We start from the raw sequence: 60,948 nt of genomic DNA on the forward strand, positions 1-60,948 counted from the left end.
TTAAAAATGTCACTCTGAGTTTATTGCTTACATAGCATCCAAATAATCAATGGAATTTTTTCCCCTTGTGGTTCCAGCTCAGCTTTCCCCAACCCATTGCCCTTCAGAAGTGTGGTACTACAACTCTCATCATCCCCAGACAGTATGGCTATTTGGCTATGTTTGCGAGGGGAGCATGGGAATTGAATCCAACATATCTGGGGGCGCCAGGTTGGGGAAGGCTGATTAAGCTCATCCTAAACGGCAACAGACTTCTCAACAGCTCTAAGTGCAGCGGTTTTCTTTCCTGTCAAGCTGGCAGGATTGCAAAAAGGCCGCTGTCTGTCGTGTTCCGCTTACACCCATCCTCCATTCAATGTGTTATGACGGGCGAAAATATTTCAGTCCTGCGATGCTCATTTGGAAGCTGAGTGGTGAAATTTGTAACTATCTCAGATGTGAAAAGGACAGGCGTGTAACCATTTATTTTCTGCGCACATTTTCCTGCAGATATGGAAAACCATGGATGGGGACGTCAGTTAGGTGTGCGTTTTAAGCGTGAAGTCGACGCACGTGCACTTTATGTATCACAGTAAGAGTACTGTCATTTAAATTCATTTTATTCCTTTATTTATTTTTAGGGGGTTTATGCCCTGTCTTTCAATTTAACTAATTAACAGGGGAGGGGGGTTTACAAAATGATAAATGGGAAGGCGTTTCGGAGTGACAGAATAGATCCTTAAATTAATACGGTACGTCTTGGCTAATGAGTCAAAAGCATATTACATGTCAGACATTTTCAGACGAAGCATAGGAAGAGGGTCTTGAGGGTATGTGATATTATTGCACTGGGTCATGGGGAAAAAAGTTTGAAGAACACTGGTATGGGACCATGTATGGCGGGTTAGTGTGTAAGCTATCATAATATAATTAAAGTGTAATATTTTTGCTGAGTACTTGTTATTTTAATAAGTGGCTTTAAATACTCTAGGATCCGTTGTTGATGAAGGATGGTTTCCAGAAATAGAAATATATACATAAATGTAAACAAATAAACCCACCCCGTTTTCCAAGTTTAGCCCCATGCCACCCACCCCCCAAACTGAGTAGTCTACGCCCCTGAAGTATCTGTCCACTGTATGAACAGAATGCTGGACTTGATGGACCCTTCGTCTGATCCAGCAGAGCTATTTCTTACGCTCTTAAGAGATTTAGAAGAAAAACGGGTAAAAAAATAATATTCCCACCCCCTGCAAATTAGTAAGATACAGGTAAGCATTGATTTCTGTTTTCAGCCATGTTCCTCTTCCCCTTCGATTCCTGCCCCCGGTGACACTCACAGTAGCCAGTCCACGGCAATGAGGAGACTGACGTCTTGGGTGGGGAGTCCTACAGCCGTCAGGATTAGAAGCATGGTGACTAAACCCGCACTGGGTATACTGGCTGCTCCTACGCTAGCCAATGTGGCAGTCAGGCTGCAGGAAGAGGTAGAAAGAGAGAGAAATGTGATACTCATTCATTTATGCTTGCATTTGTATGAACAGGCTGTTTTTCCACCCCATAGGCCGGAGGTGTCCAAACTCTTGCAGCCTGAGGGCTGAATTCCGTTACAGAGAAGCTGTCAGGGCCACCTTCTAGTGGTGGGCGGAGCTGACGGCAAAAGGGGCGGAACCAAATGATCAAGGTTCTAGAACAAGTGGCCTACCAGGAAGTGCCAGATCTCACCTGACCGTTGCGATCTGTCCCCCGTCCAGATTTATGCTGTTCATCTGTGCAATGAAGATGGCCGCCACAGCCTCATAGAGGGCGGTGCCATCCATGTTGATGGTGGCGCCAATGGGTAGTACGAAGCGCGTCACCCGTTTGTCGATTTTAAGGTTCTCTTCAAGGCAGCGGAAAGTGACCGGCAGTGTCCCGGCACTGATGTGAGGGGGAAGCAAGAGGAAGAGATGAAAAAGCTATACATAATTTCTCCAAATGTCCAAGGAACATTCTCCCTCTCCTTCATGCGCTCATACCTGGACGCAACGTGGAATCGCATCATTTGTACATCTTTGAACTGAGCGGTCTAAAAGCCCAGGTCACACTTAACTTGAAGAATAGGATGGGCTGCCCAGTCAGGTTGCTCCCAAGTCCCTTTGGTTCATGTGTAATGTCTGCCTATGGCCCTTCCATAAAGTCTGTCTTTTTCTCCATTCTCCCTCCACTGAGAATTGAGTTAAAAAGGGTCAAAGCGGGAGCTGCAGGGTTGGAGGTCGGTTTAAAAAGACCTTGAAGTGTGACATACTTTATGGGCAGCTCCCTATACGGAGCGTCCATGTTTTGTTTTGTTTTAAACATTGTTAGGGTGACCCTATGGAAAGGAGGACAGGGCTCCTGTATCTTTTCACAGTAGCATAGAGAAGGGCATTTCAGCAGGTGTCATTTGTATGCATGCAGCACCTGGTGAAATGCTCTCTTCATCGCAACAGTTCAAGCTGCAGGAGCCCAGCCCTCTTTTGTATCTGGTCAAGAGGGCAAGGCTCCTGCAGCTTGAACTGTTGTGATGAAGAGGGCATTTCAGGAGGTTCTGCTGAAATTCCCTTTTCTATGCAACTGTTAAAGATACAGGAGCCCTGTCCTCCTTTTCATATGGCCACCCTACATTGCTGGAATAGAACACGAAATCAACCACAATGCTCAGAAAACATTTAAGTTGGGCTTAACATGACAGCTGTCAAAGGGGCAAACTAGATGATATCTTAAATGCATTCCTAGGTTATTGTTGTTCATCAAAATTGGGACTGTGATGTGTGGCAACGGGAAAGTTAATTCATCCCCTGTCACGGTCCTGTCAAAAAAAGAAACTCCCCAAAGCTGTTATTCTGTGGAGGAGGGAAACGGCATTGGTGGCAACAGCAGTCAATAGTTTCAGGGGGTTGAGTGTTGTTGGGATCATGGGGGGTGGGGAGGGTTAAACCCCTTTCCTGCACCCCATTGCTGTTCCTGATCGCTCCCCTCCATGGTTGATATTTAAAAGAAAAAAATAGACATGTTAAATGCAACCTCACTATTAATGCTTTGTCTACTTTATACTTTCACAACAGACTAAGGATGCAATCTAGTATGCATGTACCTAGGAGTAAGCTAAATCAGGCTTGCTTCTGAGTAGACACAGATAGGATTGGACTATAGTCTAGGGTGATCATATGGAAAGGAGGACAAAGCTCCTGTATCTCTTAACAGTTGTATAGAAAAGGGAATTCCAGCAGGTGTCATTTGTACGCATGCAGCACCTGGTGAAATTCCCTCTTCATCACAACAGTTAAAGCTGCAGGAGCCCTGCTCTCTTGTCCAGATACAAAAGAGGACAGGGCTCCTGCAGCTTTAACTGTTGTGATGAAGAGAGAAATTCCCCAGGTGCTGCATGCATACAAATGACACCTGCTGGAATTCCCTTTTCCCTGTCCTCCTTTTTATATGGTCACCCCACTATAGTCTGGATTAATCATCATTCTATCTTTCCTGGACTTTCTGGGAGGTGGATTGGGATCTCTCTCTCTCTCTCTCTCTCTCTCTCTCTCACACACACACACACACACACACACACACACACACACCCCTCACAAAACCATAATTCCCAAAATTCTTTAGTTGGGGAAAACCATGGCAGTTCCCCAATTCCAAAAAAGACACATGTTTGTGGTATAATATAGGGGTGGGCCAAAGACAGATCTCCAGTCTTTGGGACTTCAGCTCTCAGAAATCCCTGCCAGCACGCTGGTCAAGGGTCAGGAATGTTGGGAGCTGAAGTCCAAAACACCAACCCTAGTGCCAGAGGCTGGCTGTAAATCTGCTCCAGGTTTCACTCATAACTCTGAAAGAGTTATCCAAGGTGTGGAGCACCTTGGATAGCTCCTTTAGAATTCTGACTGGTTCGGACTGAAACCTGGAGCAAATGCACAGCCCCATGGACGTCGGTGCCACCAGCCTCCATGGCCTAGTGTAGTAGACGTAACTCCCACCCCCTCCATCATACTGATTCACATCTACATAAAATGTGCTGATAGTTCTCTCAAGAGAACAGGGGCACTTCAGTGTTCTACATGGGAGGTTTGATAGCCCTTCTCTGCTTCCATGCATAATAAACAGGAAAAAGTTGCCTGCACCTGGAGGCAGTGCCAAGCGCAGTAATCCAGGCCTGGAATATGCCGGCATAGAAGATGAAGGGGTTCTGGCGGGTGATGACGAAGAAGATAAGAGGCAGAATCATAGCACCGTGGATGACCAAGCCCACAATGACCGTCACCATGTACATGCCCAGCTGCCGGGCCACCACCTCCAGGTCTTTGATATCCGCAATCTTGCCACAAATGAGGGAAGCAATGCCGAAAGGCGAGTACCTACAGAAAGGAAGGCACAGTGAAGAGACGGCATGCTGTAGCTGTCACGAGAGGAGATGACCTTCCTTTCCCCTAGTCTGTTGCACAGTTAACAGCTAAAGAAATATGTGCCTTTAATGGGCACAGAGAATAGCTGGAAGATGCTTGCTCGATGGCTTTTGATGGCTGGTGGCTACTATGTGTGGAAGGAGAGAAAGGAAAGCTAGAATGTAACCCGGGAAGGAGACAGAAGTCTGAGAGATGGCTGAAACAAGCAGACTATTTGGGAGTGGGTGGAGATCACGTGCTCAAGTACCCAGTTTGCTTCAAGGGGAATTTGCGCTGCTGAGTCATTGACTGGGAGCCAGTGAAGATTATTACTCCCTCTCTGCCCAAGGTAGGGTGGGGGAGGTACACCGTATTCTAAAGCACCTGGGACCTACTCCTAGGAACCATAGGATTATAGATTCATCACCATCTTCATCATGGTCAGTAGACCAGAATTAAGTGGACAAAATTACAGGCAAAGAGAATTTGTCTTCCTGAAAACTAAAAAACTAAGGAAGAAGAAAAAGCTATCCGAAACTTTCTTCATTTTAGCAGTATAATGTAGTGGCAGGGAGCGAGGAAGTAATTTGGTTGCTGTTATTGTTAAACAATGGGCAGTTAAAAACCCCTTGCTGATCTACTGCAAATCGCCCAGAGATCTACAAGATGCCGCGATGGCCACCAATTTGGATGGCTTTAAATGAGGTTGGATAAATTCCTGAAGGAGAAGGCTATCAATGGCTACTAGCCCTGATGGCTATGTGCTACCTTCAGTATCCAAGGCAGTAAGCCTATATACACTAGTTGCTGGGAACATGGGTGGGAGGGTGCTCTTGAACCCGTGTCTTGCTCTGGGTTCCTGGGTTCCTGGTCGATAGCTGGCTGGCCACTGTGTAAGGCCCCTCCTTATTGTTTTACCATGATTTAATTAGAATGTAAGCCTATGCGGCAGGGTCTTGCTATTTACTGTTTTACTCTGTACAGCACCATGTACATTGATGGTGCTATATAAATAAATAATAATAATAACAGAGTGTGCTGGACTAGATGGTCTGATCCAGAATGGCTCTTCTTATATACTTATGCTAGATCCAGATTGACCTTCTGCCTATCCCTGCTCTAGTCCTCTCTGCTAAAACCTAGCAACTGCCAAATTTATTTATTTTATTTATTACATTTTCATACTGCCCAAGAGTCTAGGCTTTCTGGGCAGTTTCCAATTAAAACTGCTGAAGAAGCTTCTGAGTTATTATCTCTAAGTAGCTATTTTGCATACAAATTCCCTGGTCTACTGGGGAATTCCAGAAACGAATCTCTAGGTTGCATATCTGCGTCCTTCTCACCACATGATCATAGAGACGAGCTTCATGATGATCTCGTTGAGGATGTTGAAGAAATCGGCCATGGGCTTGGCCTGGTCCCCCATCTTTCCCATGGCAATGCCGAAGGCAATGAAGAACCCGATCAAACCTGTTGGGGGTGAGGCAGGAACGGGGGTTCAGAGACAGAAGGGCGCCTCCAGCCCCGCAAAATCCCCTGGAGCACGGCCCACCATGTTAGAGGATGGCAAACATGGACAAGAATCCCCTCAAACGTCTCCTCTTACCCTGCCCACCAGAGAAGGGAGGAGAACAGATGAAATGAATTTTTGTACAACGTGCAAATTCTGTGCACTTTTTTTCAGATGTCAGATTGGTAATAATAATAATAATAATAATAATAATAATAATAATAATAATATGCCGCTCGATTATCTAACACAGATTCCAGAAATAATGATGAGGAATACCTTTTGGAAACACACACAATTGAAGCTTTCTAATTAATTTTAAGTTGAACAACCTCAGCAACTGCTGGATGTATGCAATTTAGTAATGTATGTATGTGTTCAGGACTGTCTGTTTGTTATTAATGTTTTTTCATTGGTTCTGGTCAATGACCGTAATAAATTCATTCATTCATACAAGTTGAACAACGTATTCCCCGTTTTATTGTATTATTAGTGGACAGACCTGGTTTCGCACGAGTTTCAGTCGCCCTTAAGTTTGATGCTGCGAAGCCTTCAAGCAAACGTACACAACTTACAAGCTGGACCCATTGTGTGCACCCTGTCCGAGTGAAGCCAGGCCCACTGGCTCCCCTAGGCAGGGCCCCTGCGATCGTGCACCCCGTAGCTCCCTGAGGAGGGGTCTATAGGCTCCATTGCCCTAGGGGGGTCTATTCCACAGCAGTGGGGCAGGGGACGGCCATACAACTCTGTTCCTCAACTTAATAATTTCTCCTGGCTTCGAAGTTGTGTGCTGATCAGAGACGTCTGCCCGTAGTGGCTGAAGATGTGATTACAAGTTTCAACCACAAGGATACATTTAGATTAAATAAAATCAGGGTGAATAAAAATCAATGCTTTTTTTTTTAAAAAAAAATCAGATTTTTTAAAATTTAAATTGGATTTTTTTAAATAAAATGCTTTTTGAGGAAAAATCTATCTAAAGATAGTTTTCTATTTAAGATACCTTATAGTCCAAAGGTTACTCATCATGAAATAAGGATTAGTTTTTAATTATGTAGCATGAGGCTGTATATTCATGCAATATTTAATATTTTTTTTGGTAAATGAACTCCATTAATCCATTCACAATGTCATGCTCTTCCAGAGGTTTCTGTAAGATTATTGGGCAATTTTTCCATCTAGAAGATATTATCACAGATGCTTGGTGTTACGGTTGTCAAAACTGAATTTGTGTCTGCAGAGATCACAATCCCATTGTACCTTTGCTAGTCTATGTACACAGAATCAACCCCTTACCTCTTAAGGGCTAAGTTTCAAAAAATTCAATGAATAGAGTGCACTTTTTGGTGGCGGGGGAGTTACATGATTAAATCAAGTCTTCCTGAGTAGTGATTTAGATCATGATTTAAATCAAATTGATTTAAATCAAATCCACCCTGATTAAAATTAATTAATGATTTAAATAACAGCAAAAGAATGCTAACTTGCAGACCCCTAGAGTCCCCGTAGGATTCATGCCAGTTTCAGGTGTCTTGGTTTTATGGTCTTGGCGCCATGGTGCAGACGGACAGATGGACAGACAGACACTCATCCTCTTATGTTATTAGGAGACTGATAACTGCTTTGGCTAAGCAATAAAGGTGCAATTTCTGATTTAATCAATTTTAAGGCAAAACTGTTTAATATGAATACCCCAAACTCAACGTTTTACGCTGTGTTTGCCTACTGCTCCCCTCCCCGTATCACAGGCCTGGTCTGGTCATGCAGCAGAATGAGGGATGTGAATGAGGTGGTGGCAGAGTCCCGAGGTGGTAGAGTAGACGGTACCATTTCACGCTGCAGAAGGAAGAGCACTGTTCGGAATGCTCCCCCATGATTGATTGATTTGAAGTATATTTATGCCGCTCCTCAGCCAAAAAGCCTCCCAGAGAGGCTTACATATACTGTAATCCATTAAACGAGACAGTCCCTGTCCGCAGACTTACAGTCTGAAAAAGACACGACACCAAAGGAAAAAGGCCTGGGGAGGGAAGAAGGAGGAAAAAGTAATTCTTTCAGCAGGGCTGGTGGAATGGCCCTGCTCTCTCTCTCTTTCATCAGCCCCTATATAAAGAAATAACCTGGAAGTAGAAAGCAAGCACTGCAGGAAGAGGGCTGAGATAGAACCTTTACTCTTGCTGTGCTAGCTTTTTTCTTTCTTTTTTTTTGCAGGGAGTTCTTGCATGAGAGAACATTAAAAATATACATTCTCTACCTGCAGCCGGAAGTGGTACAGCCCACTTGACCACCTCCGGATTCTGCCACTATGTTCTGTTGCATGACTCGACCAAGCCTAATGGCATTCATAGTATTTATTACATTTATATCCCACCTTTTTCCTCTTTAACAAACCCAAGGTGGCATACATAATTCTTCTCCTCTCCATTTTATCCTCACAGCAACAACCACCCTGTGAGGTAGGTTAGGCTGTGAGTCTGAGACTGGCCCAAAGTCACCCAGTGAGTTTCTATGGCTGAGTGGGGACTAGAACCCAGATCTCCCGACTCCCAGTCCGACACTCTAGCCACTACACCAAAGTGACAATGTTGTGTGTGTGCTTTAAAGTGTGTTCGTCCGTGCAGGCCGAGGATTTCCTCATTGTCACTGCTAAACCCTTTGTTTGCTTTTTGTTCAATGTGCAATGTGAGTTCTCACCCAAAACGTTCATTCCGGCCTTGAACTCCAGCTGTTTCTGGGTCACGGTGCTGGGGCCCACATTGACCTCCGTGATGGTCGCGTTGAGCACTGACCCATTGGTGTGAACTAGCTGACTGATGTTTTCCTTACGGACCACCACCGGCGGTACAGGCACCTTCGTCGAGACGGTTTGGATCTGCGTGCGAAAGAGGCAGGAGGGCGGGTGGAGAGGGTGGTTTAGAAGAAAGCACCCGTAGCAAAGCCCTCTCCAGCCTTCTCCCTGGTGCATCTGTGACTATCTGCTCATTGCATTACCTGCTGGAAACAGGCCTGCACCAGGTTCTCAGGGAACAGGTTCCTGACCAAGTCCAGAAAAGCATCCAGGCTGGAGACATCCTCGTTTGGGGTCATTTCCACGGGCATCTTCTTGAGTTTTGGGTTGCCAGGGTGGATGGACAGGACCAGAATGACGCCCAATATGGCCGCCACCACTGTGGTCGACATATAATAGACCATGGCACGAGTGCCCATGCGCCCACTGGATTTGGCATCCAGACCAGCCAGACCTGCCCACAAAACACATCACAGAAGTTACAGGAGCATAGAGTTGAAAGGAACAGAGAGGCCACATTGTCCAAACCAGTCCTCTCTATTCTTCATAACCAATTGGCTGACTTTTATTTTTTTTAACCCTAATCCTGAAGTCCACCAACTGGACTCATGCACAAAATACTAACTGCGGAGGGTGGAAGCAGATGCAAAATGGTGGATTTAACAAAGGGGCTGGCAACTTGGGAGGTCTGGGGGCAGATATCAGATATTTGCATATTTAGGTTGGACCCAGATTCCAGGGCACTCGTGGATTTTCGTGGGTCCTTTTCACGACGCGGCCTGCGTCCCGTGCACCTCCCACCCCTCCTAGCCTCCTTCATGTAGCCTCATGCTACATAATTTTCTGTTTTCCAACAGAAAAACACCCCAGTAAGTCCAACTTATTTTTAAAGTTGGAAGTTGCCGCTATCTCCCGCTGTGTGCAGGGGAAGAAGCGGCATCACAACAGCCCACTGAATGGGCCATGTGCACGTTGTTTACTTCCTCTTTCCCTTCCCTTGAGAATGAGGAAGTAATGAGGGACAAATGCACTGGCAGAGAGGCGGCGGGAAGGAAACGCGATTTACCCCTGTGAGATGATGCTCTTAGTCATACTTATGAGTAGACCCATTGAAATTAATGGGATTTAATTTAGTCATGACTACTTTGTTCAATTGATTTCAATGAGTCTAAGTATGACTAAATATAATAAGAATATCAACTAACCTTCCAACCTGCATTACTTGGATAATATGCACCACACAAGCACTGCAGAAAAGGTTCCTGAGGGAACTCTCCAGCCAGCCTGAGGTGGCTACAAGCTACCTATCTAGGAACAGAGACCTCTCTCCCATAATCCCAGAACTCCACAGGCTCCATTCCCTACTGCTAGGCTTGTCACTAAAATGGTTCTTTATTTAGTATTTAAAAAGTTTTGTCTCTCTTCAAGTTTATAAGGACTGGAGAAGATTCCCCCCCCCCTTTTTTGGTATTGTCTACTGATCACAGCATACAGCGGGCAGACCACAATGGGCCTGCTCAGACAACTCACTAAGGGTTAGAGGATAGGCCTCTAACCCTTTTTCAGCAAATGATTACTGAGCATGTTTAAACTGTGGTTATGTAGGCACCATAGTTAGGAATGGTTTACACATCATGCTAAGTCATGGTTCATACAACAACATGGTACGCCATAATGTTTATCTCAAAATGCCTAACCATCATGGCTTAGCATGTTGTCTGAACAGGGTCAATGTGAACAAGCTGTGTGCTTGTGCATGCAGGCCATTTGCTCCTACTTTGCTGGGTAAACTACCTGGGATGGGTACAGCTTCTTCTGATATCTAAAACCGATATTATGGTTAAGTGAACTCTAAACAAACCAGACTTTGTAAGCCAACAACAAATCCCAGTCTAAAGCTGGCTTGTGATCCTGGCTTGTTTGGGTGTTCTTAACCATAATCCTAGATTTCGATGTCACAAGAAGCGACACATTTCCAGGATAATTTACCCACTCCTGAGAAGGGAGAAGGGAAGCAGGAGCAAATACAACTGCACACTGCTTGTTCACACCCTGCTTTATTATGCCATAGATTTGGGATTAAAGTGAAGCATGAACGTGGCCAGTGGCTTCTAATACACATAATATATAATTTTCTTATGATCTCACAATGTCTTCCTTATTTTGGAGCTCTTCAGGTGGCCACCTTATCTACTCTAATTAAGCAATGTTAGGACATGGGATGTGGAGAAAGTTCTCTGCCAACAGTGTGGCCCTCTTACCTGAAATAAGACTGGATATCACAAGAGGCAAGATCAACATTTTTAACATGCGCATAAGGATGTCCCCAGGAAAAGAAATCAGCATGACCAGGTCGCTGTCAAGTGGTGGGAGCAACCTCAACAGACTCCCAAGCAGAGATCCCAAAATCACCCCTGAAATGAAGAAGAAAAATACAAGGTCTTCAGTTATTTCAGAAGAAGTCTCCTTCAGCAAGGCCGGCCCGACTGTTAGGCAGAGTGAGGTGGGCACCTCAATCAGCAGATGCTGGGAAATCAGGGATTGGATTGCTGGTGTGGAATTGGAGAACAGAGCTGTGTGTGCCAGGTGGCCTGCCTGCCCTGCCCCCCTAAGTTCATCCATTGCCCACTGGTTTGGTGAAGGAAACCGGGGCTGGCCCTACCATTAGGCAGAGTGTGGAAGCCACCATTCATTCTGCCCTAGGCCCCCTATAAGCTACAGTCAGTAAGTAAGATTCAATTGCCAGTTTGGCAGGTTTTCATATATGGAATGGGAAAGAGGGCGCCATCTTGCCCATTGCCTAAGGCTGCAAAATGTCTTAGGTCCACCCTGGTGAACAGTCTTGTCACCACTAGTGTTGAAATAAAATTCATCAGCGAATCTGGACAGTTTCTGGAGTGGGAGAGGGCACCACCATCTTGTCCTTCACCTCAGGGTGCAAAATGTTTTGGGCTGGGCCTGGTCTCTGGGGTAAGGCATGGAAAAGACTCCATTCTTCCTCTCCCAGCCTGCTCAGTTTCCATGCTAGATGCAGTGGAAGGAAAGTCTCTTCCTCCACAACCAGTATGGAAATGCAACCATCTGCTGGATGGAGGACGGATCATCCCATCCTTCTTCAATAGTCTGGTTTGTATTTATTTATTTATTTATTACATTTATATACCTCCCTATAGCCAAAGCTCCCTGGGCGGTTTACAAAGATTAAAAACAGTGAATGTTAAAAACAAATATAAAAAAATAAAACATCAAAAGCAAAAAAACAACAATATCCATTTAAAACAACTAGTAGAAGGAAATTCTTTTTACTAACCTGCTAAGGGGCTAGTAGGCTGCATTTCCATGCTGTTCACAGAGGAAGGTAGCTTCTTCTTCCTCATGGCTACCATGGAAATACAGGCTACTACTCTTACTGGCCTAGTTTAAAAAATGCCTTCTATCAAGGAGGAAACAGAGCAATATGTTACTTCTCTGCAGTGTTTACTAGCTTCTTAGTAGGCTGTGTTTTTAAGAAGTTTTTTCTCTCATATTTTTAGTCCTTCTGATGCCTGTTTTAACCTCTTCTCCTGCTTTTAATTAATTGTTTTATTATGTTGGTTTTGTTTATATGTGGCTAGTAACTTTTGTGGGCCAATTTACAGGGTTGACATAGATTTAATAGTGAAATGCTAGGTGGTAGAATGCATTGCATCACCCCAAACCGCTGCTTGGGGGAGAGTGATGTTCAGCTGCCTTATGTGTTCTAAGTGTAAATATATATATACAAAGTTATTGTTTATATTATGTATATGGTTCAGGAAATAAGTAGGTCTCAAGGTACTTACAATTAGTAGAGTGGGGTTGAATGATTGGATGGTGAAGGGGGAATGCTTTGATTGGCTGTGAAAGAGTGGGAGGAGCTGGAGAAATGTATCTATATATAGTTGAGTGAGTGAGAGGGAGGGGTATGAATGAATGAATATATTTTATTACGGTCATTGACCAATACCAACAGTACATTTAACAAACGCTCTATACAAAATATGTTAACACATTAAAACTACCAAGATCTAGAGAGTCAGAGTTCAAAACAATTATATCAACAAATCCATCTAAAATCACAGAGTACACTCAGGGGCTAAAAAGGTACGGCATGTTATTGCAATTGCACAAAATTTAGCTACTTTATTGGTAATATAGGGAATCTTATCAGAGAGTAATAAGGAAATATAAAATTTTGCAGTTCTACCCGGGTATTTATATAAAATAGGTAGAATAAGATCATTCCTAAGATCCCGATAAAAAGAACAGTATAAAAGTACATGCCTCGCCATTTCAACATCCCCGTTAGGGAGGGGTATGAGATGGTATGAGAGGAGTCTGTAGAAGTATCAGTGTGAGCTGAGTTTGAGATGAGTCTGTAGAAGTGTCAATGTGAGGAGATTTTAAAACTATGTAGTGGAACCTTGTACTAAAGAAGTGACTGAAACCAATACGCTTTGAACCGTGTAACCATATGCATTTGAACTGAGGAAACCATTAAGCTTGAACACGCATTTACTTGAGTTAATAAATTCCAATTATATTTACAAACAACTGGTGTGGTCCGTGGAGGAGTGTGAGGAGAAAACAACAAATGGTGGCAGAGGAATGGGAAACTGAGGGCTAGGTTGTGGGGCCTGAAAAAGAGGCGAGACAGGAGCAGCAGCAGCAGACTTAAACCCCCAAACACGTCATTAGCACGGGGGGGGGGGAGGGGGGATTGAAGTGGTCCCGGGTGCTAGTGTTGTGGACAGTCCTGTCAGGTGCTTGTGGGTGTCTCAGGTGAAGTTGGGACGACATGAGGAGGCAGGGCATCACAGGGAGCCATAGTTCTGAATATTTGGCTGTGTTAAAAAGAAAAGGAAAAAGGAAACTCCTCTCAGTTTGTTTATTTAAACATTTGTTTCCCACCCTATATCACTAGGATCTCAGGGTGGCATACCGGTATAGAATACCAGTATAGCTGGTTAGAGTGCTGCACTAGACCCTTTTACTCCTGATGTGCTACTTTTCTATTTGCAGAGATATTTTAAAAAAGAAAGAAATTAACATGGGGTGGGATATCTCTCACTTACAGTCTATGGTGTAACTGCCCATTCAGCCATTCATTCTGCTTCATGTCTAGACCAGGCCCGAATAACAACTGCCATGCTATGTGAAATCACAAGGATCCACCTGTTCTACTATTTGCATATGCTCCAGGGATGATTCCTAAATCAAGTATAAAGCTGAGCAACCCTAACCACTGCACAGCCTGGCCTGTCATTATGAGCTTCTTCACATGAGAGAATCATTACACACTCATGATTGGCCACTCATGGAAGTTTACGAATCCTTTACATGACGTCGTCAACCTCCAGGATGTCTCCCGCACCTTCCCCCGGCAATCTCGCTTTAAAAAAGAGATAATGCACTATTTAAAACTATCACGGGATATTGCAGACCACTAGATGGTGTTGTTTCATTTAACTTCATGGAGCTTTGCCAAGAGGTGAAGTTTTCAGTTACAAATCACATGGTCACTGTTGGTTGCCGTCTAAAGGAGCTGTAGTCTAAAGAACCCCAGAGGAAGAAAAATGGAAAGGGTGCAGGTTTTTTCCTTAATGTAGAGTTGTTCTTTGTGGCATAGGAGTGAACAAGTGCGACCTGCAAGAAATTGTTGCTGTGTGGAGTGCTTCTGTTTAGGGTTCTAGCTTAGGGTGACCATATTTGGGAAACCAAAAAAGAGGACACCTAGTGTGTGTGTGGGGAAGCAGCTTTCTGAGTCCTGCAAAAAGTACGTTATTCCCCCGCCACCTTAAAGAACCCGATTGGAGTGGAGGAGGGGAAAGGATTTCATTCTGCACCACCACCATCCACTCCAATTGGGGCCTTTTCTATAATGTCCACGAATGACCCACTTTCCCCTTTAAGACCTCAATTGGAGCTCGGGGTGGGGGAATGATGTGCCTCAAGAAAGCATGTCACTCCCTCCTGCCATGCTAATGGCAGCCTTAAAGAGGAAGGTGTGTCATTCCAGGACATTATTGAAAATTATAGAAAATCCCCCTGACACTATGGAAAGAACAAAAACCAGGACAAATCCGGGGAAATCCTGACAGTTGGTCACCCTATTCTAGCTGGCCGGCCAGCCACTCTCTCTTACAGAATACTCCATTTCATTCGCCCTCCTAATTGTTTTTTATTCCAAGGCAACTGAACATATTCATTCTTCACTGGCCTGTTTGGGGGTTTCTCCCTCCTTAGGTGTGTGTGTGTGTGTGTGTGTGTGTGTGTGTGTGTGTGTGTATCAATGTCACATACAGTACACAAAAATTATTATTAATAACACATCCTAATATTATAAGAAGATAAACCAGTAATCTGTATCCTAAGAATATAAAATTTAGCCTTCAGTGGCAAATTCAGTGACATAAACTATTTTTCCATATATTTCCTTATTCTGTTTAGAATCTTAAAATGAAGGCATTGTTGCTCTACATACTATTTCTTACAGAGCACTGTTGTTATTTGCCATACCATAAAAGTTGGATAGCTGGGCTGCATATATTAACAATTATACAAGCAGCAACTGGATCTAATCTAGTGAGATAGAATTTTTATGTACTAGTTAGTATTATAATTTTATATATTTGTAATAATGTACATTATTTTTAAAATAATTAATCTTTGTTTTGTTTTAAGCCACAGAGGAAGGCCATACAGGCTGAAATTATTTTGCTTCTTTCCTCTCTTATTTCCATGAGTGATTTGAACCACTATTCCATCATTTTCATCTTATGGACTATATAGTGACTTTTTTCATTCCCACATAGTCAGTGCTGGGCTCTGAGAATTTGCCATACATTATTTTGTACTTAACATAATTGTGCTGCTATTATTATTATTATTATTATTATTATTATTATTATTATTATTATTATTAAATTTGTGCTCTATATTTATAGTTTATTGTATTAGTGATTTTTAAATTGTAGTAATATTGTTATACCTGTGACTTTTTCTGTTGCTGTACATTGTGTGTCAAGGAATGTTTCCCTTTCTTGGTCCGTTCTGTTATTTGGGCTCCTCTGGGCCGCGGGGCCCTGCACTGTGGCTCCTAGCCGCATCGCTGCCCTCTTGTATGTGGCTAGTATCATTTCAGCCACATAAGCAACTTGAGCCCTTTGTAAGCTGTAGGGACTTACAACTTGAACACTGGGAATGCTGTGCCCTGTGCAAAACCAATCTGCTGCTTTAGACGCTGGCTGTGTGGGAGTGCTGCGTTCAACCTTCGGGACAGGATCATGATATTACTGATTTCTAAACCGTTTTGTGGAAACAGGATCTTTTCATGGGATCGGTTCAGAGAGGCAGTGTCCTACTTGGAGTAAAGCCAGGCTACAGGGGTTCACGCCCCCGAATCCTCACTGGGAAAAGATCCAGGATAAAAATGGCTGGATGCAGCCAGAGCAAATACCATCAGCAGAAGGGAGGGGTCAGGAAAAAACGAAAAGCAACCCTCTCGTGAGCTGACTTACTTTCTGTGCCATACAGACCCCCATATTGAACTTATGGAAGGTCTGTTCTCACCCATCATCACCCCCTGTTCTTTCTTTGCACTGAAACACCTGGATTCTCTGCCAAGGAAATTCAAGTTCTGCATTCAAAATGCTCCGTACAAATCAAGGACATTTGTTGGTTTTAATTCTGAATGTCAGATGAACGGTTCGAAGGGCTCTGTGCATCAGTTGGGCAATTTTGGCCACAGTTTGTGCAAGGGTTAGGAAAGATGAGGGGCCACAATCATTACCGTCATTTCCCCAAAAAACTATACCCAACATCACTCAGAGCTAGAAACTTGTTTACGAATGGAGAAGGAAGCTAAGAATAAAGACATAGACACCACAACTAGAAACTTTTTAAAATTAAGACTACAGTGATGACGGAAACTGTGATTTCTAAGGGTCTGGATTTGGAGCAAAATATCAGGCACGATATGGAGTGTTAATATTCTGCCAGGCTTCCTGACAAACTATTAAGAAAGGCAAGTATATAATTGGAGGAATCAGAGGGCAAAGTTTTTCCCCCCAGGGATGTATCACTTTGGAGTGCAAGTGCATGTTTAAGTCCCCCCATCCCACCCTCCGCAAATAAACTTGCAAAAATGGACAAAAAAAGGTCCAAAAAATGGACCTTTCTTGGAGAAAGGTATTGACCAATGACCATTTTTGCAAGGCATAAGGGTGTGGTTGTTACCAGGACTGCAGCATGCAAGAAGGGCAAGTTTATCCAGTCCATCCCCTCTCCAGCTGTAATACACCCACACCCACCACACCCACACCCACACACCCACCCACACCCACACACACACCCCTTGCAGCTACAAGGTTTAGAAAATAGGTTCCAACTGACGTCAATGGGAAAAAGTTTCCGTTAGATTCCTTGATATTAGAGCTGTTTTTTATAAGACCTACCCAGATCAGGATGTTCTTTCCCCACTCTTCTTGACAGGCCTTATTCCGATACAAATAATTTGATAAGGCAAGTCTTATAAAACTACGAAGCAAAACTGGAGGGTCATGACATTGGGCTTTTCCACATGAGACATTTATCATTAGCTTGTTATTCCCTTCTCACAATTGTTTACGGGTTCTTTAGATGGTGATGCGCCATCTAAAGTTCACAATTTTTGTGAACCGTCCAGAAATTTTTGTGAACTGCCCAGAGAGCTCCGGCTACTGGGCGGTATAGAAATGTAATAAATAAATAAATAAATAAATAAATAAATAAATAAATAAATGCGACCCTCCAGCTTCTGTGTCTAACCAGCACTTTCAGTGACATTTTTTTAGAGCAGGGGAAATGCGGCATTTCATTGTGAAAATGAAAGAAAGTGCGATTTGCTCTTGTGTATTTGAACTTTTTCGCTATATACCACGGGGCCACCTAGAGGTTATGCAGCAGAAAGGCAGAAAAGGAAACACTCATTGTGTAGCTTTGGATCTCAATTCTGCAATGAAACCGAAAGTAGATGCAGCGGTTTAACAGCCTTGTGTAATAAAAGCTCATTGTTTAAAGCACCCGTAAACAACTGTGAAAAGGGAATGACAAGCGCATTATCAATGCCTCGCGTAGAAAACCCCGAATGTCCCTCTGTACAACCACTCCTGGAATACTTTGGGTCACTAGCATGATAATAACTCAAGATGAGATCCGTGCCCACCCCACCCCGCAACCACACACACTGCAAACCCAGCTCATATTTTCCCTGGCACAAAATTCTCTGCTCCTTTCAACACATGAAATACTGGTGTCCTCTAGACCCTTTGGTCTTCTGGTTCAAGCTGATTAGGAGCTGGCAAGCGGGCGCAGGGACGGGTGGGGGAGGGGGTGCTGGGGAAGCTACAGGGATTAGACCATGTTTAATTTTCTTTCTCCTGGGCAATGACGTAAGAGAAACAATGAGAGACTAATGAAATCCTAGCCCTTTACCCTATCAGTCTGCGGTCCTGCCAGTTCCTGTGAGACTGGATGGTGTGTGTGTGTGTGTGTGTGTCTAGGAGTAGGCATATTTGAATCTGCATAACTCATTAAGTGAATGTTAAGACTGAAATATGATGCGTGATTTATTTATCAAGGGAGGAAAAGGCTGGCAGGCAGGAAGTAAATGAGGAAGGTAATTGTATTTTTTTTTTTAAAAAAAACATCAGTTAAAACTAGGCAAGCTTTGCATGTTATACAGCGAATGCAAGATGAAGAGATCTGTGGGTGCTTGCATGCTGCTACCCCCAAAAGAAGTTGATTCAATACCACCTTAGCTGTATTTTAAAAGTATGTAAGTGGCGATAGGGGATATGGTGCAGGCTTCCAAAACTTCTTTTTCTGCAATACTGGTTTTGCTTCCCAATCCCAGTCTCTCCCTCTTCCACGAAAACAATGCTCCTTCTTTAACTACTCTGCCGTCAGCCTCTTCCCAAAGGGGTCACAGGAGGCTAAGAACCCAGCCGTGTTTGCAGGGCAGTGGAAGTGTGTGTGTGTGTGTACAGCTGCAAGATATGGCTGCTTGCCCAAAGATGGGAGATTAGATGAGGGGCTGTAGAAGGTTACTGCCTAGCCTAGTCTTTTTTCTTTTAAAAATGTAGTCTCATTGATAGAAAATGTAACATATAATTGCTTTCTCTTCCGGGACATGACAGTCTCAGAAATTGATGTGTCGAGAGGTATCAGGTTTTGGATTCATCTTTAACTCAATCTGAAACTATGGGACTCAGATTTTTTTAAATGCACATGTCTGTCTTTCTCCTGTCTCTTGACTTTCAATATGTGCTCAAAGCCCTGTGGTGGCTGCAAATCTGCGCTGTGTCAGTGATATGACGCAGCTGCAGATTAGCAGCCGCCCCAGAGCTTTTCCACGAAGCTGCGTGGTTAAAATGTTGAGGACTTACCTCTACTTTTTCGGTGGGAGCGAGGTCATTTGTAGGCATGCAGCACCTGGTGAAATTCCCTCTTCATCATAACAGTTAAAGCTGAAGGAGGCCCACCTTCTTTTGTATCTGGTCACTCTAATATAGTTCCTCCAGCTTGAATTGTTGTGATGAAGAGGGAATTTCACCAGATGGTGTATGCATAACAATGGCACCTGCTGAAATTCCCTTTTCTAAGCAACTGTTAAAGATACAGGCGCCCTGTCCGCCTTTTCGTATGGTCACCCTAAATCCAGCACATCTATAGAGCATCAGGTTGTAGAAGGCTGCTCTAATTGCTACATCAGCCTTGAACCTCAAGCTAAAATAGGCTGGTATTTTTGGCTGTGCCCTTTTGCTTTCAGGCCTGCCCATTGCTAGAATGTGGCCGGCCTCCAAGAGCTAGAATTTGGCCCTCAGACTGAAAGAGGTTCTACACCCCTTGGGACAGCAGAGAGACAAAAGAGGGCAAACAAGGAGACCAAGGGGGTGGCTTTCCACACTCCCGCATGCCCCACTCCGCCTTACCAAATATGGTGAGAGTGAGCAACAGGTTTCGCACGAGCCAGCCACAGTGCTTGTCTTGGCAAGGTTTCGGCAAATCTTCCAGGCTGATGTGGGGGCCATCCGCCATGGGTACCTCCACATGGTTAGTCATTTCTGGGGCCACTCCGAAAAGGCCCTGTGTTTTTTTTGTCTCGAGGAGAGAGCGGAAGGGGCAGGAAGAGGGAAAGAAAAAGAAAAACATTAATTTGGATGGAAACTAAACCCAGTTCTTCATATCAATAAGAAGAACAAAAGCATTTCATAGATTAATTAGTTAGATGAATCAACTAAGGTTCCAATCCTATGCATGTTTAGACAGAAACAAGTTCTACAGCCTGGGGCATGCTGGGAGTTGTAGGTGTTGTTTCTATCTAAACATGCATAGGATTGCGTCCTAACACACTTTTAATCAACATTATTTTTAAAATGTATTTTTTAAAAATAATTTTAGTGTTTGTACAAAATGTAGATTCTCCCTTTTTATCACTTAGATGCAAATGCTTTTTCTAAGATGTATAAAATACAAAGATAGATGCGTTGACCCATGGGGGGGGGGAAGCAACAACCACCTCCTCAGCTGGGCAATACTTTCCTTAGGATCAGCCAAAATGCCACAAAAGAGTTCTTCCCCATCCTCTGCCTCTTATGCCACCTAGCCCGATGAAGAGTTCTGGAGAACACGGAAGCTTGCGCAATCGTTTGCGGCATTTTGTCGGTCCAAATACAGGCATTGCCTAACTGTGTATTTTGGTTGCCTCCTCCCACTGCTTCTAGATTTTTAACAAAAATTGTGCACGGTTTTGGGTGCTTCGGAATTGTTAATCAGGCGAGGTGGTCCAAAAAAACAGGGACTCCTGCTACGATACACATGTGTTTCACTCAGAAATACTGTTTTTTTACCCAGATGCAAATGCCTGTGATGTGGACAGGCAAATCAGTTAATCAACTACTATTGTTAACTGACTGATATTTCTTTACGTGGGTAATAATAATCAGACTGGCTAGGATAATGGGAGTTGTAGTCCAGCACGTCTGGAGGGTATGCAGTGGGGAAAGGATAACAAGAGCAATAATAATAGTGAGCTTTTACATCGGGCATTTCAAAACTTCAGAACACGTCACAGACGACGACTCAGACAATGAATGGGGGTCAGCTGCTGGCAGCCACCAAACCAAATCTGGCCTCCTGTCTGTTCCACTTCTGTTCATCCACCCCTTGCCAGAAAGAGACATTCAGTCACCAGGGAAGAAAGGGTTTTAGGGTAATGAGTGTCTTAGGAATAGGGCCTGTTCAGACAACACGCTAAGCCATGGCTAGCCTGCTAACCCTTTTGCAGCAAGTGAGCCTGTTTAAACCGTGGTTATGTAGCCACCACGGTTAGGAATGGTTCACATGACATGCTAAGCCATATTATTTAACTCAAAATATTTAACCACCGTGGCTTAGCGTGTCGTCTGAACAGGCTCACAGTGAATTAACGGTGCGCTGTCCCCTTCAAATGTCCAGATACCCCTCCTCACTTCCCTGGAAACAAACCCTGCTTCAGGCCTGTGTGAATAGCCCTTCCAGTCAGCATTACCTGTGTGGACTCAGTAGCCAACGTCTGAGTACCACTACCAGCCTTCCCCAACCTAGCATCTTCCAGATGTATTAGACTACAATTCTCATCGTTTCTCTGTCGTGCTGGCTAGAGATGATGGGGTGTGTAGTCCCCACCCATCTTGCGGGGGTGGCATTAGGTCAGGGAAGGCTGTACTACACAATAGGGAGGAGTCTCTTGTGGTCCCTGCGGGCAGGCCCTTGTGAGACGACCGGAGAGATTTGGTCCATCCACCCACCCATTGGGAAGGGGTCCGCCCATTGGGAAGGGACCTCGCTGAGCATCCTAACTTTGATAGTAGGACTTTTTGGTACCGGCTGGCCGGGTACTGGAGCAAAGAACCACCAGGGAAAGGGATACGTAGGTCACCCTTCCCAATCTAGGTTCTGGCTGATGAGCCTTCCTGAGGAACAAGTTAATCAGCTAAAGGATAATCAAATGAATGTATTGGATTTGGGTAACGCTACATCTGACCAGCTCACAAAACCTCGTTCTATTAAGCTAGTGGGCGTTATCTGCCCTACTGCAGATTTAAACTGATTTAGTTGTTTTATTGGTGGTGTAGTTACTGATACATACACACACATGAGTCATTCCCTCTTCCCAGGCAGTGTCTATAATCCCACGCCCCCGTCAAATGTCCCGCTACGCACACAAGAATTTCTAGAGCGAAATCTCCTTCCAGACTTAACAATGAAGTTATCCGGACAGGTTGCCATGTGCTAAACCTGGAACTTAAGGTGGTCAGTTCCAGGAGTTTGCGGCCCAGCATCCCCCTGTGCAGGCTGGGGGATCCTGGGAGTTGTAGTCCAACAATCCTGTGGGCAACAGGATAGGGAACGCTGCCCGAGAGCAAGTCAGCCACAGTGGGGTCCCTTAACCTGGCAGACGCAGGACATGCAAGCTGAATGCTTCCCTCCTTGGGTGCTGCATGCAATATGAGAATGACGGTGGGGTTTGGAAGGGCCTTTCATTGACCTTGGAGCCTCCGGCAAATGCATGGGCTCACAGGTGTCTCTTCCTCCTCCCTAGCAGTAAAAGTACAATAATAAATTAAATAATAAATTTGCTCCCTGCCTGCCATGGCATTCAAACCAACTACCTGCGGCGGCTGTATGTCTCACTGACTCACTCTGCCTTATGGTAGGGCCGCCCCCTGCTGCGTTGAAGTGTATGCAGAGTCCTGAGTTTGCCATCTTGGCTGGTCACCCAGGGAGGAGATGCAGTTAGACTACAACTAAAACATATTATTAATGCATCTCTCAGGGAGGGGAGTTTTCCACCATGTTTAAAAGAAGCAGTGGTATGGCCACTTCTAAAAAAGCCCTCCCTGGACCCCCTGGACCTTAATAATTACAGGCCGGTATCAAACCTTCCATATTTGGGCAACTCCAAGCATTTTTGGATGATACAAATTTTCTAGCCCCTTTTCAAACCAGCTTTAGGGCAGGATACAGAGTTGAGACAGCTATGGTTGCCTTAGTGGATGATCTCCGCATGAGTATTGACAGGGGGAGTGTGTCCCTGCTGGTCCTACCTCTCAGGTAGATTCCAGATGGTGATGCTTGGGGATAGTTGCTCCTCAAAAAAAGAGCTGTTGTATGACGTACCACAAGGTGCCATCCTATCCCCAATGCTGTTTAACATCTACATGAAACCGCTGGGAGAGATCATCCAGAGGCATGGGGCGGGGTGCTATCAGTATGCTGATGACACCCAAATATATTTCTCTATGCCTTCAATAACAGCATCAGCTAAGGATAGTGTGTCTCCTCTGAATGAATGCTTGGAGGAGGTAACAGGCTGGATGAGGAAAAACAAACTGAAGCTGAATACAGGCAAAACAGAGGGCTCTGACCTAGGTTTGGAGATGTGTCAACCAGTTCTTGATGGGGCTACACTCTCCCGAAAGACTGTGTTCACAGTTTGGAGGTGCTCCTGGATCCGTCACTCCAAACGACAGCCCAGATAGACATGACGGCCAGGAGTGCCTACTATCAGCTTCAGCTGATACGCCAGCTGCGCCCCTTACTAGAGTCAGAAGTCCTAAAGACAGTTGTGCCCGCGCTGGTAACCTCAAGGCTTGACTTCTGCATTGCTCTGTACATAGGGCCACCATTGTACCTAGTTTGGAAACTTCAACTAGTTCAAAATATGGCAGCCAGGTTGGTCACCAGTACATCTAGGGGTGAGCATATTACCCCAACATTAAAATCACTCTACTGGCTGCCAATTAGTTTCCGGGCAAAGTACAAAGTGTTGGTCATTACCTTTAAAGCCCTAAATGGTTTGGGTCCAGGTTAGCTGTGGGATCGCCTTCTCCCATACAGTCTGCCCCACACACTCAGGTCCTCTGGGGAGAACTTACTTCAATCAGCAAAGACTAGGCTGACATCAGTTTCCAAGAGGACCTTTTCTTCTATTGCCCCTGGATTGTGGAACAGCCTGCCGGAGGAGATTCATAAAATTAACTCTCTGTGATTTTAAGGCAGCTTTGAAGACTAGCCTTCTCTGGCAGGCCTACCCAGATCAATGTAAAATCAAGAATTTTTAAGATATGCCCTGCACACCTGTTCACCCTTGTGGCATGCATCTGAGTTGAGAAGAGCAATGTAATTTCTGGTGACTGGGAGAGGTGTGTCTTAAAATACATCTCTGGATAGGGTGACCATATGAAAAGGAGGATAGGGCTCCTGTATCTTTAACAGTTGCATTAAAAAGGGGAATTTTAGCAGGTGTCCTTTGTTTGAGAAATTTCCTTTTTGCAAAACACAGTTCCCTCTTTCCCTCATTCTGTCCAAGTGACTGCCCAGTGAACTTTCCGTCTCTTTCTTAAAAACCATTCCAGGATTTATGGTAGTTTTGTAGGCCAAAACAAACATTACTTTAATTGTGTGTCTAGCAACTACGTCTTCATTTTTACTCTAGAATAGACCCAGGGGGACCTATCCGTATCTTAAAAGCCCCCTACCCTTCATGTGAGGGTTCCAATCACCCCCAAAAGACATAGCTCCTAGGCACACAATGAAACCAATATCTGGTGTGTGTGTGTGTGTGTGTGTGTGTGTGTGTGTGTGTGAGAGAGAGAGAGAGAGAGAGAGAGAGAGAGAGAGAGAGAGAGAGAACTACAATTCCAGGATGAGATGCCATATTTAAACTGCTCTGAAACCGGTATAAATTTGTCATGTATAGATACATGCAGTGGTCTAGAAGTGGGAATTTACTGTAAGTAGATAAAGTTTCTCCATGCCCTTTGTGACAAGATGTACCACCTTACACATAGATATAGATATAGGTGAGCCTTCTGCAACCTGTTGGCCTCCATGTATGCTGGATTACAACTCCTATCAACCCACAGCCAGCATGGATAATGGTCATACTTTTGGGAAGGCTGATTGGGGATTATGGGAATTGTAGTGCAACACACCTGGAAGGTGATATATTGGGGAAGGCTGCCAGCTCTGACTGCACATAAGAACTTGTGGTCCTGACTGGAGTTAGATATCTGTGTCAAAAGGACGAATCCAGCTGGTATGATGGGGAACGAAAAAACACTCTGCATCATGAATAAAAATGACCAGAGTAAGGCTCAGAACAATTCACGCAATGAAAGGGGATTATGTGGACAAGAAAATTGTAGGTCCTCATACATTTCTCCTCCTTTATTGTGTCCAAAGTTCCCCTGGGTCCTGTCCCCACCCCCCGCCCGCCCCAGCCACACTGTCGGCTGGCAGCTGGCTCCATACGTCGCATCTTCTAATCCATATTAACTTGCAGGATTTGGAACCTCTGGATGGTTCAATAATTTCAGCCATGAGAATAAATATAGAAAAGGGAGGGGAGAAAAGAAACATTCATCCTCCCTGCGGTAGGTTCTCAATTAAGTCACAGACTCCTTTCCAGTGAGGGGATAGCCATTGTCATTTTAAAAATGAAGTTATTTTTTTGGTAAAGGATGCAATCAGATTTGGATGAAAACAGGAAAAGACAAGAGAGTCTACACTCTCATTCAGCAAACTAATTTAGGATCAGAGCCAGGACTTCCTAGAGGTGAAAGCCCTGCATGCCACCCCTTCTGGCAAAATCTGGTGAATCTCAGGTTGAAGATTGAAAGCAGATGAAACCAATGTCTTTGGTTGGGGTAAGCATCTGCAAACCGCTGTGTCTCACAGGATTTTTCATCAGGCAGTTTGACAAAGTGTCCCACAGAACTCAAAAGTTTGCTTAATTGGATGGCGTGCTACGTTGGCCCAGTTAAAAAAAAGAAGTCATTTCATCTGCTTTCTGCCTCCTAACATTTGAGACCAACATTGTCATATACCAGAAAGGCTTACAAATACAGAAAACCCAAACAAGAAAGAGCAGTGTTGTCCTATCCCTTCTATACAGAATATACACAGAGGTTTCATATTCAATTCTTCTCTTAGCAGCCAATCCTAGATAGGACTCCACACTCTCTAGAGAAGTCGCAGTGGAGGACACACACACACACACCCAATTTCCTGATCCATGCTGACATTTCTCACAGCTTCTCCGCTTCTAAGTTGGACTGGGTTTGCCAACTTTTTTCTTTTTTTACTTCCCCTGCTCCTGTGCTTTTAATCCGCAACCTTTCACATGCAGATGGAGCTTTATCTCTATGCTAGGGAAAACCTCACATCCTACACTTCTGCATAAACAATGCAGAAGCAGTTCAAGAAGGTGAGAACTCTGCTAGGAGAAGTTGCTCTTTGGTAGGGTAGACCCTATGAAAAGGAGGACAGGGCTTCTGTCTCTTTAACAGTTGCATTGAAAAAGGGAATTTCTTTTGTATCTCTTCAAGAGGGCAGAGCTCCTGCAACTTTAACTGTTGTGCTGAAGAGGGGATTTCACCAAGTGCTGCATGCATACAAATGACACCTGCAGAAATTCCCTTTTCTATGCAACTGTTAAAGTTACAGGAGCCCTGGCCTTCTTTCCATATGGTCACCCTACCTTTGGAAGTTCACATACACACACAATATAAAAAGTGCAGGACAACTCCAAATCCCAACTCTCCAGCACCACCCACACCGAAAAATATTCGGTATTGGACCCCCCACCCCGACCCGTTTCCCAATCCTCGCCTTGAATGCTTTTGTCCCATCAGGGCAGCAGCACCCCCTAGAGGGGAGTTTCCCCCCTAATAACCTCTTGCCACATCTCCCCCCCCCCCCCACGCCTCCCAGCCATCCTCTGTCTGAATGGGATAAGACCTTCAGGAGGCTGGCCAATGTGTTGTATCCAACACAGCCCCTCACAACGGCCTGTCTGCCTCCCCCTCCTCTTCCTCCCATCCTGGTTTCCCCTCCATTCCCATTACTCCTTACCCCAGGTAGGGAGGGGGGGACAGTGCGTCTCGGCGGGAGGCGAAGGGGGATCTGAAGATGGCAAGCGGCAAAGGGGGAGACTCCGGCGGCTTAGCATCCCCGTCACTCTACGACGTCAAAGAACAAGTGTAGTGGGGGGTGGGGGGGGGGGCAGCGGAGAGGCAAAGAAAGATTACAAACCAGAAAAAGGAGCAGAGAGGCATGCAACATGCAGAATAAACGAACATGAAGATAATACCCCTAACTGAGGGCGGAGAGCAGACGGCTATGTTTAATCAGCGGCCTTAAAATAAGGGGGCACGGGGTGAGATAACGAAATTAAAGGGATCTAGGACGTAGAGGGCAGTGGGGGAAGACATTGGAGGTGGCAGGGTGGAGCAGGCACCCATGATCAAGGATTTCGTTTAGGGAATACATGATAGACTTGGCCCTTCTAGGGTTTTGCATGTGCCATTTTGTGGAAAAATCTTTCTGCAATTGCCATCTGTCTCGGGAGGTTTAACTTCGTTCAAATCACTGGCATTCACTGTCGTACCCACCCATCCAAATGCTACATCAGAAAAATAAATTAAAAAACACAGGTGTAGTTATCTCTTAGAAGCCTGAGAGTTGTTTCCAATAGACAGACAATAACGCTTCCATGCAGATTAATCGAGGTTGGGCTGGTGTATTTGACCAGGATAAAAAACGGGTAAGCTTTAGAGTTACACGGGACCCCATGCAGAATGGAAAGGTAATTAATTTCTAACAAGAGAGGATATGGTAGAATTGTTATAATGACAATACTACACTGGGTAACTGCAAAAGTCTTGCTTGTTAGTTTAAAAGATGCTCTTGGAAACAATGTAAATTATTACTAATGATGTTTTTGTCCCATCTTTTCTCGAAGGAATTCAGAAAGGTGTGCTTGGTTCTCCCCACTCCATGTCATCCTCATAACCCTGTGAAATAAATTAGGCTGAGAGAGAGAGAGAGAGAGAGAGAGAGAGAGAGAGAGAGAGAGAGAGAGAGAGAGAGAGATACTGGCCCAGGCTCACCCAGTAAGCTTCATGGCTGAATAAGGATTCACTTGGATCTTCACAATCCAAAGATTGATATTCTGGGATTCCTCAATATGGGTGCATGCCACAGAAAATGTAACCCATTAGGAGCTCCCTGTAGTGCATATTTGTATGTCCCTGATTCACATTCAACAAACTGGGCCTACACTGGGGAGCCCTCTCACGATGGCCTGAGGTAGTTTTAGGATCTGTGCCATCCTCTCAAATGGCAGAGAGACGTTTTATCACCATCTGGTGCAGATATGTGATAAAGTTAGTTGTCTGTTGTGGGCCATGTAACAGGAGTTAACAGTTTCTTATACAGAATGATCTGTTCATGTCAGAAAGTCTGGAGGGGCGGCCATGTACATTTCTTACAGCAAAACCAAACTGGAAACTTGTGTTTGGCCTTTCAAAGATGTAATGGATCTATTGCAGCAGACACTTTCATGGACTAGTACTCACTTCGTCTTGAAGGATAACGCTCTGTGTGTTTGCTGAAGGAGGACACAGTCCACAAAAGCTTGTGCCATAAGGCCAGCCCAAGCCATTTTGCTGCCTGGTGTGAAGGACAAGATGGTGGTCTATCCCCCATTCCACCCACAGAAGCCAACTGGGCTGGCAGATGGCTCTTACTATAGCAGTGGTTAAAGGAGAGCCTCTTCCACCTCACCTGAGGGGAGCAGGCTGGCTTAAGGAGTACAAGGTAAGTTGCCTGGAACACAAAGCTCTGTCCAACAGCAGAGGAGAACAGCCAGGGGCCTGCTGCTGCTGCCACCTCCACATCACCCAGCATCTGCTGCCTGAGGTGACTGCCTCACTCTGCCTAATGGTAGGGCCGGGCCTGTAACCACAATAAATCTCTCAGCCTTTGAGGGACACTAAGACTCTTGGTTGTACATGTGAGGTGAGCCTATGTAAACACCTATGTACCCAGCCTATGTCTGGGGTATCAGGACCAACCACAGCTTCGGGAGGCCCTCACTCCTATGTCAGTGGGCCCCTTGCCGCCATTTAAAATTTCCACTAAGTGGGCCTCCGTTTTAATTTCTCACAATGTCCCAGAGCAACACATTGAGTACTTTGGCCCATAATGAAAAAATTAAAATTGCAGAAATCTCCCAGTCACAGCTGTCTGCTTGGGCCCTGACAGCTGTCCAATGAGGCTGGGTATTGGTGCCAATATTCCCCCCTTTGTGTAATGCCACTAAAATGAAACATTCACATGGTTATTAAGTGTTTGTTTTTTTATTTATACAAAATAATATATATATTAAAAAATCTCTCTCTCTCTCTCTCTCTCTCTCTCTCTCTCTCTCTCTCTCTCTCTCACACACACACACACACACACACACACACACACACACACACACACACACTATAAAAATGATGGTGCAGCATCACTCAGTGGAAGAATCCGGAACTGCAGCCCATGACTCCCTTGTAGACATTCTGCAGTCTCTCTCCCCCTCCCCCATTCCAAAAAGTGGCCTTTGTGTGTTCCACAAGTTTAGTCCTCCAGGGAGAAAACTGGGAGCCGGGAATGTGCCACTCCTGACAGCGTGTGAGCGAAAAGTCACCATCCCACTCAGTGCGGAGATCGCCGTTTCACATCACTTGCACCTGAAGATGAGATTCAGGGGGGCGGGGAGACAAGATAGGAAAGCTTGGTTGTGGTGTAAAAGAGAACTCGGAAGAGAGGGTATTGCCAAAAATATATTACTTGGGGTTTCTGCAATATTTACCATCAAGCCAGGCCACAGAACCTGTATTGAGGTGCAATTTTCACTCAGCTAGTAATTCCATTACTTTAGACTGCAGGTGGCTGGCAGCTCTTCTATACAAAAAATATATATCCCTGCACATAGAAAACTAACATGTTAGGGAGAAGACCTGGAGCCTAGCCTTCTATGTGACATGGATAGATTTCTATGTGCAGAGGTATTTTATTTGTACGGAGGAGCATTCAACAATGTGAGCCTCTACCTGCAGTCAATTATCTTTCCTAACATAGCTGAATACTTTTCTGTGTACAAACAAAATCACGTGGAAAATTAGCATGCAAGAGAGGAGGAGAAGCTGTAACTATTTTCCCTGGCATGCTAGGTTTCCACCTGCAGGCATTCTTTTCTGTAAGGAACAGCAATCAGCTATGTAAGCCTCCACCTGCAGAACAGCCTTCTCCCTGACATGCTAGTTTTCTATATGCAGGGATTTTTTGTACAGAGGAGTAGTCAGACATTTGAACCTTCATGTGCAGTCTAGCCCTCTCCCTGACATACTAGCTTTCTATGTGCAAAGATTTTATTTATTTATTTCATTTCATTTCTATACCGCCCAATAGCTGAAGCTCTGTGGGCAGTTTACAAAAGTTAAAACTACAAGAACAGCATAAAATATAATAAGAAAGCTTAAAACCACAATATAAAAGTACAACCAGAATAAAATTGAGCAGCAACGCAGAGATTTAAAATAGCAAAGTTAAAAGACTAGGATAGTAAATTGCTAAAATTCTGGGAAAATAAATAGGTCTTCACCTGGCACTGGAAAGAGTACAATGTAGGTACCAAGCGAACCTCTCTAGGGAGCTCATTCCACAGCAGAAAAGACCCTCCTTTATGCGTGTGCAGAGGATTATTCAACCATGTGGGCCCCCACCTGAAGTCTAACTTTCTTTCTGACATGTTAGTTTTCTATTTGCAGGGATTTTAATTTATTTACTTTTTACAGAGGAGCATTCAGCCATGTGAATCCCCACCTGCACTCTAGCCTATCACCTTTTCTTCATGCAAAGCATGTACTCTGCCATTGAGCTAGGGAGCCTTTTCAAACCATGCAGATAAATAATCTTCATTGCCTGCTACCATCCACAGCTCAAGCTGAAGGTCACAGGGGCAGGACAGGACTTCCCCCCCTCTTCTGGTCAGGTATAACTCACAGAAATGCAGGAATGTCTTACCATACTCTTTGCCATTTGATTTCCTAAACGTCCTCCATGAGTTCAGTTTCCGTTATCTGAAACCTCGTGGGTCTCTAGGGGGTAAAATACAGAGCCAGGATTACTTTCTCAAATGCATTGTGGGGAGAAAGAGGCAGCAGGGGCAGATTAATGGAACAACAGCTGTTGGCCACAATAGCAACAGGGAGGCAATTTGGTGCATTTCCCCAAACCATTTAGGGTGTTGGATGCTGTGAGATGACCCAAAGGAGATCTATGCAATGGCACCTTAAAATGTTCAGTGACAAATGACATATATCAGCCTTTGACAATCTTGTACACTCCAGATGGGTTGGGCTAAAACTCCCATCATCCCCAGCCAGCCACGACGGGAGCTGTAGCCCATCTACAGTGCGCCAGGTTGACAAAGGCTGACATATGACCTGTTGATTCATTGCCAGGTATTTTTTCCTACTCCAACCTGCAAGTATGAATGTGTGAATCTTGAGCCACAATTCAACACGATGCAGAAAAGCTGGAACCCAAAATCACACTAACCTGAAAGCTGCCATTTTTTCAACAAAGGAACCTTAAAGGGGAAATTCCAGCATGAAATTGCCAAGTCAGAATTCACCAGTAGTTTGATTGTCTCCATTTGGACATGAATAGAATCAATGGTTTCTTCTCCCACTGAGTGTTTATTAATGTTGCAATGTTAAGATGTTTGTGTTCTCATTACTAAGTACTCTGTCGTGAATGGTCGCTGTGCTTATTTTATATACGTTGAATTTTAATTGAATTGTCGCCAACTTAATCTCTTGCGCTTGTAATAAGATTTGACACATCTTCTTACGATCTCTCTGCACTCTTTTCTCCTGCTGCCCACCCCAGCACCCACATTTCTATCCACATGCAACAGAGGATAAGACAGGTGAAAATTCATTAGTCTTTAAGGTGCCATAAGACTCTGAGTTTTGGTTTTATTTGCTGCAACAAACTAATGTGGCCATTCCTCTGGAAGCGTACAGGAAAGGCCATTTATTGATTATTTATTACATTTAGATGCCTGCCTTTCCACTAGAAAGACTGCTCAAATTGAGCAAATTGAACCACAGAAATTGTGCAGCAACTGTGAAGGAAATAGGTTGATTTAGATTCGGGGTAGGGTGTGTGGATGGAATACACAATGCCTACAGACAGCAGGCTCTACGCAAAAGACAGACAGAAGAGGTCAGGCTGTCAGTATGGAATGGCAGGCCAGTGACCTCCAGGGTACGATGTAATGGGCACCATTTCAAGATTTTCTCCAGTCCTGGCCAAACCAACTGCTAACATTTGCCTACACAGATGTTGGAAGCTGCCTTAAAGAGAGTAAACCAACGGTCCCTCTAATCCAGTGCTACGAATTATGTTAATTGGTAGAGAATCTACAAGGTGTCAGGGAAAAGTCTTTCCCTCTCAAAAGTCTTGAGGTCTTTTAATACAGGGCTGGGTAGAAGGTAGATCTCCAGACGTTTGGGTCTTCAACTCCCAGAAGCCTCTGCCAACATAGCCAATGGTCAGGAATGCTGCCAGTTGGAAGTCCAAGGGGCTGTCTTGACAATGTCGCATTGGTGCCGTGAGCCCCCCAAGCCCTGCGGTTTCACTCCTGCAGGGTTGCGGCACGTTCTCCCCACAATAAGGAGCGAGTGAGGGGTTTATATGGGTGGGGGGAGCCACCGCTGCCCGTCCCTCCCTTATCTCGCAGGGACTGAAGCCAAGGGAAGGGAGAAACTCCCCCCCCCCAGCAAAAGGGAAACTTTTCTCCCCACCCAGAGGCAGCACAGGGGTGTTGCAGTGGCCATTTGGCTTGCTGGCCTGCTCCCACTCCTCTGCCCAGGTGGACGGTGACCAATCAGGGGTCGCCATCCGCCCAGCCACGCCTCTGCCGCAACTCCAGAGCACAGCGACAGATGGCAATGCGCCATCCTCACCACGCTCCCGACAACAAAGTCAGGGTTAGTCCCCAACTTTTTTGCTTCAGAGCTGTGGGGTGGGTGGGGGAAAGCCCCAGGATGCCTGCACGGTGGCTTCTGTGTCTCTAATCAACAACGTACCACCGCGCACCCACCCTGGGGCTTCCATTGCATATGGACAGCCCCTCAAAACATCCTGAGATCTACTTTCTGCCCACTCCTGCTTTCACTCACATATGGACAACCCAGGGGCTGCATGCGGCCTGCGCTGAGTGCAACTATGCTGCTGCTCCCCCAAACTCCCCTCTCACACTGTTGCCATGATTGTGCTTTGGAGAAGGGTATGTGGGAAGGTCTCGTCTTGCATGGGCACTTTGCTAGCACTACTGGGGCCCTGTCTACACACCGTTCCGAAGGCGCCCCGAAGCCACTTGAGGGCGCCCCGAAAACGCTTGTGTAGTATGTACCTTAATCGTCCCCAGAAGAGGCGGAGGAGGAGGCTTCCTTCGACAGCGCAGACTGCGGGCGGGCTGCTCCAGGCTCCGTTTCCCTTTAGCCAGCAGGCCCTGCGAGAGCTCCCAATAGCGGGGCAGGGTCGTAGGAGGGAAGAGAGCGGACAGGCGAGGAAAGGGGAGGGCGCCTCCCACGCCCCCGGGACCGCGCAGGGGCCTCCGCCGCCGCCCATTTCCTCGCCCGTCCGCTCTCTTCCCTCCCACGACCCAGCCCCGCTGCTGGGAGCTCTCGCAGGGCCTGCTGGCTAAAGGGAAACGGAGCCTGGAGCAGTCCGCCCGCAGTCTGCGCTGCCGAAGGACGCCTCTTCCTCCGCCTCTTCTGGGGACGATTAAGGTACATACTACACAAGCGTTTTCGGGGCGCCCTCAAGTGGCTTCGGGGCACCTTCGGAACGGTGTGTAGACAGGGCCTGGGTCCCTGACAGCCACCATCCCTGTGTGCTATGAGTGCAATTGTGCAGGGGAAGTGGATATGCGAAGGGGGAAAAACCCCGCTCGCTGCCCCCCCACACGTGTCCTCTCCTCCGGCACAGCTGCGCTCCTTACAGCACACCAAGCAAATTTATATGGGGGAAAGCGCACACAGGGAGAACCATCTCTGTGTGCAGCCTTCTCTGTTTAAAAGGGGAAGCATGAATTGATCTCGGTGGGCAGGCAGGTTTAAACCTCCTCATTCCTGAGCTCTGTGATGGCGCTGGGGGAGAGAAAAGTGTAGGCGTGCTTGGGTCTGCATGCATGTATATATACCAGTGTGCGAGAGTGAGTGTCTGTGTGTGCGCACCTACACTGATGAGACCCATGCGCACGTCCTGCGTTTATAAGAGATGCATGCGGCCCCCGACTCACCACCCATCTCTGCACATGGCCCTCGAGGGCAAAAAGGTCGCCCATCCCTGCTTTAACCGGAGATGCTGGGGATTGAACCTGGAGCCCTCTGCATGCAAAACATGTGCTCTACTGCTCACCTGTAGCCCAGAATGTAGTCCAGGGCCCTTGGAAAGGTCTTTTTGGTTGGGGATTGGCTTACCTCGAATCTCCAGCATAGAAGTCTCATAATAAAGAGAAGGCAGAGCAAGAGAAGCGGAAGTATAAGCAGCCCCCAGTAAGATCTTCCAGAGGAGATTGGTTGGGATGAGTAGTTCATTTCATGCGTCTGCACAGAGTTATTGGCAGCTGGAGTAGTATAAGAGTCTGCAGTACAGAGAGAGACTGACCTATAGGGGCAGATTGAATGCCTTCTAGTAACAAGGTGGGAGTAGACCAGGGAGTAGACCAGGGGTCCCCAACCTTTGGGGCACATTTGGGAATTTGAGAAGCTGCTGTGGGCACCCCCACAAAGCGCCTCCCATGGAAGATATGCCTAGTCACAGAGTGGCTGCTGAAAGGGCCTGGCTAGTCGAGGTGGCAGGGCAGAGGGGAGAGAAGTAAAAACATAAGAACCTAGGAAGTGCCACGCTGGATCAGTCCAAGAGTCCATCTAGTCCAGCACCCTGTTCACAAGGTGGCCAACCAGCCATCGGCCAGGGATGAAGAAGCAGGACATGGTGCAACAGCACCCTCCCACCTATGTTCGCCAGCAATTGCTGCACACAGGCTTGCTGCCTCGAATACTGGAGGTAGCACACAGCCATCAGGGCTAGTAGCTATTGATAGCCTTCGCCTCCAGGAATTTATCCTGGAGGCTAGAGGCTGGGAGGGAAGAAGACATGGAAAGAATTGCCTCCTGGTCTACCCAATCTTCTTCCATCCACACAGGTCTTTTCCCTTTGCAATCTCTCTCTCTCTCTCTCTCCACTCCCAGCCTCTAGCCTCACTATTTCTCACCCCCACGCCTCCCCACCTCTTGACTAGCCAGGCCTCCATGAGAGCCATTACGTGACTCATCCAATCTACACCAAGCAGGATATGACACTGAAAGCAGTATATAAAAGGCAGGAGCCACACTACTGCTTTATAGCAGCACTGAAGTGTACTGACAACTGTTGGGGCCCATTGACCACTTTCATACCGCTATATCCTGCTTGGTGTGGCTCCTACCGCTTTCATAGTGAAATATCCTGCTTGGTATAGATGAGGCCATAATTTCTCTCCCTTCCCTGGCCTTCTTTCTCTCTCTTCTTATCCCTAAGCCTTGCTCTTTCTCTCCCACTCACCTCTTTATTTTTCTGCTTCCCCGTCCCTCCAGCCTCACTATTTCTCTCCCCTTCACCTCTTTACCACGCTGTTTCCACGTCCCTCCAGCCTCTAGCCTGCCCCTTTCTCTCTCCTTTACCCCTTTGCCTTGCTTTCTCTTCCTTCCCGCTGAATAGCTGATCAGCAGCAGTTTCAGGAACAGGAAGGAGCACATGGCGGCCTAACTTTTTCAATGTTTTATCAAGAAGGTTTTTTTTTTTGAAGGGGGCAAATGAATTACGGTGTACAATTCAATTACAATTACGAAGTGAAGAGCTATGTGGGCGCCATTGTAGGTGCACACAGGTGGCCCTGGAGTAGAAAATATTGAGAGGATGTGCACAGATTAATAAATCACCTTTTTTGAAATGAGAGAGAGGGTCAATTAGCACATTTGCCTCTCCATGTAGTGGGTTGTGATCTGACCTAAGGAGAGTGGCATCACAATATTGTATTTTTTAAAAGGAGAGAATAAGGCAGAGGGAGGGAGAGGAATAGAAAGACGGGGGAGAAGAGAAGAGGAGAGACAGCATGTCTGCACTACAAATTCATATCACTTCTATACTAGTTTAATTGTCGTGGATTCCTCCAAGCCATTGGAGGCTTTGTTATAGACTTCCAATGGCTTGGGACCTGATGGAATGCCTCCTCCCATATGTATGTACCTGCACCATAGAGTCATCCATAGAAGACTTTCTTCAAGTGCTCCCTCATCCTGAGGCATGTTTAGACAAAAACAGTTCTACAACTCCCAGCATTCCTCTACCTGCATGGCTGGCTTGCTGTGGATGTAATTCTAGAATTGTAGAACTATTTTCTGTGTAAACATGCGTTCGATTGCACTCCCAGTGTTTTAAAATGTTTTAGTGTTCTGTTTTTTTAGTCCCTAGGAAGTGGTTTTTACCTCTTATACTGTTGTTCTTTTTGGTTGTTGTGTTGACAGGTTTATTAATTTTACAGTGCTGATTGTTTTATCGGAATATGATAATGATCTTTTTAATTGTGAAACACCTAGACAAATGTATTTTATAAGGTCTTTAATAAATTAAAGAAATAAATATGTCCCGCCACCAATAGAGTTCAGTTGGGAATGTGAGACAGGCAGGGCCTTTTCTGTGGCAGCCCCCAAAGGAGATGAGACTAGCCTCAACTCTGATGGGATTTAGGCTGGCAGTGGAAATATTCTTATTTCACTTGGCTTTTAGTGGTTTTAAATTGGAACATTTTAACTTTGCTCCTTTTAAATTTAGTTTATTTTGTGTTCTTTGATGATGTTTGTTCTTTTATGTAAACTACTTTGAGGTCCTTCTTAGGTCCAAAAATTGGTATAACAGCACAAGCCTATACCTCTCTACTCACATGCAAGTCCCACTGAGTTCAATGCTGCTTAATCCCAGGTAAGTGGGTACAGGATAGCAGCCTGAAATGCTTTTATAAATAAAATAAAATAAAATAAAATAATAAAATAAAATGAACTATAGTTTGGTGCAGGTGCTGTTAAGGAGTCTACTAACCCAGAACCTAGCTAGACTTCTTCCCAGGGAGGAGAAGTGAATTAAACCACTATGGCAGGGCTGGGCAATGACAGATAACTCTCATTATCTCTCACCATTGGCTACGCTGCCCAGGGCTGAGGAGAGTTGTAGGCCAAAACATCTGGAGTGCCACAAGTTGTCCACCCCTACACTATGCATTGAATCAAGATTAGTCATAGTAAAAACAAAGGGAATCCAGTTATCATGACTAATTTAAATCCCATTGATTTCAGTGGGTCTGTTCTAAAAATGGCTAAATCTGGATTCAACCTGATGTCCTCATTGGGTATATACTCTGAGAAAGACAGAAGAAAAACAGGGAGTGTGGAGAGAGAGAGAGAGAGAGAGAGAGAGAGAAAGAGAGATTAAAGTGGGTCCCACCATGGTGGTGTTCAGGGTTAAATGTGGGGCTTGGAATGAGAAGATTGACATCTACAGCATGTGAACCATAAGCTGGGAAGTCCTGAGTTCAAATTAGACCCCTGCCATAAATTTACTCTTCTCTCTGCCTCTGCTCCCTTATTTGCAACATGAAGATTGTAATACTGTTGTTGTTGTTGTAAGCAGGCCTGGCTTCAGGCTTGAGGGGTCCCCTTAGCAAAATGGCCTCTAGTGGACCAGCACCTGTCAGCCACCATTTTAAATTCCCCTCAGTACCTCTAATGTCGTATTGCTCCGGGACATTGTGGGAAATTACAACAGCCAAAGTTGGGCAAATGGAATGGGAGAGACATTTACACTTCCCACAATGCTGCAGAGCAACACTACATCAGGGGCAGTGTGAGGAATTTAAAATGGCCGTTCACACATCCAGTGACCCAGTGCAGGGTGGAGGGGGAGTTGGGATCACTACTTGTGGGCCCTTCTGGAGTCCTGGGGCCCCAGTAGCTGCCCCAGCTGTTGAGGGAGGGCTGTTGATGCTGGGTCTGGTTGGAGGGGCTACTATCATATGTGAAGCACACTGGGTTGATTCCAGATTTAGACATACTTAGAGAAGACTCGCTGGAATCAATCAGAGTTAAGTTAGTCATGGCTAACTTAAGTCCCATTGATTTCAATGGGTCTATTGTAAGTATGGCCAGGAGGCTGTCTTCACGGCACTGGGTTGGCGTTGCCTCCCTCTCTGCACTTTCCCTCTCTCGGGGTGGCATTGGGTAATCTCGACGCTGAGGAGGGACCGGGGGTTTCTGGGTGGCCATCCAGGTATCAAAGCCACCCACCACCCTCTTCCTGGTGGAAGGCAACTGATTGTCAGTCACCTTCCACCAAGTACCTCCCCCGGCTTGGCCTCAGAGCAAAGTTAGACAGCAGAACCGCTATACTGACGTCACTCCGATTGAAAAAGTTGGGGTAAATCCCCAACGTTTTCAAACTGCAGCTCTGCAGGAAAGCCCCACGGTGTCTCCGAAGCTGTGCCTGCGTCATGTAACCAACGCAGCGCAAATCCACAGCCACTGTAGAGCTTTCCCCACATATAGACAGCCCCCAGGTCTGGATCTTTGAACTCTCCACCCCACTCCCACTCATTCATCCCTCTCATCTAGGAATATTACCTGAGAGGCACTGAATAATGGTGCAATTACGAAAGTCACCATGGAGCCCATCCGTCCCGTAATCCTCCATCCGGTCTGCCAGTGATTTAAGAAAGGAGGGAATGGGCTCTAGGAACTGAGAGATGTTTGTCCTCTCAAAATCAACACAGCTATCCTGGTAAGGCACAAGAGAGAAACAAGGCATCAAATACAGCAGGTTCATCCAGATATAAGGCGCCTGTAACCTCCTAGATGAACAGATATTAGGCTTGTTGGATCATAGCAAGGGGGAGACCAACCTGGCCCCATACATCGTCCAGAGAAGGAACAGCTTCAGGGAGCTTGTTTTCTCCCTTTTCTGCCAAAAAGAACACCTATAAGAACTTTGAAACTAAGAACTGGTGCCTGAGTTTTGCTTTTATTCCCCTGTCCTCTCTCCCAATCCCTTTTCCTTCTGTGTCTTTTAGACTGTAAGCCTGAGACTGACTCATTATTAATCTTTATAAGTCGCTTGGGGAGCCTATTTTGGCTGAAAAGCAGGGTAAAAATACTGTAAATAAATAAATAAATAAATAATACTTTTGCTTCGTTACTAGAACCCCCAAATCCACCAACCAGAGCCAGGAGGAAAAGAATTAAAAAACAACAGCACATTCAGGAATTTGTTTTGAGTACCAAAACTGAACTGAACATCTTCCAGGAGTACTGCATGATATATCTCTTTGGGCTGCTGTAATGTAATTTATTCAGATCTAAATGAATTTAAATGGTATTTTTTAAAAAAATGCATTGCTCTCTGCTTATAAGATGGGGTAGATTAAATACAGTACTACATAAATAAATAAGAGGACAAATAGTTTGTGCTGTGTTCCAAAGTGCCCCCATGGGGGGGGAAATATACGCCTCTGCGACTTACGTCAATTTTGCATTTTTCGATAATTTTTGTGTGACTCGTTATATTCTTTATCAATCTCTTAAGGCTACTCCCAGACACTTTGATCATGCTCTTCAGATTTCTGTTGATGAGATGAAGTTTCCATAACCCTAGGCAGAATTCATCCTGGGGGAAATTGGTGAGGAGGAGAAACTATTAGGAAGGAATATGCAAGTTGGAAGAAGACAGGTTGTGCTCTCATTATAAATCGCGCAGAACCACCAGCTGCCTTATACTGAGTCAGACCACTGGTCTTTCCAACTCAGTCTTGTCTGCATCAGCCTTCCCCAGCATGATGCCCTCCAGATGTCTTGGACTACAACTCCCATCACTGCCAGCCAATAGGCTTGCTGAATGGTGATGATGGGGTTGTAGTCGAATAGGCTTTCACGTAGGGGTCTTTCCCAGCCCCCAAAGGAGAAGATGAGGATTGAACCAGGAACCTTCTAAATGCGAAGCATATACTCAACCACGGAGCTGAGGCCACCTGCTCCTCAAACCTCCATCCTGCCTTCCTACCACCAAGGGGCTGTCTACATGCAGGGAAAGCCACACGGTGATTGTGGATCTACACCCTGTCGGTTAGACGCTGCAGCCGCAGCCTCACAGCCACCGCGGGGCTTCCCTGCGATGCTCTGATTGGAAAAAATCAAGATTTACCCTGACTTTTACAAAGGGAGTGACGTCAACACTGCACTTCTGCCGTGTAACATCGCTCCGCGGCCAACCCAGGGGCGGAGCCTGGTGGAAGGCGACCAGTGATTGGTCTCCTTCCACTAGGAAGAGGGTGGGGGCGGCTTCAGGACCCAGATGGCCTCCCAGAAAGCCTGTGCTCCATCCTTGGCGGCAGGATTACTTGACGCCCACTGGGAGAGGGAAAACGAGGGGTTGAGATGAGAGGCGGCACCAACACAGTGCTGTGAAGACAGGGACCAAGACAGCCTAAGCGGCTAATAGACAGGGACCGTGTGTCATCCCGTATCCAACTTCGTGAAGAAAGCATGGCACCTTTTTTCTTGTTTCTATATATGTGGAGATACCGAAATGCCTTGGTGCCACTTTCAAAATGGTGTCGTTTCAAAATGGCGGCCATTTGTATCCCGTATCATGTATTTACTCATAACTCTGTTAATTATCAACCGATTTTAATTTTATTTTTACAGATTACAGGGTTTTTTAGTTCTTTATTTTGTTATCTAACCATTTTCCATGTACACCTAACCATTTTTTTGTAAAATTAAAAAAAATGAAAATATTAGTGAATTTTTCGCCCTTTGTATCTTTGTTCGATTTCATCCAATTTCAATTATTTTTTGTTAGCATACAAGTTAAAGGTTGTTTTTTAATGAAAAAAACAATGGTCATATTAATCCAAAAAGTAATAATAATTTATTAGTAATCAATGAATACAATAGGAACAGTATGCAATCTTAACATTTATCCACATATAATTAAAATTTAAACATCATGGTTAAACAATCTTCATCTATTTCACTATCTTCACTTTCATAAGTGTCAAAAACTGGTTCACAAGTATCGACATTATTTTCACACAACTCTTCATCACCAAAACAACTACACATTTCTGTACATGGAAGTGAATTAGCTGTACACTTGCAACAAGTACTACTACATCTTGGTTTTGCACAATTGCACCTAATGAGTTCAAGTACTTCCTGGGGTGCTGGAGGGCTACAGCAGGCAACAGGTACTAGGCGGCTATTTTCACGCAACCACCCAAAATGAGTAGGATCTGATAGGTCGGGATGTGTTTTGTCACATTGATACCATTCCATGGCTTGAAGGTGAGCTCTTTGTAAGGCCTGTCTAAGCGATGGCCTTGTGGGCTGAAGATTTTCACCTACTGCCTGCTTTTGTGTGAAAAGCCACCACCTAAGTTCTCCAACAGTAGTAATCTTTGTGCTTGGCATGTATACCTTGCAAATAAATGCTTTCAAAGAAAGCTAGGTTGTTAATAAGTCCAAGTTCCCTTTTTGTAGTTTGGGTGCAGACGAAGCTTTGGAGCATCAAAATAGAGTAATGAAAATAATGGGAGGTATTGTCGGCATAACATTGAATGAAAATGCAAGGGAACGTTTTTTCTTGTGCTCCCCTGAGCTTACAAGACTTGTAGAAGAATCCAAAAAAATGAGTAGTTTTAAACCAAGTATCAAAAATAGACACCATCAGCTGACAAAGGCAGCATCAGAAAGGCAAAACAAGAATGTAAGTGCGCTTGTTATATCACTTCATACAGCTGGTAACCCATTCACATATGGTAGAAATGAGCTTTTAAACATCAGTACAAAATGCATAATGCAAGAGAAGGTGAAAGAAGACATGTGCACCATGGCCGCAATCGGACAAAAACAGTTTTATTAACTTCACCAAGGAACGCATAGTGAGTGGTCAAGTCAATCTATGGGATCCAGTGAAGAAAATTAATCTGCAGACCTGTACACGAGCAGTGAAGAAAGCTCATATACAAGTCAAAGATAGAGAACTTTTCCCCTAAATGTTAATTGTTGCCAGATCACGCCTCCATGTTGATATGCAAGACATTTTAATCAATTACGAACTTTCAGTTGTACCTCGATCAATGTTTGCGCTAGATGATACAATGTTACACTGCTCAGCCAAGAGCAAACTCATGGAACTCCTTGAGTCATTAGTTGAGAAACCTCACGAAGGAAACGTACCTGCAGATGTAGATGAAATTATGGAAGTTGAATGCCCAATTACTAGTGTTGCTATAATAGATGGTATGGCACAGCTACAAGCTCTTGAGAAGCCAACAACAATCAAGACTTGCTCAGACCTTGCTAACTACTTTATCAACTGGATCAACAAGAAGTATGAAATTTATAGTTGCTATCATTTAATTTTTGACTCATACATTGAAGATTCGCTAAAGACGTTCACTAGGGAACGACGCCAAGGGAATACTCAACCAACACACTACCGAATAGAACCAAAAACTATTATCCATTCTATTACCAAAAAAAAGCTTCTTTCTCATGAAAAAACCAAGGACGAACTGACTAATTTTCTAGCTGAAAGGTTTTTGGAAAATGCAAAAGTGACGAACTGGAACATAGTTGTTGCTTGGCGACAAGTTGCTAAAGGAACAAATGAGGATATGACATCACTGAGTAGCTCACATGAAGAAGCTGACAGCAAAATAGTACTACATGCGATAGAAGTTACAAAAAGAGGAGCAACTCGGTTGGACATATTCTCTCCTGACACAGATGTGTTAGTCCTGGCGTTAAGCAAGTATCTTCATCTGCCAAAAGAGACCAACTTCATCACTGGAAGTGGAAGGAGAAAATGAAGTGTTCCCCTTACCCTCATGTACAGGAAGTTGGGCAGACTAAAAGCAGAAAGCAGAAGCTCAAATTGGCTTACATGCAATATTTGGAGCAGACGTAACTGGATCATTCAATAAAAAAGGGAAGTTAAGTTTTTGGTAACCCTTTATTGAGGCTGATGACAACATTCTGCAAGCTTTGGCAAATCTTGGAAAAACAAGTCATATATCAGAGGACACGATGCTTTCTTTGGAAGCATTTATTTGCAAGGTATACTTGCCGAGCACAAAGATTACTACTGTTGGAGAACTTAGGTGGTGGCTTTTCACACAAAAGCAGGCAGTAGGTGAAAATCTTCCGCCCACAAGGCCATCGCTTAGACAGGCCTTACAAAGAGCTCACCTTCAAGCCATGGAATGGTATCAATGTGACAAAACACATCCCAACCTATCAGATCCTACTCATTTTGGGTGGTTGCATGAAAATAGCCGCCTAGTACCTGTTGCCTGCTGTACCCCTCCAGCACCCCAGGAAGTACTTGAACTCATTAGGTGCAATTGTGCAAAACCAAGATGTAGTAGTACTCATTGCAAGTGTACAGCTAATTCACTTCCATGTACAGAAATGTGTAGTTGTTTTGGTGATGAAGAGTTGTGTGAAAATAATGTCGATACTTGTGAACCAGTTTTTGACACTTATGAAAGTGAAGATAGTGAAATAGATGAAGATGTACCCCTTGTTTAACCATGATGTTTAAATTTTAATTATATGTGGATAAATGTTAAGATTGCATACTGTTCCTATTGTATTCATTGATTACTAATAAATTATTATTACTTTTTGGATTAATATGACCATTATTTTTTTTCATTAAAAAACAACCTTTAACTTGTATGCTAACAAAAAAATAATTGAAATTGGATGAAATCGAACAAAGATACAAAGGGCGAAAAATTCACTAATATTTTCATTTTTTTTAATTTTACAAAAAAATGGTTAGGTGTACATGGAAAATGGTTAGATAACAAAATAAAGAACTTAAAACCCCTGTAATCTATAAAAAAAATTAAAAATCGGTTGATAATTAACAGAGTTATGAGTAAATACATGATACGGGATACAAATGGCCGCCATTTTGAAACGACGCCATTTTGAAAGTGGCACCAAGGCATTTCGGTATCTCCACATATATAGAAACAAGAAAAAAAAGGTGTCATGCTTTCTTCACGAAGTTGCACACGGGACCTAATTTTTGAACTTATGGTCCCTGACTATAATGACCATGAAGAACTATCAGTAAAATCATTCTAAACAATCAAAATACCATAAAAATGGCTTCAATCAATGGGAGAGGAAATGGTCTCCTGATGGCTGGGGATCTCTCTCTATCCCTTAAGTGTTTTGAACGATATTGCCATCTGAGCTTGGAGAAGATGGCATTCTCCACACACCCCAGCTGAGAGGGGAAGGCAGAAAGACAGTAATTTCACCCACTTCCCCACAAAAAACAACAAGCAGGCTTGGAACTGGGCTTGGAAAATTGATAGATTTTAATCCCAATTCAGAACATGCCGAGTTCCAGATGTCAGATGACGTCACTGGGACCACAACAGGGTCCGATTCAACTTCCCTCTCCTCCTCCACCTGTCTCCTCCCCATCCCTTCAAGCCCCTTCTGTCCGTCCTCCCTTCCTCCCCAGTCCTTTATCTTTGGACTCTCACTCCTCTGTGAGACTCTCACTCCTCTGTGATGCTGGGCATGTTGGCTACCTTGCAGGTGTTAACAGAGGGTAGCAGGGAGAGAGACCTCCCTCTCTTCCACGGTTGCTGTAGTTGTAATTAAAGTAAGGGGCAAAGTGGCTGAAGGGAGGGTGGAGGGGACTTGGATGTGGGTTGGTGAATTGTAGGGAGTCTAGGAGGGAGGGCTTACAGTTCAAACCAGAAATGTTTCAGAATAATAATAACATTAATAAGGAAAGTGCTATGAACCTGCATCAATTCCAAGCCAAGACACATGAATTTCAGCAGCATCGCTAGTATGTTTGTTTTGAACTGGGACCATTTCTCAAGAAGCAAGCAAGCCTAACTTAACCATTCTGCTATTGGCAGTACCTCGGCTTTTTATAAAAGAAGGCCACCTGCTTATTCGTACAAAAATTCCCTCCTCAGTCAAAATAATTGCTATGGACAATCCCTTTCAAATAATATAAAACTACTTGTTGTCTTTTTTCATCCAAGGGAAATATATGTCCAGTTCTCCCATTAATAAACAGCTTGTTTGAAAGACTTTACCGGTTTCAGGTTGGATGGCATAAATACTGGGTAATCAAAGAGTAGGTACTGCTTCTGAAAAGACAGAAAGATAAGAGACAGGCCTGGGTTGAACATAGGAAAAGGTAGGATTAAAGAGCATAAAATGCATTCCTAGACTGGGTTGGATCAAGACTTGCTTAGAGCAGAGTGACAGATATGAAAGAGGGATCAGTTAATCACGACTAAATGAAGTCTCATTGATTTCAATAGGTTTGACTTAAGGGTGACAAAGCCTGGATTCAATCCAATGGCTGCGTTTGCACAATACAATAAGCCATACCTCTAAATAATTCTGGTTTGTCTGGGGAAAGACTAAAGAACCCTGACTTAGTGTGAATAAGGCAGTGTGCTGATGCATGCAGCTCAATGGCACCCACTTGGCTCCTTCTGCAAACTCCTGTTTGCTCTTATCCATCTGTAGTTTAAGAACCAAAGAAGAGCCAGGCTGGATCAGACCAAGGGTCCATCTAGTCCAGCATTCGCTTCACACAGTGGCCAACCAGCTGGGGATGAGGAACTCACAAGCAGGACATGAGTGCGACAGTAGGGTGACCATATGGAAAAGAGGACAGGGCTTCTGTATCTTTAACAGTTGCATAGAAAAGGGAATTTCAGAAGGGGCCCTTCCACACGCTGTACTGAAGGTGCATGCATGCGCCCCAAGTACGACCCCAAAATGATAGTGTGGACTACAGCCAGAAGAGACGGAGGAGGAGGCGGCTGGGGAATCCGGGCGCGTCCTTGCCGCCGCCTCCCCGCCGGCCTCCTGCTGCCTTGTTAAGAGCGACCCGGGTCGGAAGCCGAGCTCTCCGACCCGGGTCGCTCTTACCCCGGCAGCACGAGGCCGGCGGGGAGGCGGCGGTGGCGGCAAGGACGCGCCCGGATTCCCCAGCCGCCACCTCCTCCGTCTCTTCTGGCTGTAGTAGTCCACACTATCGTTTTGGGGTCGTTCTTGGGGCGCATGCATGCGCCTTCAGTACGGCGTGTGGAAGGGCCCCAGGTGTCATTTGTATGCCTGCAGCACCTGGTGAAATTCCCTCTTCATCACAACAGTTTGTAAACTGCTCAGAGAGCTTCGGCTATGGGGGCGGTATATAAATTTAATAAACAAATAAACAGTTAAAGCTACAAGAGCCCTGCCTAGCCTGACCGCATACAAAAAGAGGGCAGAGTTCCTGCAGCTTTAACTGTTATGATGAAGAGGGAATTTCACCAGGTGCTGCATGCATAGAAATGACACCTGCTGAAATTCCCTTTTCTATACACTGTAAAGATACAGGAAGCCTGTCCTCCTTTCCACATGGTCACCCTATGCAACAGCACCCTCCCGCCCATGTTCCTCCAGAAAATTATCCAACCCCCTTATAAAGCCATCCAAATTGGTACCCATTGCTACATTTTGTTTTAGTGAATTCTATAGCTTAACAATGCGCTGTGTGACATGCGAACCAAACTGGGAACTCCCATTTCACCTGTCATGATAAACAAACCACAGATGAAAGGTCTGCGGTTTGTTGAGCTGCTCTCGCTTGCAGCAGGACTGATCAAGCAGCAGGCACCAGCCTAATGGCTTGCTCACAAGTCTTGCTTATCAGACCGTACAAATATGGCATTTTTGTGTTTCATATCAGTGTTTAAAGGTCCTCAAGGTCCATGCAGTTCAATCCTATGCAATACGTTTGAGACCAGCCCTGACAGACGTTCACTTCCTCTTACATAATGCAGTTGGCAGTAATAGCTGCTTCCCTCCCTGGGTCAATAGCAGCTTTGGGGAGGGTATTTGAGAGTCAGGATCATGGGGAAGGGTTAAGGGTTACACACACACACACACACACACACACACGTTTGCTGCAAGGCTGATCCTAATCACACATGCAGCTATTATTAAAACATGACAAGTTAAATGTGGTCATGCATTTAACATAACGTGTGGTTTGGCCTGAGAAGAGATTCCAATGTGAAAATGGCTGCACACTGCAAGTGATCATGAGCCCTCACATGGATGTTGCTGAAAGTGTATTCACCTGTCATGAGAGCTAGAGTCTTGATTTCTCAAAAATAAAAAGCACGGCCTCTTGGGAAGCCAAATTCTTCATTATATTTCACTACCATAAGATGTGGCAAAGGTCATTAGCTTAAAGGGTTATTAAAAAAAGGACTTTGCTAATCACTGGGTCTATCTACTAGTCATGATAGTGAAATGGAACCTCCAAACCCAGAAGCAATATACCTCTGGATGCCAGATGCTGGAAACAAGCAACAGGGGAAGGGAGTTGCTTTCCAACCCGGCTAGTAAGCTACCCAAAAGCCCCTGACTGGTTACCACTGGAAACAGAATGCTGAAGTAGGTGGACTTATTTTAAAATGCCATAGGCCCGGTTCAGACGACCATATGGGCTTTGTGGTTAATGTAACCATGGCCAGCTGTGGTTATGCTAACCACATGCAAAATGGGTGCAGACGACACCATTAACCCTTTTGTGGGCACCCCCTCATTCTACATGCACACGGCGTGTGACGTGCCTGGAGGGCGGAGCATGTCACGGCTGCCATTTTGAATCACTTTTCGGGGCTGAACGCAGCGCAGGAGCGTTCCTATGCTGAAGTAAGTTGATTTTTTTAAAAACAACAACAACAAAGCTCACCCTCCCCACAGCCCAGCCACACATACCCCACCAATGGGCAATTTAAATTAAAAAACCCGCACCCTCCCCACAGCACATCTTCCACGGGCACGGAGCCCCAAGTATAGAGCAGCTGCGGCAATTTCGGCCGCTCTGTACTTTGGGCTCTATGATTTCAGCTCCTTAACCACAGGCCCCATTCAGACAACACTTTTAGCCATTGTTAGTGCAGCGAACCACGTTGCAGAACGGGGTTAGTGAGCCTAAACACAATGTGGTTAACGGAACCACAGACATGTGTCAGACGACACCATAAACCATGGTTAAGGATTCTGTTAACCACATCGTGGTTTAGTGTGTCGTCTGAACGGGGCCATACAGTATCACAGATAACAGGTTAACTATTCTTTTGCTATGTGGATTCCTGGTTGCTGTTTTGTCAATGGAAGGTGAGAGAATGTTTCCTGATAGGTGACGATATTTCTAGAGCGTTGTGAATGAGATACTCTTCAGAATATGGATAAAGTGATACTGTTTCCAGCTTGGAAGAGAAGGGGTAAACAGACTGTTTTAAAAATCAGGTTGCAATTTTGAAATAACAGAGATGAAAGCAGAGAGAGAGAGAGAGAGAGAGAGATTCTAACTGGAGTAGGTTGAAATTGGGGTGTAGCTTGGGGTGATGGTGGGTGAGGCCAGGTAGAATAGAGTAGGCTGCATAAGTTGCTCTCTGGAGGTCTGCTGCTTTCTGAAGTTTTTATTTGTTTCCACTGTGCGCTGCTTGTATATTTGCAAATAAAGCAAATATTGCACATATTATGACGATATTGGGCCCATTCAGAAGACACCTTAAACCATGGCTTTAACCATGGCGGTTAAGCCAGAAAGTCAGCCCGTGTTCAGAAGATACCTTGAACCAGCATATAAACGCTGTTAATAATAAATAAGTATCACAGCAGACTATGATATAAAGATTAACCACACCTGCCAGAAAAGTGAGGGCAAAAACTACTGGGGCACACACTTCTGTTTTCTGGCTCCAATCCATGCTTTCTAAGCTCTGCTGATGTGAGTAAGGATTGGTGTAAATGGGTGAAGACCCAGAGCACAAGGTCCTAATATTGGTCCTTCCCTATACAAGTATAAATCTGTAGATAGCAGAGAAGGAAGCAGATGAAGAAGCCCACCTCGGGTGTCTGCTCCACCTGGATTGTCTCCTCTGCCCCTGCCCGTTGTAAGGATCCTTATATCTTGTTATACTATAACAAAGTTTAATCATTTATCTTTGTGGTTTTTGTAAGCTGCCTTGGAAGAATCTGTATCCCCCAAAGCAGGCAAACAATAACTACAACAGAACAGAGACTCTAATGTATTGGCCAGCAAAGCTGCACAAAAACCTAACCAAAGGGTAACCAATTAATATTAATCATTTACAGATTAATGAGGGATGCGGAAGAAGTGATTGATGTTTTACTTGTATTGTTAAACTATTGTAAGTTGAAAACCTTTGCCAGTCGACTGCAAATCATCCAGAGCTCTAACTGCAGGTTCCAATGTACCGTCTGTCTGCCACGGCTACAGAGCAGGCCTGCTAGTTTGCTCGTGGTTGTGCAACACGCTCAGAAAGGTAGAGGGAACGGCACCATAGACTCTGGTTTTTATTCCATGTGTACCAAATAATCTTTGAGGTTTTTTGTTCTTTTAAATGCAGGGCCGGCGCCAGACTATATTGCGCCCTAGGCAGGCGTGTTCTGAAGCTGCCCTCCCGCTCGCTCACTCACCGCCCCCTCACTCGCCTGCCCACCCGCTCACTTGCTCACTCACTGCTCTCCCCGCCCGCTCGCCCGCCCGCCGCCCCCCGCCCGCTCGCTGCTCCAGCTCCCCCCTCGCTCACACGCTCCGGATCCCACATTGCTCGCCCACTCACCACCCGCTCCCTCCTGCTCCCGGCTTTGAAGCCAAGATGCTGGGGATGGGGGGCGGGGCAGAGGCTTTGAAGCGGCGCGCCCAGAAGTGGCTTCCTGGCGCGCCGTACTGAAACCTCCGCCTCCAACCTCAGCATCCTGGCTTCGAAAGAGCCAGGACGCTGGGGTTGGGCGGAGGCTGGGGCAGTGGCTTTGGAACAGCACACTTGGAAGCCGCTCTAGGAGAGCAGCTTCCAGGTACGCTGTTCGGCGCCCTCGTTTGCTTGGCGCTCTAGGCGTCCGCCTGAGTTGTCTCTATGGCAGCACCGGGCCTGTTTAAACGTTACTCTGGGGCCATTTCTACACCTGCCTTTTTCCCCGGGGATCGTCCCAGGATCATCCCTGTGCATGCAAATGACACACGGGATCCCGGGAGCAGGCAGGGACGATCCCTCCATTTTCCTGAGATAATCCTTAGGTGTAGAAAGGGCCTGGGTCTTCTTGTTAAAACTAGTAAATCCTGAATTTCTGATAAATCCTGGATTTCAGGTAAATCTTCCATCTCATCCAGGATTTACCAGGTTTAACAAGAAGACCCAGAATAACGTTTAAAAGAACAAAAAACCTCAAAGATTGGTTGGTACACACGTATCACACATGGAATAAAAACCAGAGTGCTCAACCAACATGTTTGTGGGATCTTGTGAGGGTCCTGGCTTAGCTTTATGTTTATGGGTAGTGGGAGAATAACGATTCGTGTTGAAAGTGAAACAAAAGGAAATGTTTTCACTACTGTTAAGAAATTTGATAGGAGAAAAAACATGGGAACAATGTATAAAAAGTGGGAATTCATGATGATGATGATGATGATGATTTAAAAAAAATCTTTTTAAAGTTGTCTAAGAAAATATAGTATTCTTTTGTTGAAAAGCTCCTTAAAGCTTTGTTTAAAAGAATGAAGGTGTTGTCCACAAGATACTACCCTTATGGTTAATTTGTTTGTTTTATAGCTCCTGAAGAGGGAGGTAATCCCTCCAAAACACGTAGAGCATAATAAATTTATTTCTGTCCTGAGTTTGCCTTCTCCTTTGCCGTTGTGCAATACGCTCACCAGATTTTCGAAGTCGTCTGAAAAGCTCGTGGTCTGGAAAGGAGAGTACCCAAAGATGCAATCGTCACTTGGCTCAGATAGGGAGGAAACCAACAGCAGCAGGAGGAAGACCTAGGAGGACATAGATAAGTTATTTACGGTGCAATCCTAGATGGAAAAAAGTCCTACAGCTCCCAGCATTCCCCAGCCAGATGGAAAATTAGACTGATGTTTTCCATCTAAACAGGCATAGGATTGTGCCCTTAATTTTCTTCAAATCTAAACTAAAATCCCCATGCTTCTGCAAATTGATGGCATGAAATGCAAACACCGCTTCTTCTTATGAATTAGGGTGTCTATGTGAGTGATTTGTTGCACGATCATGATTGGTCATTCATGGGTTGGGTTGATGCAGAAACTCCACATTAAAGTATTTGCTCACAAGGTAGCCCAAAACATGGCAGGTCATTAACAAACTTTGAATGTTTGTGCCTTCACACCACAGAGAACATAAAAGGACTCTTATCTAACATTTATAACATACTTCTGGAAGCAATGACGGGTGACATGCAAAGTTTAAAGACAGTCTGGGAAACCGATCTACAGTGCCAAATAGACAATGCACTCCCTCACAAGTAATTTTTCCCCCTGCTTTGCCTCCGCGTTTTTTACCTCCGATGCATAAGTGCGTCAAGCTTATGGTCCTTTCCACCTGAATATGCTGCTCTTTCCCTTGTTTGCTCTTCCATTCTACCCCGCCCCTTCTCTTTCTTCCTCCAGTTCATTGGTTGCTCCTTCCCCCGCTTTAACAACACATATACAAGCAGGTCCTGTCAGATGAGTACCTTGACCAGACTGCCTTTCTGCCTAGCAAAATTGGAATGACCCTTTAGTCTGGTTCTTAGAGGTCATCGAGAGAGTACAATCCTGTCTCTACAGAGATTTGGACATTGTACAATTTAAAAAAAAAAACGCTTTTGAGCCTAGGATGCAAGGTTTGGGTTTTATGTTGAGGCTTGGAGTCAGCTGCTAGGAGAGATTGCTTTTCCCTGCCAGGACCTGATGCAATCCATTCAAGCCAACAGCAAGATTCTTGTCACAGCACACGCCCCTAAACAACGAAAAATGTGAGAGTACAGCACTACACAGAGGCTTAAGGGTCCATTAAACGCGCTTAGAGAAAACAATCCAGACGTTAGGCATTCTAGGAAAAGACGGAAAAGGCTGGGGAAGATGCGGTTTGTCAGCAGGACAGGCACAGCGTCATGTGAGTACTGTGCTGCAAATCCACACACCAGGCATAGCGAGAGCGCACTAAATCTTGGCCCTGTGGGGAAGAAGAAAGAACAAGGGGACAGGAGCAGGCAGAAGAAACATCATGGCCTGCTCCTGTTGGACTCTTCCCCCACCCCCACAGGGCAAACTGCCATCTTGGCCCTGTGGGGAAGAAGAAAGAACAAGAGAAACATCATGGCCTGCTCCTGTTGAACTCTCTCTCTGTCCTCCCCCCCTCCCTCCCTCCTGAACTCCTGTTCCTTGTGTGTCCTGTCTTTATTAGACTGTAAGCCTGAGGGCAGGGTCTGTCTCTTTTTTGCTAAGTGTAAGCCGCTCTGAGAGCCTTTTTTGGCTGAGGAGCGGGGTATAAATATGATAAATAAAATAAATAAATAAAAATCGCTGGTGTGATCAAGCTCAATGATAGTTGCAACAAACTTTGGACTATAATTTAAGATGATCACCAATTTGAAAGAGATAACAAAACAATTTACATATGGCACTTCTTTCCAACCAGACTTCATGGGATGAACCCTTCCCTGTCCCCACTTTGCTGGAGGGGATGCGGGAGTGTTGGGATGCTGGCCCATTCGTAGTGGGACTGTCCCTAGGTTCAACACGTCCAGTCTGAGGTATTTGTGGTGATTTCAATTATTGTTGCTTGTATCATTGTGCCAGAGCCTCTCTTAGCACTGCTATCTCTAACGGATAATGTAAGAGGCAATTTGCCGTATTGTGAAGTGGTCCTGCTGTTGTTGCTAGCAGCAAACCTAGAAATAGTACAACACTGGAAAACAGGAGCCGGCTGCATGGTGCAGGGCTGGTTCACCAACATCTGGAAAACTGCACTTTCAGAGAGATCGACCTACCATGGCAGAGTCCTGAGAGGGATGGCTGAACATGGAAATGTGGTTTCTCTCCATTGCATTTTTCAACAAAGGGACGGTGGCTTATAAGCCCTAAACATCATTTTGGAGGGGAGGGGTTAATGTAACTCAGTCAAGAATGGGAGCACAGTTTCTTCTTTGTTATTTTGTTGGAATAATTAACCTTTATTGTATTTGTTGACTATAACCTCACTGTACTATGCACACAATCATCAACTAAAACAATGTTTAAAAAAGAGAGAGAGAGAATGATAACTTGCTCTACGTTCATGGAGTCATCCCAAACAGTTCGAAAGAAATTGATAGCTCTGATATTCTGATAGGAGAGTAGACCAGCCATCTACAACCAGGCACCCTCCAGATGTGTTGCACTACAATTCTCATCACCCCCCAGCCAGCAGACCTTTTGGCTGGGGATAATGGGAATCAGGGCCAGCCCAAAACACCTTGCTGTCTAAGGCTAAGAAAAAGCAAGATGGCGCTCCCTCCCATTCCATGCGCAAATGCTAACTGGGCTGACAATGGACTTAGTAGACTTAAACGCTAATGATGAACAGCATCTTCCACTGCAGCCGACTAGCAGTGCAGGCTGTATGGTTCTCTTCTCCCACACCTTGCTGCCACCTCCCAGCATCTGGCACCTGAGGCGACTGCCTCACTCTGCCTAATGATAGGGCCGTCCCTGATGGGAGTTGTAATGTAACACAGCTGGAGGTTGGGAGTCAGTGTGGTGTAGTGGCTAGAGTGTTGGACCAGGGGTTGGGAGATCCAGGTTCTAGTCTCTACTCAGCCATGGAAGCTCACTGGGTCACTTTGGGCCAGTCACAGACTCTCAGCCCAACCTACCTCACGGGGTTGTTGTTGTGAGGATAAAATGGAGAGGAGGAGGATTATGTACGCTGCGTTGAGTTCCTTGAAGGAAAAATGGTGGGATATAAATATAATAAATAAATAAATAAATAAAGTTGGAATAGACAATGCAGGACTAGATGGGCCAGCAGCCTAACTCAATAGGGCAGCAAGCAGAAGCTTAGGGAACTTGTTGGGGCACACATGAATTTGGCTCCTCATTAGGATGACTCTATGGAAAGGAGGATTGGGGGCTCCTGTATCTTTAGCAGTTGTATTGAAAAGGGAATTTCAGCAGGTGTCATTTGTATGCATGCAGCAGCTGGTGAAATTCCCTCTTCAACACAACAGCTAAAGCTGCAGGAGCCCTGCCCTCTTGACCAGATACAAAAGAGGGCAGGGCTCCTGCAGCTTTAACTGTTGTGATGAGGAGGGAATTTCACCAGGTACTGTACGCACACAAATGACACCTGACCAAATTCCCTTTTCTTTACAACTGCTAAAGATACAGGAGTGCTGTCCTCCTTTTCATATGCTCACCCTACTTCTCATGGAATATGATGGGGTGTCATTCCGAGCTGGGGCTCCAGGCTTTTGTAGCCACTTGGACAAGAGGTTCTCAGTGGGCCTTCCCAGTCCCACTTTTCCCTCAGCCATGTGGGGGTGGGATGGGGAGAGGTAATGTTCTGGAGAATATATAAAGGAGACATGGCTGACTTCTCTTTGTGCAGTGTCAGAATGGCTTTGGAGATAGAGCTCTTCCCCCACCCCCCATATCAGAAATGGTTTGGCTTATCAAAGCCAAGGAAATTTCAGAAGTTCGTCCCTCCCCTCAATTAGAGTCGCCATTGGGAAAACTACACCAGGGCTTCCCTTCCTGGTGCACTAACAGACTGCTGGAGGGCAGGTGGGAAGAGATCAGATCTCTCTCCTTTCCTTTTCCCATAGTGAAAGCATTGCTGTCACTCCAGCCAGGTAGGTGTTGTTTAAAGTGATGGGGGAGAGGATCTGGTTGATGGGAGAGGGGTTAAAACAGAAATTCTCTGGCTCAGATTTTGAGCTTTATCACACCAGCCTTTTAGTCTGCTGTCGGGGCAAATTGCACGCAAAGGATTCCGATGGCGCCGACTATGTCCTGCTGTGATTGCGGTTGTTCCGCCCCCCCTTAGCAACGTATTTGGGTGTGCGGAAAGTCCAGTTCTTCTGGTAATGTGAAAGCACACCGCTCAAACTTCAACGTGTATTTTCAACCATCATTTTCAATCAATGTTTTGTGGGTGTGTTTTCAAGTGGTGGTATGACTGACGAAAGTGTGTTCAAGGGGCGGTATGGCTGACGAAAGAGAGGGGTGTGCCTTTTCTCCAGTGGATGTTTTTAAATGCCAATTCAAATCCTTTCCTCCTGCTGCTTCCTCCTGAGTAGGCATTTTCACCTTAAAAGAAATGTGGAAAATGCATCCTCCTTGCCAGTAGCACCCTCATTTTTAAAGATAAAGAAATCGAAATTTGCACACTGATAGGTCTTAAGGAGGGCTTTCAGCATGCTGAATTTGAATCCGATTGGATCATCCTATGATTTTTTAAATGGAAGTTAAACAAATGCTTACTTCTGCGTAAGTTTTAAAGATAAAGAGATCCAAATTGGCACAGTGGTAGGTCTTAAGGAGGGCTTTCAGCAAAGCAAATTTGAATAAGAGTGGGTCATCTGTTGATTTTTTAATGATTTTTTAAATTTCCTCCCTCAAGTCCTTTGGAGCTTATAGTCCACTAGTGCGTAGGAATTTAGGAGCATAGAGGTGCACTCTTCCATTCCCTTGATCTTGTGAAGCTGTGCATCTTCAAGTTCATGAACTACGGATCTCTTGGTTCCCTTACTCGAAAGTAAATCCCATTGATTTCAACTGCTAACATCACATGCTGACTTACCTTTGAGGAAACCCCATTGAACAGAGAGAGTCTTACTTCTGAGGAAACACGTATAGAACTGATTTTTAATAGTGTGGTCACTCAGAAGCTTTCTTTCTTAAGTCTTAAAACAGCAAACTGGAAAGAAGTGCTTTGCAACCCCATGCTTACTTCTGAGTTCTTATTTCTGTTTACTAAGACATAAATTTCTCTGTTCAATGGGGTTTACTCAAAAGTAAGAAGCCGTCATCTGATTTTACTATGTTCACATTCCAAAGCCTCCAGGCAGGGTGAGGGGAACGGGGGTAGCCTAGGCAACAGTAACAAGAGAAGCTACTCCCAGTGCAACACCTGGTTGGGAGGGGGAGTTGTCCAATTTCCAACAAACAATAAATTGTAGGGGGAGGTACAAAGGAGATCAATGGGCGGAGGCCACAGCAAAAACACCAAAGTGTGAGAGTGAACCTCAGCCGGATAACAGCAACGCGCTACAGGAGATGCTTAAAGAGGCTTGTGACTTACAAGTGCACAGGTGTAAGTTTGCAAGCTTTCATACGCTATGGAAACGAAGTGGGATAATTTGAGGGGAAACCAGGATAAATGTGTAAGTGTGATGGAGCTTTTTAATCCAATCTGAGGGCCTTGCAATGCTCACCTCTTCTTTGGGGTGAGTATTATGACCCTCTAAATATCTGAGCCTAAGCTGGATGAATTTTGCTGGCATCTGCAGTAGAAAGCGCTTCCCTTCACCACTGCATAACCACAAAACATCACAGGCTAGAGGAAGTGCCTTACCGAGCAAAGGCTGCGATTTCCAGGCAGCACTTCCACATTTCACATATTTATGAAATCTAGGTCAAGAGATCACACCAAAGCCTCCACCTTGTAGTGTGGGCTTTTGACATCTCATGCAGATGTGCGCATAAGAAAAGAAGATGGCAGAGATTCATGGTGGGCTCCTCTCATTTCTAGGCCCTGGCAAACGCCCAAGATCTGCAACTGGTGATGCTAGATTTGAGTCCAGCTGTGGGTCCATAGCATTTTTAAAAAAAGGAAACAGACCATGCTTGCAAACCTGAAGTCTCCCCATTCCTATTCTTTGGCCCTTTCTACACTGTGGATTTTTCCCAGGGTTGTCCCTGTGCATCCAAATGATGCATAAGGGATCCCAGGAGCAGGCAGAAACGACCCCTCAATTTTCCAAGGATAACTTCTTCCGCAGTTACCCTGATTTTACCTGCGGTCCTGGGACGATCCCAAGGACTGCAGGCAGTGTGGGCGCCCGTCCCGGCTTCTTCCCTCTTCCCCATGAGTAGCAGGAGTCAGCAGAGGGAAGAAGCCAGGCCGGGGTAGTCCAAGGACAGTGAGGTTGGGGTGGGGGAGCAAGGTGGGGCTTTTTTGTGTTTTTTTAACTTACATTTCGCTGGAGCGCAATTACGCATCTGCCTTTTTAAAAAAATGGCGGGTGCAACAGGCGTGATGTCCCTCTTCTCTTCTGGGATGTTGCTCTTCTGTTTGGAGGATCGCGGAAGCAGGTAAGTCTGCGATCCTCCCCCCTCCCTCCCTCTATACCCTTAGGTGTAGAAAGGGCTTTTAGCTTTCTAAGTTTTCCCAACCCCACAACTGCAGCAACAAGAACAAGATATTTTGAAAAGAAAAAGCTGGTCTTCTCAAGACTACCATGCTAGATGATGAAATCCAAATTACCCACCATTGATGTGACTACAGCATGCCTGTTGCCTGGTGCTGTGTTGATGATCTTACAAAGCGAAAGCTCAACAACCCGTGTCCCTAAGGCAGTTAATCCTAGACTGGAACCAAAGAGAGTAGGAGCTCTTTCCTTGATTCAGCCAATTCTTTTTTGACTTACCACAGAAGACTCTGGGATGCCATGATGCCAAGTCATCTCCACATGGCTTGGTGGGTGGCCAGCATGCTGAGGATTAGCCCTCTAGAAAGAGGGGGGTGCTGAGGGGGTAAAAGAAAGCACATTAAGGACATTTAAGAAGCAAAGGACATGTGGTGCCAATGGAGGCTTTTTAATGGACACGATCTAGGCATGAGAGAGGGAAGAAATACACCTGCCCATCCTGCACATTGTGTTCCTAGTAAGATCCTGCCCTCCTGCAATGAATTAAGGCGCAGGGGAAGATACATAGCAGTATGTTATGTATCCAGAGGGCCTCGACTTTGGTCCCTAAGATGCTTCCAGAGGCGGCTTTTTTCACGCAATCACCCTGCCTGATTCGTGAAATTTTACAGGGGGTCCAGACGGCACCGTCTTCCATTTTTAACCCTCCATGTTTTCCTACCACTTTTTCTGTCTTTTTCCTTTCCAGAATTTTTTTTTATTAAGGGAGAAAAGGGAATACCTACACATGTCTTTTGATAACTTGCATTAGGAGTCCTCTGCCTGTTTTCTAGTCTCCGGATTCCAGTCCTTAGTTGAAGCTAGCTAGCCTACTAGGAAGTGTTTTCAAGTACATGGCTATATGCCTGAGTGTGCATCTTCAGACATAAAACCTTGACACTTGGGCCAGATCTATATCTTATGTCAAATCATTAGGGATGTGGAATAAAAAGCAAGAAATAACATTATGGGAGTCATCAAATGAGCGTTTTATTGCATGTTCACCTGTCCTTTAGACGACGACGTCTGCCTCCCTCTCCTTCCACTTGATTTTCCATCACAAAATAGACCCCTTTTAATCTGACTTTTCTTTTAAAAAATGGGATGTGCTGCAATCTCCTGCTGCGTGCAGGAAAAATGATACAATAGAAACAGCCCCTGAATGGGCCACATGGTCTTTGTTTACTTCCTCTTTCCTCTTCAGGAAGAAAGAGGAAGTCATGACGGACAAAGAAGCAACAATAAGGAAACACAATTTCCCCCCCATATGATGACGCTCTATGAAAGTGGTATATGGAATGAGGATTGTGTCCCAACAGTTATCGGTGCACTTCAATGCTGCTATAAAGCAGTAGTGCAGCTCTAGCCCTAAAGGGATCTTTTAAGTGCTGAGCACTGAGTGTCCAAAAGCTTGGCACCTTAAGGGCTGAAGGGTTTTCAGAAATTAAAGACACTGTTGATTGACCCAGGAAGAACTTATTGAAAAGAATTAATACATACATTCAAAAGATCAGACTAATGCAACAGATATTTAAAGGGATACATTTCATTCACTCAGACTAATAGTTCTAATTATTATGACAGACACTTTAAAAGCAACGTCACACCTAAAAGACATTTAATCTGGTCTAAGTTTTCATAGACAGTATGTACCTAATCAGATGCATAAAGTATTAACCTCAAATACTTGCAGTTTTATCTACACACACATGCTGGCATGGGCAGGAAGTGGGAGCAGTGTTGTCAGCGGAAAAAATACACTGAGAACGAGTTTCCTATTAAAGTATACGATTCTATTTGAAAATCAAAAAATAACCATGGCAAACTAAAATTAAAAACGTAACTAAATGTCTCCACCTGAACCCCTTTTAGGTTCTCCCATGTGACTGAATGGCAAAGTTAAGTGCACCTGGGACAATGTTGAAGTGAGGACAAACGGAATGGGAACAAGAGGTAGGCATAGAGGTGCAAGATTAGTTGTTAGCGTACATGCTCTGCACATGCCAATTTTTAACTGGCATCTCCAGTCAGAAAAGGTCCAGGTTGCAGGGCTGGGAAAGACTTTGAAGCACTGCTGCTGTCAGGCACTGAACACAGAGCAAGGCTGAATCTGGAACTGCACCACAGCAACGCCAATGATGTGCACGGGACAGTTTTCCAGTGGCAGGTGTGCAGGTGTGTGTGTGTGAAAAGTTTGTTTGGGGGAGGCAGTTTTTTGGGAGGAACCTCAGCTTCTGCACCTCTTTGTCAAATAAGGAACTGGGGAGGCATAATAACTTCAACTTGCTTGGGCAGGATGGTCCATAGGTCCTATTCAGTACATCGGGAGGGACCATGGCTCAGTGGTAAGAATGGAGAAGGTCCCAGATTCAATCCCTAGCATCTCCAAGTAGGGTTGGGGGCAAAGCCCTGCAGAAAAGAATTTACAGATCCTGTAAGAATTTGGAAATGAAGAACTGGTGTCAGGGGTTTTTGCTTCTCCTTTCCCCCCTCCTCCTTCCCAATCCTTTTTCCTTCCGTGTCATGACTTTTAGATTTGAAAGCTTATTATAAGCCACCCAAAGAAACAAGCAAACAAAAGCCCTGGAGAACCGCTGCCAGTCTAGGGTAGTCAATACTGAGCAGGAAGACCCAATGGCAGCCCCCGCTTATAAGTCTTATGATCATCTCTGACTTCTTCTGCACTTCCCATCTCAGCTCTGCAAGGGACACGTCCTCCCTCCTCAAGGCAAAGATGGGCATTCCACTAGTGACAGAAAACAAGGCGCACGTGGCTAAAGGAGGATTAAGAAGGAATTAATCTGGGCTAAATTAGGTTGAGTGAGAACCCCAAGGCTGCCTGTAGGATATACTCTGTCTTTTGGGCTTCCAGCCACCACTGCCGACAACCTTTCTGTGCATGCACAAGCTCAAGCTTGCACCTCTTGTCCCCACACCTTTTCTCTGTGTTGCTGCAAAGTAGGAAACGAAAAAAGGATCCGATGGCAAACTTCTCTCACCTGTAAAGATCGTTGCTTGGCTCTGCGGAGGAGAAGGTGGTGGCGGAGCGGGGGGGGGGGGGCTACGTCTCCCCTACTCCTCTGCCGATGCTAGATGTTAGATCCACCGAGAGAAAAAGCAAGGCGACCCGCCGGGCGGCCCGTTTTGTTGGAGAACATTGAAAGTGAAACTGTTTGCGAGGGCAGAGGAGGGGCTAAGGACACGGGTGCTTAGGAGTGGGGCTCTCTGCTTGATTAGAAGTGACAGCCCTCTTTTCTCCCCCCACCCCCAGCGTTTGCACGGTGTCGCCCTTTCTGCACGTCGGAACTCCCCTCCTCTGTCGCGCGCCCCTCCCGCACCGCAGGTACCTGTTCCAATCGAGAGTGCGCTCCACTCCACTCATCCTATCACGACAGATATTCAAAGCAGGAAGGGTGAGAGTATCTCTGAGCGTGTGCAGAGAGAGCCATTCTCTCTCCTCTTCTCGGACAGTTGCAGAGCATCTGGGTTTGAGGGCAGGACTGGAAGCCAGGTCACGGACTGGCTGGAGACAAGGTGACTTTTTAAAAAAAGTATATGCGTGCATGAGAGACAAAGAGAGAGAGAGAGAGATTAAGTACTTCAATCTCTGTTCTCATCCACTTTCCCCTCCTGTGGAACTCGGGTCCTGATTACGAATTTCCCCGCCCCGCTCTGCCAAATTCTAGGGAACCCAGAAGTCCTGGGTTCCAATTCTCCGCTCCTCGCCAAATTCCAGGGACCCCAGGAGTTCAATGCTTCTCATTGTTCCTTCTTTACCTACCCGAATCTATTATGCTCTTAATTCAGGTATCCTTTCTTCCCATATCCAAGATTCTGTTCCCATTGGTCCAACTCTCTTTGGAAAGGGGAGCCAGATGCCCTGGTTCTTCCAACCACATCCCC

General features: G+C 45.2%; 2 protein-coding genes across 5 annotated transcripts in view; both read right to left on the reverse strand.

Annotated features, from left to right (window-relative positions):
* LOC134407044 (excitatory amino acid transporter 2-like) overlaps positions 1 to 19,807 on the reverse strand; it is a 22,540-nt gene extending 2,733 nt beyond the window's left edge. The window contains exons 1-8 of the mRNA XM_063138788.1: positions 19,678 to 19,807; positions 10,948 to 11,100; positions 8,890 to 9,140; positions 8,593 to 8,770; positions 5,732 to 5,858; positions 4,128 to 4,361; positions 1,705 to 1,899; positions 1,320 to 1,454 (exon numbers count right to left, since the gene is read on the reverse strand). Coding sequence (XP_062994858.1) covers positions 1,320 to 1,454; positions 1,705 to 1,899; positions 4,128 to 4,361; positions 5,732 to 5,858; positions 8,593 to 8,770; positions 8,890 to 9,140; positions 10,948 to 11,100; positions 19,678 to 19,807 — 1,403 coding nt within the window. The remainder of the gene's footprint in view (positions 1 to 1,319; positions 1,455 to 1,704; positions 1,900 to 4,127; positions 4,362 to 5,731; positions 5,859 to 8,592; positions 8,771 to 8,889; positions 9,141 to 10,947; positions 11,101 to 19,677) is intronic.
* A 9,211-nt stretch (positions 19,808 to 29,018) lies between these two features.
* FLT3LG (fms related receptor tyrosine kinase 3 ligand) lies at positions 29,019 to 60,119 on the reverse strand. 4 transcript variants are annotated; one of them, XM_063137627.1, is made up of 9 exons: positions 60,045 to 60,117; positions 57,286 to 57,383; positions 50,522 to 50,632; positions 44,865 to 44,918; positions 39,245 to 39,388; positions 38,350 to 38,503; positions 34,117 to 34,280; positions 30,644 to 30,717; positions 29,019 to 29,307 (listed from the first exon to the last, which is right to left on the reverse strand). In XM_063137627.1, the coding sequence occupies exons 2-8, from the start codon at positions 57,319 to 57,321 to the stop codon at positions 30,667 to 30,669; spliced, it is 714 nt and encodes a 237-aa protein (XP_062993697.1). In that variant the 5' UTR covers positions 57,322 to 57,383; positions 60,045 to 60,117; the 3' UTR covers positions 29,019 to 29,307; positions 30,644 to 30,666. The 4 variants fall into 4 exon arrangements, with proteins under 4 accessions (XP_062993697.1, XP_062993696.1, XP_062993699.1 ...); XM_063137626.1 differs by having other exon boundaries at positions 30,649 to 30,717; positions 60,045 to 60,116; XM_063137629.1 differs by lacking the exon at positions 39,245 to 39,388 and having other exon boundaries at positions 30,649 to 30,717.
* Between the last annotated feature and the right edge of the window lie 829 nt (positions 60,120 to 60,948).

Source organism: Elgaria multicarinata, chromosome 11 (assembly GCF_023053635.1).
Source record: "Elgaria multicarinata webbii isolate HBS135686 ecotype San Diego chromosome 11, rElgMul1.1.pri, whole genome shotgun sequence".
Classification (NCBI taxonomy): Eukaryota; Metazoa; Chordata; class Lepidosauria; order Squamata; family Anguidae; genus Elgaria; species Elgaria multicarinata.

What these genes read in the sequence shown, in the direction of transcription:
- FLT3LG (XM_063137627.1), bottom strand. Translation starts at nt 57,321, where the DNA reads ATGACTTGGCATCATGGCATCCCAGAGTCTTCTGTG. An exon ending in GCATCCCAGAGTCTTCTGTG is followed by an intron (nt 50,633 to 57,285) that starts GTAAGTCAAAAA and finishes ATGTCCTCCTAG; the next exon opens with GTCTTCCTCCTGCTGCTGTT. An exon ending in TGCCATCCAACCTGAAACCG is followed by an intron (nt 39,389 to 44,864) that starts GTAAAGTCTTTC and finishes AATTTCCCCCAG; the next exon opens with GATGAATTCTGCCTAGGGTT.